The 72,089-nt window shown below is 45.2% G+C and overlaps 1 protein-coding gene across 7 annotated transcripts; it reads right to left on the bottom strand.

The window, feature by feature from the left end:
• Positions 1-45,421: 45,421 nt before the first annotated feature.
• On the bottom strand, positions 45,422-69,797 carry LOC123452363 (uncharacterized protein ycf45). 7 transcript variants are annotated; one of them, XM_045129010.1, is made up of 9 exons: positions 69,533-69,797; positions 55,842-55,904; positions 55,630-55,707; positions 55,096-55,316; positions 49,720-49,792; positions 49,332-49,616; positions 46,864-47,007; positions 46,227-46,277; positions 45,422-45,904 (listed from the first exon to the last, which is right to left on the bottom strand). In XM_045129010.1, the coding sequence occupies exons 1-9, from the start codon at positions 69,707-69,709 to the stop codon at positions 45,833-45,835; spliced, it is 1,164 nt and encodes a 387-aa protein (XP_044984945.1). In that variant the 5' UTR covers positions 69,710-69,797; the 3' UTR covers positions 45,422-45,832. The 7 variants fall into 7 exon arrangements, with proteins under 7 accessions (XP_044984945.1, XP_044984943.1, XP_044984949.1 ...); XM_045129008.1 differs by having other exon boundaries at positions 55,640-55,717; positions 69,533-69,795; XM_045129014.1 differs by lacking the exon at positions 69,533-69,797 and adding an exon at positions 68,777-69,354 and having other exon boundaries at positions 55,640-55,717.
• Positions 69,798-72,089: the final 2,292 nt, after the last annotated feature.

Below are 72,089 nucleotides of genomic sequence, written 5' to 3'. Positions count from 1 at the left end.
ATCATAAGCAAGTAGTATTCGAATAGATTCAAGTCTAGCAACAGGTGCAAAAGTTTCATCGAAGTCAATTCCTTCAACCTGTGTGTAGCCTTGGGCTACAAGTCGTGCCTTATTCCTCACCACTTGACCATCCTCATCTTGTTTGTTTCGGAAAATCCACTTGGTGCCGATGATATTGTGTTTGCGAGGATCTGGTCGTTTTACGAGCTCCCACGCGTCATTTAGCTTGAATTGCAGAAGTTCCTCTTGCATAGCTTGAATCCACTCAGGTTCCATGAAAGCCTCAGCAACTTTTGAAGGTTCTATGATAGACACAAAAGAAGAATGCCCACAAAAGTTAACTAAGTGTGAAGCTTTTGAGCGAGTGAGAGGACCTGGCGCATTGATGTCATCGAGGATTTTGTCAAGTTCTACTTCATTTGCAATCCTCCGATGAGCTGGTTGAGGATTTCGTCTGGGCTAAGGAATTTGTTCTGGAGCAATTTCCTCAGGAGAATCTTCTTGATTTTCATCAGTATTTGAAGTGATTTCTTCAGTAATTTCCTCAGTTGGAACAATGTCTTCAGTAGCTTTGAGCTCTACTGCTTCCTCAGGAGACAACTTATCTGGATCAGGGGCAATTGCTCTCTTTGCGAGCCATTAGTTTCATCGAATTGCACATATACAGTTTCAACAACCTTGTTGTGATAGGTGTTGAAGACTCTGTAGGTGTGCGAGTCTTTTCCGTAACCAAGCATAAAACCCTCATGTGCCTTAGGTGCAAACTTTGAGCTATGGTGAGGATCTCTAATCCAGCATTTTGCACCGAAGGCTTTGAAATAACTTACATTGGGTTTCTTGTCAGTGAGGAGTTCATATGAGGTTTTCTTGAGGAATTTGTGAAGATATACCCTGTTGATGATATAGCAAGCAGTGTTGATTGCTTCAGGCCAGAAACAATGAGGAGTCTGATATTCTTCAAGCATGGTCCGTGCCATTTCAACCAGAGTCATGTTCTTTCTTTTGATGACGCCATTCTGTTGAGGAGTGTAAGGAGCAGACAATTCATGAGTAATACCAAGTTCATCAAGATAAGCATCAAGACCAGTGTTTTTGAATTATGTCCCATTGTCACTCCTGATGTGTTTGATCTTGACGTCAAAGTTCGTCGAGGCCCTTGAGGAAAATCATTTGAAGACTTCCTGCACTTCAGTTTTATATAGAATGATGTGCACCCAAGTGTATCTGGAATAATCATCAACTATGACAAACCGTATAAAGATGTTGCATTTGTTAGAGTTGCATAATGAGTAGGTCCAAATAGATCCATGTGAATCAATTCAAATGGACGAGTAGTGGTCATGATAGTCTTCGAGGGGTGTTTGGATCTGGTCATTTTTTTAGACTCACCACACCGCAGAGGTGGTCCTTGAGGAATTTGACTGATTCGATGCCATTGACATGCTTCTTCTTCGCCAGCGTGTGCAGATTCCTCATGTGTGCATGACCAAGTCTTCGATGCCATATCCACCCTTCTGAGGTTTTTGCTAGTAAGCATGTGGCTGGTTGAGGACCTGTAGAGAAATCAACAATGTACAAATCCCCTATTCTAACACCTTCGAAGACTTTGGATCTGTCAGATTCCATGATGAAAACACATCTATACTTTCCAAAGATAACAACCATATCATGATCACAAAGCACTGATACTGACATGAGGTTAAACCCAAGGGATTCAACAAGCATCACTTTGTCCATGTGCTTGTCCTTGGAAATAGCCACTTTGCCAAGTCCCAATACCGTGCTTTTACCTTTGTCAGCATAAGTGATTTTCTTCAGTGGTGAAGGAGTCAGTGACATATTCATCATCAAGCTTTTGTCACTTGTCATGTGGTGTGTACAGCCACTATCAAGAACCCACTCAGTACTCTTGGGTTTGTCATCATGCGGAATAATTAGTACAGCTTACCATCTCATATGCTTCAGACTTGTAGAATATGATATCAATTTCATTAGATAAGAATTTCATCATAAACAGTAATTTTGAGGACGTGTGAAATGTTCTCATTTCATCAATGTTAGCTTGCGTCCTATGAAGCATTTTCCTCGGGTCTCCAGCAAATTTTTCAGATGATGATTATCATCTGGAGACCTATCTTGCAGAAGTGATTAGTTCGATTTCTTCACCACCCACATCTGAAGGGGTGGTAAAGAGGTCATCATCCTGCGAGCACCATATGAGAAAGGGGGCATTGAAGCTAATGCACTTCCTTTTACAGTAGGGGGGTAGAGTACTCAAATGAATAGGCAGAGAAGTTCTTTGAGGTTTTATGAACATAATGATTTGAAGAGTAATGCTCATATTCATATCCCTTGTAATTTCCCTGCATATTAGAAGCATTAGCACGGGTACGAGCATAGTTTTGATCAGTTGAGGATTTTGATCCTCTTGAAGACTTTGGTCCACCTGAGGAATTAGATATGGGGTTCAAATTCTTCACACGTGGTGTCATGAGGACAATCACCTGAAGATTTTCAAGGCAACTTTTAGGGGCCCATATTTTCCTCAGGGGTGGTCCATTCCTGGAGTTAGTTCCAACATATTGAGCAAATACTTCACCATATTGATTTTGAACAGTTTATAGTTGGAGTCAAATGACTCGTCTGAGGAATAGGATAATTCACATGCAAAGCCTGTTAGATTGGATGGATCAACAGGAGGCCCTTTAGCAGCAACCCATGAGGTTTTAGGGTACTGCTCAGGTTTCCAGTATGATCCATCAGCATTCAATTTCCTCTCAAAGGCAATTCCTTCTTTCCTTGGGTTGCTGTTCAAAATCTTCTTTTTGAGCACATTGCAAAGGGTTTGGTGCCCTTTGAGACTTTTATACATGCTTTTCACATACAATTCCTTCAGCCCTGCATTTTTGTCACGGACATTTGTGGTTTCCTCAAGTGAGGAATTTGATACCACATGAGTAGTTGAAGAATTTGTAGCAATAGAAGCATTTGATGATTCTGGTGAAGAATTGGCAGTTTCACGTTCGATGTATTTAAGACATGGAGGAATGAATTCAACCTGAGCAGCACTGATCTGTTGAGCAAGTAATGAATCATTTTCCATTCGAACATCATCATGAGACATCATCAGCTTCTCAAGATCAAGTTCCCTTTGAAAGAATTCATAGGAAAGTTTCTGATGATCAGCGAGGAGTGTGCCATGACGATCTTGAAGATTATCAAATCTGGACTGAAGACTTTTCATATCTTCAGTGAGGATTTGGGTAAGATTCATTTCATCATTCAACAGGTCATCGCTTTTGTCTAGCATTTTCTGAAGCTTTTCAAGGGAAGTTTGTTGCTTAGTTGCAATGATAGCAAGTTTACTGTAACTAGGTTTTTTATAATCATCAGGTTCACAGTCACTTGAATCAGAGGAGGAAGTATCATTCGGTACCTTTTAACCTTTTTCCATGAAGCAATAGGTTGGAGCGAAGTCATCAGCATAGTCATCAGTGTGGATGGCGTTGTCGTTTTCTTCAAGGTTGAAGATTGACTTGCTGGTGAATGTGGTAGCTAGTGCAAGACTAGCCTGTCTAGATTCTGATTCTTCTTCAGAACCCTCCTCTTCATCACATTTCTCAGATTCTGCCTCAGAATCCATTTCCTTACCAATAAGTGTCCGAGCCTTTCTGAAACTAGTCTTCTTGTGCGATGAGGACTTTGAGGATGAGGATTTTGAAGATTTCTTATTTTTCTTCGAGTCATCGGAACTTTCATCCTTGTATTTCTTTTTCTTTAATTCCTTCACCCAACAAGGACAATCAGGAATGTAGTGACCTGATTTCTTGCATTTGTGGCAGGTTCTTTTCTTGTAGTCCTCAGCTGAAGATTATGATTTCCTCGTATCTCTTCTTGAAGTTTTACCAAACTGCCCACGTCTTGTAAAATTCTGGAATTTCCCCACGAGCATTGCAAGCTCATGTCCAAGTTCTTCAGGATTACCAATGCTGCAATCCGAGTCTTCTTCTTCAGATGAGGAAATTAATTTGGCCTTCAGTGCACGAGGTCTAGAATAGCTTGGTCCATATATATCTCTCTTTTCTTCTCGTTGGAATTCATGAGTATTGAGTCTTTCGAGTATATCAGCAGGATCAAGCATCTTGTAGTTTGGTCTTTCTTGAATCATCAGAACTAAAGTATCAAATGAAGAATCCAAAGATCTTAGCAGTTTCTTCACAACTTCATGGTCAGTAATGTCTCGAGCTCCCAGTGCTTGCAGTTCATTTGATATGTTAGTGAGGCGATCAAAGGTATCCTGGCAGCTTTCATTGTCAAGCCTCTTGAAGCGATTGAAGAGATTGCGCAGAACATCAACACCAAAGTCACGCTAAGTTGATACTCCTTCATTGACTTTGGACAACCTTTCCCAGATTAGTTTTGCTAAGCCCAAGGCACTCACTCTGCCATACTGACCTTTGCTCAGATGGCCACAAATGATATTCTTCGCTTGAGAATCAAGTTGCTTGAATTTCTTCACATCAGCGGCAGAGGCAGTAGTAGTGATGAGGGGAACATCATGTTCCACAATATACCAGAGATCATTGTCAATAGCTTATAGATGCATCTGCATCTTGGTCTTCCAAAAGGGAAAGTCCTTTCCTTCGAAAGTAGGACATCCTGCAGTAACTTTGATCATGCCTGCAGTCGACATAACTATAACTCCAGGTGGTTAAACCAAAATCATACATAACAAGGGAGTACCTTGCTCTCATACCAATTGAAAGTGCATTATATCAACTAGAGGGGGGGTGAATAGGAGATTTTTAGAATTTCATCACTCAGGAAATTCCTTTTGAGAAAATTTCTCACTGATGAATAACTTGCAGCGGAGCAGCAACGGATCAGGGGTGCAAAGTATCACTACAACAGTTTTCAAGGTGAGGAATATGAAAAACAGTTTGCACAGTACGGAGGCATAGAGTAAGCAGGTGATGATTAACTCGTGTGAAGAATTTTAGGTTGAGAAAATTCAGAGAAAGTCTTCAGCAAATTCTTCAAACACACACAATGAAAATCTTCAACATACAATATTGAGGAATTGAAAGAGTTGAAGAAATAGAACCCGTGTCACAGTGAAGATAGTGGTTGATGACCCAGTTCCAACTGTTGTGACAGTTGTACATCTGGTTTGGAGCGGCTTGGTATTGAAACCAAAAGAAACACAGTCCCGAGACACATAGTCCCTACCGTATTCTCCTTGAGCAAAGGACACATAGTCCTCACCCAACACTCGTAGTAAGTCTTTAGGGCAGACTTCCAAACCCTCACAAACTTGGTCACCCGGCGATCCACAATTGAGTGCTGGATTGCTCTAGACCATGACGCCTAACCATCAGGAGGATGCACAATCCTCAAAGGTAAAAGGCTTCAGTTCCACACAGGAACAAATTCTTCAGTGATGCTCAATCACTTAGTTTTGGGTTTGGGGTTTGGTGTTTGGGGTATTTCCTCACTCATGATTTACTCTCGAAGACTTTGAAGAATTTGGGTTGCTCTAAATGACAAGTGTCAGTTTCTCTCGGAGCAGCCAACCAGCTAATGGTTGTGGGGGCGGCTATTTATAGCCTGGGAGCACCCCGCCATGATTTTACATTAATGCCCTTAAAAAATATGACCGTTGGTGCGGACAAGATCGGTGATGTGGCGTGAATTGCGGCAACGGTCGGGACCCTCAACCGTGAGAGTCCTCATGTCTCTCATATTCCTCACTTGAGGCTTTTAGTAGGATTAGGCTTGGGTTGAGCATCATGAGGAAATTCATTCCGAAGTGTTACCTCGACCCTCTTTAACAGTACGGTATTCCTTTGACTCAGGAGTGAAGAAAATGAAACACAAAGAATAAATCTTCACGCTTCAAAGTCTTCGGATCGTTTTTCTTCAGGGCACACTGAATTCCTCATCTTCAATATCTTCATGACGAATATCAATTTCATCGTAATTTCTTCGCGATCAAAATCTTCAGCAGAAGACCAATTTCTTTAGCCAAAGATATACATTTTAGGGGTTGATATTCATCGTATATTTCAAACTCCTCTGCGACTTATAGATCATGTGTACACTCATGAACACATTAGATACTTAACCTATAAGTCTTCAAACCACCAAAATTACTAAGGGCACTAGATGCACTAATACATAGGAAGAGATACATTGACATGCAGAAAACAGTAGCAATAAAGTAACACGATCATATACTACGTTTATAGTTTGGGTCTTGTCCATCACATCATTCTCCCAATGATGTGATCCCATTTATCAAGTGACAACACTTGCCTATGGCTAGGTAACCTTGACCATCTTTGATCAATGAACTAGTCAACTAGAGGCTCACTAGGGACAGTGTGTTGTCTATGTATCCACACATGTATTTGAGTTTCCAATCAATACAATTCTAGCATGGATAATAAACGATTATCATGAACAAGGAAATATAATAATAACTAATTTATTATTGCCTCTAGGGCATATTTCCAACAGTCTCCCACAAGCACTAGAGTCAATAATCTAGTTCACATCACTATGTGATTGTAATGAATCTAACACCCATACAGTTCTGGGGTTCGATCATGTCTTGCTTGTGAGAGAAGTTTTAGTCAACGGTTCTGAACCTTTCAGATCCGTGTGTGCTTTACAAATCTTTATGTCATCTTATAGATGCTGCTACTACGTGCTTATTCAGAAATATTCCAAATGTCTACTCTACTATACGAATCCGTTTTACTACTTAGAGTTATTAGGATTAGTATCAAAGCTTGCATCCACGTAACCCTTTACGACGAACTCTTTAACCACCTCCATAATCGAGAAAAAATCCTTAGTCCATTAGTTACTAAGGATAACTTTGACCGCTATTTAGTGATTCAATCCTGGATCACTCTTTGTACCCCTTGACAGACTCATGGCAAGGCACACATCAGGTGCGGTACACAGCATGGCATAGTTTAGAGCCTACGGCTAAAGCATAGGGGACGACCTTCGTCCTTTCTCTTTCTTCTGTTGTGGTCGGGTTTTGAGTCTTACTCAAATCCACACTTCACAACACAACCAAGAACTCTTTCTTTGCTGATATATTTTGAACTCCTTCAAAAACTTGTCAAGGCATGAATTTCATTGAAAGTTCTATTAAGCGTTTTGATCTATCTCTATAGATCTTGATGTTCAATGTTGAAGTAGCTCTATCCAGGTTTTCATTTGAAAAACTCCTTTCAAACAACCATTTATGCTTTACAAAAATTCTACATTACTTCTGATCAACAATATGTCAACCAGATATACTTATCAGAAATTATATAGTGCTCCCACTCACTTCTTTGGAAATACAAGTTTCTCATAAACCTTGTATAAACCCAAAATCTTTGATCATCTCATCAAAGTGTATATTCCAACTCCGAGATGCTTGCACGAGCCCATAGAAGGATCACTGGAGCTTGCATACTTGTTAGCCTCCTCAGGATTGACAAAACATTTTGGTTCTATCATATACAACCTTCCCTCAAGGAAACCGTCGAGGAAACAATATTTTGGCATCCTATGTGCAATATTTCATAAATAATGCAGCAACTGCTAACATAATTCCAACAGACTTTTAGCATCTCTACGAGTGAGAAAGTCTCATCATAGTCAACTCTTTGAACTTGTTGGAAACATCTTTGCGATAAGTCGAGCTTTTCTTAATGGTGACTCTTAATGGTGACTTTTCACCATCATCATTTGTCTTACTTTTAAAGATCCATCTTTACTTCATAGTCTTACAACCATCAAATAGTTCTTCCAAAGTCTACACTTTGTTTTCATACATGGATCCTCTCTCGGATTTCATGGCCTCCAGCCATTTGCCGGAATCCGGGCCCACCATCGCTTCTCCATAGCTCGTAGGTTCATTGTTGTTCAATAACATGACCTCCAAGACAGGGTTACCATACCACTGTGTGGTAGTACGCGACCTTGTCGACCTACGAGGTTTGTAGTAACTTGATCTGAAGCTTAATGATCACCATCATCAGTTTCCACTTCAATTGGTGTAGGCGCCAGAGGAACAACTTCATGTGCCCTGCTACACACTGGTTGAAGTGACGGTTCAATAACCTCATCAAGTTCCACCACCCTCCCACTCAATTCTGTCGAGAGAAACCTTTCCTCGTGAAAGAACCCGTTTCTAGAAACAAACACTTTGCTTCCGGATCTGAGATAGGAGATGTACCCAACTGTTCTGGATATCCTATGAAGATGCATTTATCCCCTTTGGGCTCGAGCTTATCACACTGAAACTTTTTCACATAAGTGTCGTAGCCCCAAACTTTCAAGAAACGACAGCTCAGGTTTCTCCAAACCATAGTTCATACTGTGTCATCTCAACGGAAATACGCGATGCCCTATTTAAAGTGAATGCGGTTGTCTCTAACCCATAAATGATAGTGGTAATTGGATAAGAGACATCATAGTATGCACCATATAAAATAGGGCGCGGCTACACGTTCGGACACACCATCACACTATGGTGTTCTAGGTGGCATGAATTGCGAAACAATTTCCACATTGTCTTAACTGTGTACCAAAACTCGCAACTCCAATATTTATCTATATGATCATATCATAGACAGTTTATGCTCTTGTCACGACGATCTTCACTCTGAAATAGATTTGAACTTTTCAATATTTCAGACTTGTGATTCATCAAGTAAATACTCGTGTATCTACTCAAATCGTCAGTGAAGTAAGAACATAACGATATCCACTGCATGCCTCAGCACTCATTGGACTGCACACATAAAAAATGTATTACTTCCAACAAGTTACTTTCTTGTTCCATCTCATTGGAAAACGAGGCCTTCAGTCATCTTGCCCATGTGGTATGATTTGCATGTCTCAAGTGATTTAAAATCAAGTGAGTCCAAATGATCCATCTGTATGGAGTTTCTTCATGCGTTAATACCAATAGGTATGGTTTGCATGTTTCAAACGTTTCAAAAATGAGTTACTACAAAGATCCATACTATGGAGCCTATTCATGCATTTTATACTGACATGACTCAAGCGGCAGTGCCACAAGTAAGTGGTACTATCATTACTCCTTTGTATCTTTTGGCATCAATATTATGAACATGTGTATCACTACGATCAAGATTCAATAAACCATTGAAGGTAATTATTCAAGCAAATAGAATAACCATTATTCTCTTTAAATGAATAATCGTATTGCAACAAACACGATCCAATCATGTTCATGCTCAACGCAAACACCAAATAACAATTATTTAGGTTTAACACCAATCCCGATGGTAGAGGGATCGTGCGATGCTTGATCACATCAACATTAGAATTACTTTCAACACACACCGTCACCTCACCCTTGCTAGTATCCTTTTAATCCGTAGCCATAACTTCGAGTTACTAACACTTAGCAACTAAACCGATATCTAATACATGGTGCTACTAGGAATACAAGTAAGGTACACATCAATATCAGGTATATCCAATATACTTTTAGTCGACTCTGCCAACCTTCTCATCTACCAAGTATCTAGGGTAGTTCCGCCTCAGTGACCGTTCCCCTCATAACAGAATCACTTAGTCTCGAGTTTGGGTTCAACCTTGGGTTTCTTCATTAGAGCAGCAACTTGTTTTCCGTTTCATGAAGTATCCCTTCTAGCCCTTGCCCTTCTTGAAACTAGTGGTTTTACTAACCATCAACAATTGATGCTCCTACTTGATTTCTACTTTCGAAGTGTCAAAAATTGTGAATAGCTCAAGGACCATCATATGTATCCTTGATATGTTATATTTCATCACGAAGCTCTAGTAGCTTGGCGGAAGTGACTTTGGAGAACTATCACTATCTCATCTAGAAGATCAACTCCCACTTGATTCAAGTGAGTGTTGCACTCACACAATCTGAGCACATGCTCAACGATTGAGCTTTTCTCCTTTACTTTGTATACAAAGAATCTTGTCGGAGGCCTCATACCTCTCAACAAGGGCACGAGCATGAAATCCCAATTTCATCTCTTAGAACATCTCTTATGTTCCGTGACGTTCAAAACATCTTCGGTGCCTTGCTTCTAAGCCGTTAAGTATTATGCACCGAACTATCATGTAGTCATAAAAAACGTGTATGTCAGATGTTCGCAACATCCAGAGACGACGATCGGGGTGCAGCACACCGAGCGGTGCATTAAGGACATAAGCCTTCTGCGCAGCAATGAGGACAATCCTCAGTTTACGGACTCAGTCCGCAAAATTGCTACTATCATCTTTCAACTAAATTTTCTCTAGGAACATATAAAAACAGTAGAGCTACAACGCAAGCTACAACATAATTCCCAAAGACCTTTTGACTATGTTCATGATAATTAGTTCAATTAATCATATTACTTAAGAACTCCCACTCAAATAGACATCCATCTAGTCATTAGAGTGGCGCATGATCCAAATCCACTAACTCAAGTACGATCATCACGTGATTTGAGCATAGTTTCAGTGGTGAACATCTCCATGTTGATCATATCATTTATATGATTCATGCTCGACCTTTCGGTCACTTATGTTCCGAGGCCATGTCTGAAAATGCTAGGCTCGTCAAGTTTAACCCGAGTGTTCCATGTGTGCAACTGTTTTGCACCCGTTGTATGTAAACGTTGAGTCTATCACACCCGATCATCACGTGGTGTGTCGAAACGACGAACTGTCACAACGGTGCACAGTCGGGAACAACACAATTTTATCTCGAAATTTTAGTGAGGGATCACCTTATAGTGCTACCGTCGTTCTAAGCAAGATAAGGTGCATAAAAGGATTAACATCACATGCAGTTCATAAGTGACATGATATGGCCATGATCTTGTGCTTCTTGATCTCCATCACCAAAGCACCGGCATGATCTTCATCGTCACAGGCGCCACACCATGATCTCCATCATCGTGCCCCCATCGAGGTTGTCGTGCTATATATGTTATCACTACTAAAGCTACAACCTAGCAATATAGTAAACACATCTGCAAGCACAAATGTTAGTTTAAAGACAACCCTATGGCTCCTGCCGGTTGTCGTAGCATCGACGTGCAAGTCGATATTAGCTATTACAACATGATCGTCTCATACATCCAATATATCACATCATGTCTTTGGCCATATCACATCACAAGCATACCCCGCAAAAACAAGTTAGACGTCCTCTAATTTGTTGTTGCATGTTTTACGTGCCTGCTATGGGCATCTAGTATGATCGCATCTTACTTACGCAAAACCACTACGGAGATGTGCAAATTGCTATTTAACCTCTCTCGAAGGACCGCCTCGGTCCAATCCAATTCAACTAAAGTTGAAGAAACAAGCACCCGTCGGTCATCTTTATGCAATGAGTTGCATGTTAGTCGATGAAACCGGTCTCTCGTAAGCGTACGAGTAATGTTGGTCCGGGCCACTTCAATTCAACAATACCGTCGAATCGAGAAAAGACTAAGGAGGGCAGCAAATCGAACATCAACGCCCACAAAAACTTGTGTGTTCTACTCAAGATTACATCTACGCATGAACCTAGCTCATGAAGCCACTGCTGGGGAACGTTGCATGGGAAACAAAAAATTTACTACGCACATGAAGACCTATCATGGTGATGTTCATCTACAAGAGGGAGATTGGATCCACATACCCTTGTAGATCGCTAAGCGGAAGCGTTAATAAACGTGGTTGATGTAGTGGTACGTCTTCACGATCCGTCCCATGAACCGTCTCGCGATCCGTCCCACGATCCATCCCGATCAAGCACCGAACGGACGGCACCTCCGCGTTCAGCACACGTACAGCTCGATGACGATCTCCGCCTTCTTGATCCAGCAAGAGAGACGGGGAAGTACATGAGTTCTCCGGCAGCGTGACGGTGCGCCGGTGATCGTGATGATCTACTCGTGCAGGGCTCCGCCCGAGCTCCGCAGAAAACCAATCTAGAGGAAGAACTACGAGGTATAGGTTTGAGTTGGACGTCGCGAAGTTGTGTCTCAAAACCCTAAAACCTCTAGTATATATAGGAGGAGGGGAGGGGCTAGCTTTGGGGCTCAAGAGAGCCCCAGGGGCGCCGTCCAAGAGAGGAGAGGAGGACTCCAACTCCAATTCGGTTTGGGGAAGGAGGAGTCCTCCTCTTCCTTCCGAGGACTCCTCCTTCCCACCTCCCTCCTTTTAATCTTTTCTTTTTGGTTTTCTTCTCCTAGCGCCTCACCATCCAATTAAGAGCTGATGCGCCACCCTTGGACTATTGGGCTCACTCCCGGGTGGGTGGGCCCTCCCGGTGAAAACCCGTAACCCATTCGTCACTCCCGGTACACTCCCGGTAATGCCCGAAATCTTTCCGAAGACCAAATGAAACCATCCTGTATATCAATCTTCGTTTCCGGACCATTTCGGAAACCATCATGATGTATGTGATCTCATCCGGGACTCCGAACAACCTTCGATCACCAACACCTATAACTCAATTATACCGAAATGTCAACAAACCTTAAGTGTGCACACCCTGCGGGTTCGAGAACGATGCACACATGACCTGAGACACTCCCTGGTCAATATCCAATAGCAGGACCTGGATGTCCATATTGGATCCTACATATTCTACGAATATCTCTATCGGTTGAACCTCTATGTCAAGGATTAAGTCAATCTCGTATACTGTTCCCTTTGTCCGTCGGTATGTTACTTGCCCGAGATTCGATCGTCGGTATCTCTATACCTAGTTCAATCTCGTTACCGACAAGCCTCTTTACTCATTCCGTAATACAAGATCCCGTAACTAACTCCTTAGTCACATTGCTTGCAAGGCTTGTTGTGATGTTGTATTACCGAGTGTGCCCCGGGACACCTCTCCGTCACACGGAGTGACAAATCCCAGCCTTGATCCATGCCAACCCAACAGACACCTTTGGAGATACCTGTAGAGCACCTTTATAGTCACCCAGTTACGTTGCGACGTTTGATAATCCACAAGGTATTCCTCCTGTGTCCGGGAGTTGCATGATCTCATGGTCATAGGAACAGATACATTGACATGCAGAAAACAGTAGCAATAAACTGACACGATCATATACTACGTTTATAGTTTGGATCTTGTCCATCACATCATTCTCCCAATGATGTGATCCCGTTTATCAAGTGACAACACTTCCCTATGGCCAGGAAACCTTGACCATCTTTGATCAACGAACTAGTCAGCTAGAGGCTCACTAGGGATAGTGTGTTGTCTATGTATCCACAAATGTATTTGAGTTTCCAATCAATACAATTCTAGCATGAAGGAAATATAATAATAACTAATTTATTATTGCCTCTAGGGCATATTTCCAACAGTCGAGCGGGCAGGCGGGTAGGTGGGAGCTTGTCACAGGCCCCTGAAAACAACCAGGGGTATGCAATAGCTTTAATGACACTCGTCATGTGGCATGGCAAGAGAATTAAAGGCAGTTGGGCGAACGACACAGAAGGAAAGGCGATCGTTGCTGGAAGACGTCGCCATCGTGACACCTCGTGATGCATTACACCTTGCAACGCATTTAATATGCAAGTCCCAATCTGTCAAGGTTAGGTACGCACAACTGTAGCCCGTGTTAGCAGTTTTGGCAACTATAATAGCATTGTTCACTCTAACAAAAGACCATTTTAGTCGTTGTGGTAGCCCCTTGCACTATAAAAGGATGTTCATGGCTACCTTTAAAAGGTAGACTCTTTGTCCATTTGCACGCGTAGTTGCGCTCCTCGCCCATCCTTGGCAGGCTGTCGCGCTCCTGAACTTGGACACACACACATAATCCCAGAACACAAGACATAGGGTTTTACGCTTCCGAGCGACCATAACTTGTCTAAAACCCTCTGAGTGTGCATGTGTTTGGCGATGCTCTTTGTGCATGCGTGACCCTGCCTGAACCACAAGGGGCCACATTGATCACATAGATCGTCATTCATACCCACAACAAGTTGACTCCTCCGTCCGGCTCCTCCAGCTGGCCTGCTACCCGACATCAACCACAACGTCCCGTCGGACATGAAAAAAAGGCATTGTCGCCATGCCACTTCAGGGTCGCTGCGCTCCAACAGTCCAGCAACATTAGCAAACAATGCCTCACTATGCATATGTCATGTGTTACCTCACTGTCACCTCCAATAATGCAAAGTAGACCATGTGGACACCCCTTTATAAGGTGACCCAGGGAGCCCTCCCATGGCATGCTCTCCACTTCATATCACACACACTCCAGGCGAAGAGGAGTGCCTAGTGCCCAGAGCCTCCTTCCTCCTCCAGACAGCTCTAGGAGGAACCATGTACCACCATACACACCTCATATATACATCAGATATGCAAGGATGGGGGTGTTACCTCCACGGGAGGGACCAGGACCTGGGTAAATCACAGTGTGTTGTTACCCAATCCCGTCCCGAATCTCCACCGCAGCCTTGCTCTCACCTATCTTAGTCATCCCATGGCATCTACCGTAAGAAAACCACGACACCGCAACCTTGCTCTCACCTCTCTTAGTCACCCCATGCCATCTCACCTCTCTTAGTCATCCCATGGCATTTGCCGTAAGAAAACCACGACAGAGAGCTAGACCATCTAAAATTTTAAGCGCCTTGTAGTAAGAATTTTTCTTTGCGTTTAAGCGCCTAGTAAGTAGGCATAGTGGCATGCAGCTATGGCCCACACAAGTTTATCGCGCCAAATAGATGAGTATGTCGCGAAATCGCTTACTGTCCAATATGTTTGTCGGATGCAGCTACATCACACACCAATACTTAGATATATCAAATGGTGCCTGGTGTGAAAACATGGCTCATCAGGCTCTATCATGCTAACCGGGTTGATGCATGCAGTGTGTGCCACGCTGGCGACCGACCATCACGGTCTGTGAAAGGCGCATTCGGGCCTGGCATGTTGTGACAGCCCGAGACCGACGCTCCAGAAGATTCCTCTCTTATTCCATTCTCGCCGTGTTAATTATCTGGTTGTTGCATTCATCATGGCATCATTCTCATCATCCGCATTGCATCAGCATTGCCACCAGTTTTCAAAACTTGCTCCGTTATTAGCTGCTGGTTCTCTCCGTTTTTGTCGTTGACCGTTTTGAGACCAAGCACATAAGCACACGCCCGCGGCATCGTAAAAATATTGTTTTTAAAGCTGTGTATAAAATGTTCTCGAATTGGGTTGAAACTTGGCGTGCGGTCTTATTTTATTGTAGGTAGGCCGCCTACCAAATTTCGTCGCAATCAGAGTTCATGTGGTACCCGAACCGTTAAACCTATAGCAGCACTATAGTTGGCCCATCGTGAGACGTTTCGGTATTTTAAAACCTGTTGTCGGGCTGCCCGATTTCCCTCTCATCCCCGCCTAGCCCCTCTGCAAAGTGCACCGACGCTACACGCAACCTAGCCCAAAACCTACCGGAACCTGAGATGTAGGTCGTGACCGTTGGGTCCGCAACAACCCCATAATACCCTAAACCGTCATCGGTTTGTTAACTGGACCCTCCTAACCTATTTTTCCCGACCGTCTGATTAACATCGGAGGATCGAGATGAGCCTAATCCTAGTCTATCTTGTTATATATATACCAATTTCTAGCCTAACCCTAAAATCTAGTAGCCTTGTCCCACCTCGCCGCCGCCGGCCTCTTCTCTCTCGGGATCCATCCCAAGCCAACCGCGTCCATCCTCCCGATCCACCTGCCCAGCCGGACATGTCCACCAGATCTCGCGTGGAGCTAGAAATATCCTCTCTCCCATCCAATCATCCATTCCCCCTCGATCCCCTGCGCATGTGCCCTCATCCCCGAGTTCCTGCTCGATCGGCGCTCGTCCCCTCGCCGAAGCCAGCCGGCGACCAGCGCCATGCCTGTCGCGGCCCTGCTCCTCGCCCCATCCAGCGTCGCGCCCGTCCACGCCAATGCTCGAGGCAGCCATCTCCTCTGCTTTGCCTTTGCCGCAAGCCAGCAGGGGAGGAGCTCCTCAACCGCGCCAGCAAGCGAGCCCGCACCCCACTCTTGCACGCACGTCGGATGCCGGACCAACAGATGAGCATCGTCCCTTTCCTTTTTTCCCTTTCCTTGTCCTTCCTTGTCTCTAATCCATCTCTCTCTCTCTCTCTCTCTTTGTGTGATGTACCAGGGGCAACAGCCGCACCCGATGCCATTGATGCCCAGCACCCGGCTCCGTCTCCGGTGGTGGAGCTCCGCCCCTCCGTCCCGTCGCCCGCCCGTCTTCTCGTCAGTGTAGCTGGACCCCTACTTCCGTGCACCCTCCGCCATGGAGCTCCGCCTCTGAGCGAGGAAGCTGCAGCCCCGTTTGTTCATACCTAAAGCTGCAGCCCCGTCTGTTCTTACCAGAGGTTGCAGCCCCTCTGTTTCCATGTGAGCATCGTATATGAATCGTATTTATTTTCCTAGATCCATTTCGGTCGCGTAGAGGTAATGTATAGTTAGCCCTAGTTTGGTGCATTAACGGTATAGTAGCCGAGTGGGCACTAGTTATGAGGCAGGAGCTCTCAATTTCGAGTCCATGGCTGCCCTTTTTTGCCTTGTGTAGATTTTAGGCATTTTTCACCACATGCATATTTCATAAAATTGCATTGTTTTGAAACGTTTGTAACTTTTAAACCGTGCGTCGGATCGGAATAAGTTATATATGTAAAACGTGTAGAATTTCGTGTAGATTAATATTTTTCCAACTCTCATTTATATTTAAAACTGTGTACCTTTTTGTTTGCTTCGTTTTGTGTGATGCCATGATAAAACGGTTTAATTCGTAGCTAGTAAATCATAGCTCCGTTGGAGATGAGCCGTATACGTAAATGGACTAGAACGACGAGTAGAATCATGTGAACCACTTTGGTTTGCCATTTAACAAACATAAAATGTGGTTAGAATAGATCTGAACAGATTTCAAAGTTAACACATGGGGCTAGTTCGGAAATGTTATATGATGTTTCTGGCCTCATTTAAAATGCCTATATAGGTAGATTATTCGTGTTTCACCCCCTTGCCATGTTTAACAACATTTAATATTGTCGTGTACCTAAACGAGAGTGAACTAAATATTTGAATGTGGAGTTTCGTCAATATGCAACTCGTCGCATATTGAGCTTCACTTAATGTGTATTGTTTGATTGTTGTGAATTGCCATGCCAAGCCTTGCATAATTGAAATGAACATGCATCATATTAGGTTGTGCATCATATCATGCTTTTGTGGTGGTGTTATCGTGTGTTGATTCTTGTTTCCGGTTTGCTTCGTCTCGATAAAGTTCCGCAAGCGTGTCAGAATGTGAGGATCCGTTCGATACGTCGGCTCGTCTAGTTCATGGATTCGTTCTTCTTCCAAGCAAGATCACAGGCTAGATGAACATTTCCCAAGATATCATTACTATCATTGGCATGCTAGTTGTCTCGTTTCTTTTGTTATGTCTCGCTGCCTACCACCTGTTAAATATCAGCCTCCCAACATTGACGTGAAAACCTCTAATCTTTCAACTACCCAGCAAACCTTGTTTGTTGCGTTACCGCCTGCTCTGCCTTTTGTTAGCGTTGCTAGTTTCATGTGTAGTTGCTTCCATGTGCCAACATGGGTTCCTTGTTATATCACCATATTATTCTAATTAATTTAATGCACCTATATACTTGGTAAAAGGTGGAAGGCTTGGCGTTCTAGCCTGGTGTTTTGTTCCACCTTTGCCGCCTTAGTTTAGGCTACCGGTGTTATGTTCCATAAATGAGCGCTCCTAACATGCTTGGCGTTGTTATGGGGACCCCCTAAATTCTGGCTTTGGGATAAAACTCGTCTGGCAAGGCCCAACATTGGTACTATATTTGCCCAACATAATAATTTTGTTAATATTAAAAAAACATAGGGCATCATGAACCCGAGGAGTAATTCAACATAATACAAGGGGCTCAGTGTTGATGGTGTTGGTCCCAAACACAGCCACTTGCGGCGCCACCCGGGGCAACTCCGGGGGTGTCTATTCGGCCACCGTACGTAGTGCTCATCTGTCGTGTCCTGAGAACGAGATATGTGGCTCCTATCGGTATCGTCAACACGCGAGGTGGACTTGCTAGACTTGTTTTACCTTTTCTTGAGCATCTTGTGTGAGGGATTCCGAGGATGCTTTGGGTAGAGGTTGAGGTTTTCCAATAGGAACCCGAGGAAATCACGGATTTTCCCTGATCGAGGTTATTCCATCGCAGCGTGTGGTAGTTTGTGATGGACTAGTTAGAGCACCCCTGGAGGGTTAAATCTTTCGGAAAGCCGTGGCAACGTGGAAACTTTGCTTAACATCCGGTTCTAGATAACTTGGATGTAAATTTAATTAAAACTTGTCAACTGAGTGTGTAATCGTGGTTGTCTCTTCCGTGAGCTCCTTCTCCGATCGAGGACACGGTGGGGTTATGTCTGTCGTAAGTAGGTGTTCAGGATCATTCATTTGATCATCAGTAGTCCAAGTCCTCTATGCGTAGACCATCCCCTTCTTATTCTTGTACTCGTAAGTTAGCCACCTCAAATAAATGCTTAGTCGCTTGCTGCAGCCTCACCACTTAACCATACCTCACCCATTAAGCTTTGCTAGTCTTGATACCTTTGGAAATGAGATTGTTGAGTCCCATGTGGCTCACAGATTACTACAACATCATCATGATGATCTCAACGTGGCTCACATATTAAGCCACGTCCAATATATCACATCACGTCGTTGGCCATATCACATCACAAGCATACCCTGCAAAAACAAGTTAGACGTCCTCTAATTGTTGTTGCATGTTTTACGTGGTTGCCATGGGTATCTAGTAGGATCGCATCTTACTTACGCAAACACCACAACGGAGATGTATGAATTGCTATTTAACCTCTCTCCAAGGACCTCCTCGGTCAAATCCAATCCAACTAAAGTTGGAGAAACCGACACTCGCCAGTCATCTTTGAGCAACGGGGTTGCTCGTAGCGATGAAACCAGTCTCTCGTAAGCGTACGAGTAATGTCGGTCCGAGCCGCTTCGATCCAACAATACCGCGGAATCAAGAAAAGACTAAGGAGGGCAGCAAATCGCACATCACCGCCCACAAAAACTTTTGTGTTCTAATCGAGATAACATCTACACATGAACCTAGCTCATGATGCCACTGTTGGGGAACGTTGAATGGGAAACAAAAAAATCTGCGCACACGCAATACCTATCATGGTGATGTTCATCTACGAGACGAGATTTCCGATCTACGTACCCTTGTAGATCGCACAGCGGAAGCGTTAAGAAACTCGGTTGATGTAGTGGAACGTCCTCACGTCCCTCAATCCGCCCCGCGAAATGTCCCACGAACCGTCCCGCGATCCGTCCCATGATGTGTCCCGCGATCCGTCCCACGAACCATCTCGCGATCCGTTGCACGAACCGTCTTGCGATCCATCTCACGATCCGTTCCGATCTAGTGCCGAACAGACGGCACCTCCGCGTTCAGCACACGTACAGCTCGATGATGATCTCGGCCTTCTTGATCCAGCAAGAGAGATAGAGAGGTAGATGAGTTCTCCGGCAGCGTGACGGCGCTCCGGAAGTTGGTGATGATCTATCTCAGCAGGGCTCCGCCCGAGCTCCGCAGAAATACGATCTAGAGGAAAAACCGTGGAGGTATGTGGTCGGGCTGTTGTGGCAAAAGTTGTCTTAAATCAGCCCTAATACCTCAGCATATATAGGAGGGAGGGGAGGGAAGAGGCAGCCTCAAACCCTCAAGGTTTGGCCGAAATTGGAGGTGGAGGAGTCCTACTCCAATCCTACTTGGAATAGGATTCCACCTTCCCACTTGGAAACTCTTTCCACCTTGTGTTTTTTCCTTCTCAAACCTTATGGGCCTTAGTGGGAACTTATTTCAGCCCACTAGGGGCTGGTTTATTTCTTCCCATAGCCCAAGAGACCCCTTGGGGCGTGACACCCCTCCCGATGGTCCCCGTCACCCCTCCCGGCACTCCCGGTACACTACCGATGAGCTCGAAACTTTTCCGATGACCAAAACAGGACTTCCTATATATCAATCTTTACCTCCGGACCATTCTGGAGCTCCTTGTGACTTCCTGGATCTCATCCGGGACTCTGAACAACTTTTGGTTACCAACCATATAACTCAAATACGCATAAAACATGTTGAACCCTAAGTGTGCAGACCCTGCGGGTTCGAGAACTATGTAGACATGACCCGAGAGACTCCTCGGTCAATATCCAATAGTGGGACCTGGATTCCCATATTGGATCCTACATATTCTCCGAAGATCTTATCGGTTGAACCTCAGTGTCTAGGATTCATATAATCCCGTATGTCATTCCCTTTGTCCTTCGGTATGTTACTTGCCCGAGATCCGATCGTCGGTATCCGCATACCTATTTCAATCTCGTTTACCGGCAAGTCTCTTTACTCGTTCCGTAATACAAGATCCCGTGATTTACACTAAGTCACATTGCTTGCAAGGCTTGTGTGTGATGTTGTATTACCGAGTGGGCCCCGAGATACCTCTCCGTCACACGAAGTGATAAATCCCAGTCTTGATCCATCCTAACTCAACGGGCACCTTCGGAGATACCTGTAGAGCATCTTTATAGTCACCCAGTTACGTTGTGACGTTTGATACACACAAGGCATTCCTCCGGTGCCAGTGAGTTATATGATCTCATGGTCATAGGAATAAATACTTGACACGCAGAAAACAGTAGCAACAAAATGACACGATCAACATGCTACGTTTATTAGTTTGGGTCTAGTCCATCACATGATTCTCCTAATGATATGATCCCGTTATCAAGTAACAACACTTGCCTATGGCCAGGAAACCTTGACCATCTTTGATCAACGAGCCAGTCAACTAGAGGCTTACTAGGGACAGTGTTTTGTCTATGTATCCACACAAGTATTGTGTTTCCAATCAATACAATTATAGCATGGATAATAAACAATTATCATGAACAAATAAATATAATAATAACTAATTTATTATTGCCTCTAGGGCATATTTCCAACAGGTACCGCCATACTTAGTATCGTTGTGATTACGAGGGTATGAGATAGATGAGGTTTCGAGATTCGGGTTATGTGTTGACGGATGTGATACACTGGACGGGTTAGATGTTAGGAGTTGAGTGATGAATTTCTCCTTGTATCCGTGGACCCGATTGCATGACCAGAAAACTTTGGAAGTTCTTAGGTGGGAACTCACGTAGTTACTTATAGGACAATCTCTCAACAGATGCATGATGTGAGGTTGGGGTTCGACATCTAGTGGATTTGTTTGTTCACGATTGTCTTAGAACGGTTCTCATTGTGTCTTAAAGAGTCCTTGTACCTTGCTACAACTCGGGGACGCTTCGTGTGTGCACTGCCTTGTATATGATGGCTACTGTAGGATAGAGCCCGTGCAGTCCTATCCACGAAAAAATCGAGCGGAATCTCTGTCATATGTTTGTTCTCGCTACTTTGCAAGCCTCATCCTTTGTTTTGTTGGAATATGGTAATTCGAGTTGCTTCGATGTCAAATGGTGATTTCATATCTTTTCCAAGAGGTGTTCTCATATTTATATGGGAATGCTAATTCTTTTGCTCAATCAAGTTGTCTTATCAATCCTTCTCAACTGCAGTCTTCACGTCAATTCTTGTTCATCTGGTGTGCTTCTCTTCAAGTCAATTCTATCCTTTTCAAGATTTGTAACATCAATCTCTCATTTCTTTCCGGAGTTCATCTCATAGGTCCCAAGTTGTCTTTGTTTTCCCCGAACTCCCACCCTTTTCTTCAGTGATTGGATTTCATCCAAGTGCATTTCTTTTCTTTATGCTTCCGCTATCTTCTCTTCCGTGGCGTAACTGGTGATTCATTGTGAAGATTCTCTGGAGTTCTGAGTTCATCATTTTTCATTCTTGTTCTCTTCTCCAGTGGATTCATTTCAAGTTGTAGGTGTTCATCATATCCTTTTCATTCGTTCAATGCTTCGTGTATTGGAAATTCTTATTCAAGCCTCTCTTGTTATTCATCCATCTTTGTTCTAGCCGGAGTGTTGAAGATGTCTCAGTACTTCTTGTTTTCAATCCTTTCAATTGTTTTGAGGTTCCCAACCTCAACAAGTTTTCAGTTATACTCGTGTAGTATCTCTCTTTCTGAGCAATCTTTTCAACACTCTCTCGTTTGAGTGGACCCATAACCCACGGGTTCTTTCCCAAGATCTTATCTGGCTCTACTAATCTTTTCCGTAGATCTCTAATTCTTCTCAATTATGACGTAAGTATGAATTTCATCAGCCATATACCTTCTCCAAGATTGCTTCAAATTATTTCTCATTATTGGCTCAACCTTTGCATATTCTTTATTCCGGAGTGTCTTAGTTATTCTTGGTGGTGTTCTCCTCACCGTTTTCAACTTGGCAGACTGAAGGAGTGTTTCTCTCAAATATTGCTTCATTCTTGTGAGATTGTCATTTCATCTTGGTGCTATTCTTTCCAACTGTTTCCAATCACGAGTAATCCCTTTCTTACTATCCGGTGCATTTCAGATTTGTTTTCATTCTTGATCCTCCGAAGGCCATCATTTCAGAAGATTTCTTCGTTCTCAGCTTCCAGCTTTCGTTCTCAAATTCTTCTCAATTGTAGTCAGTTCGTTCATCTCTGAATTATTCCGGTGCCTTGTTCAAGTTTCTTCTAGGTGGTTCATGATATATTCATTCTCAATGTGTTCTTCAAGGCTCTTGTTGGAGAACCTCAAGTATTCTTGGTCTTGCATTTCAAAGTGCAATTCTTCCTCCTTTATCCTATGAGGTGGTGTTATAGCGTTCTTGTTAGTGGAGGAGTCTCAGAGAAAAGTTGTTTCAAGAATTAAATATTTTAACCCACCGATTCTATGATCATGAGATATTTTCAAACCGGTGGTTTCTTCATTGAGCTATCTTGGTTTAGACTTCACCTATAGCTTTGTATAAGGGTTGTTGCTATCATGGTGCTTGTCATTAATCCAAGTTCTCAATATATCCTCTTGGTGTAAGCAGTTTTGCCTTTCTTGTTGCTCACAATCGTTGTTTCTGTTATTCGCTCGTTGTCACCTCATTATTTTGTGATGGTTTTCATAAGTCCACTACAAGCTTGTTCTTTCCGTTGTTGTTTTGCCAACAACTCCGTTCAATTTTTCTTGCAAGGCTGCTTGTCAAATTCAATTGTGGTGGAAGTTGTCTTTTCTTCTCCATTCTTTTCTTTCCAATGCTCAAGTTTCTATTCTCTTGTTCGGAGATGTTGTGATGTTTCTCTTTTTATATCAATCATCTCGGGTTGTCAAGATCATGTTCCTTCCTTGCTTATCAATTTAGTTGGCTTATTGTGAATCTTTTCAAGATCTTTCGATCTTATCGAATTTTTCCCTATTTCCCACTGAAGTGGTGCCGAAATTTCCTATGAATTCTTTGCTTGTTTCCCATGTCATTCTTCGTCTCCTTTCAACCTTTAAGTTTTGTTGGTTTCACTCGTTTGTCAAAGAAGCGACTAAGTTTTACCTATTGCTCTTTCTCTTCCTCTTCCCCTTTTCATTCTTAGATCTCGGGGCGAGATCTCTTGTTAGTGTAGGAGGGTTGTGACAGCCCGAGACCGACGCTCCAGAAGATTCCCCTCTTATTTTGTTGTCGGCGTGTTAATTAGCTGGTTGTTGCATTCATCATCGCATCATTCGCATTATCCGCATTGCATCGGAACTCCGTTACCACCAGTTTTCAAAACTTGCATCCATTATTAGCTGTCGGTTCTCTCCGTTTTTGCCGTTGACCGTTTTGAGACCAACTACACACGCCCGCGCCTCCGCCATCGTAAAAATATTGTTTTTAAATGTGTGTATAAAATATTTTCGGATTGGGTTGAAACTTGGCGAGCGGTCTTATTTTATTGTACGTAGGTCGTGTGCCAAATTTCATCGCAATCAGAGTTCATGTGATACCCGAACCATTAAACCTATAGCGTCATTATAGTCGGCCCATCGTGAGACATTTCGGTATTTTAAAACCTGTTGTCAGGCTTCCCGATTTCCCTCTCATCCCCGCCTAGCCCCTCTGCACAGTGCACCGACCCTACACGCAACCTAGCGCGACACCTACCAGAACCCGAGATGTAGGTCGTGAACGTTGGGTCCGGAACAACCCCGTAATACCCTAAACCGTCATCGGTTTGTTAACTCGACTCTCCTAACCTATATTTGTTGGAAATATGCCCTAGAGGCAATGATAAATAGTTATTATTATATTTCCTGTTACAAAGATAATCGTTTATTATCCATGCTATAATTGTATTAAATGAAAACATAGATACATGTGTGGATACATAGACAAAACAATGTCCCTAGCAAACCTCTAGTTGGCTAGCCAGTTGATCAAGGATAGTCAAGGTTTTCTGACTATGTGCAAGTGTTGTTGCTTGATAACTGGATCACATCATTAGGAGAATCATGTGATGGACTAGACCCAAACTATGAACGTAGCATATTGATCGTGTCATTTTATTGCTATTGTTTTCTGCGTGTCAAGTATTTATTCCTATGACCATGAGATCATATAACTCACTGGCACCGGAGGAATATCTTGTGTGCATCAAACGTCGCAACGTAACTGGGTGACTATAAAGGTGTTCTACAGGTATCTCCGAAGGTGTCCGTTGAGTTAGTATGGATCAAGACTGGGATTTGTCACTCCATATGACGGAGAGGTATCTTGGAGCCCACTCGGTAATACAACATCACACACAAGCCTTGCAAGCAATGTGACTAAGTGTAAGTCACGGGATCTTGTATTACGGAACGAGTAAAGAGACTTGCCGGTAACGAGATTGAAATAGGTATGCGGATACCGATGATCGAATCTCGGGCAAGTAACATACCGAAGGACAAAGGGAATGACATACGGGATTATATGAATCCTTGGCACTGAGGTTCAACCGATAAGATCTTCGGAGAATATGTAGGATCCAATATGGGCATCTAGGTCCCGCTACTGGATATTGACCGAGGAATGTCCCAGGTCATGTCTGCATAGTTCTCGAACCCGCGGGATCTGCACACTTAAGGTTCGATGATGTTTTAGTATAGTTGAGTTATATGTGTGGTTAACTAATGTTGTTCGGAGTCCCGGATGAGATCACGGACGTCATGAGGGTTTCCAGAATGGTCCGGAAACAAAGATTGATATAGAGGATGGCTTCATTTGGTCATCGGAAAGTTTCGGGCAATTCCGAAAGTGTACCGGGAGTGACGGATGGGTTCCGAGTGTTCACCGGGAGGGGCCCACCCACCCGGGAGTGAGCCCAAGGCCCTAGGGTGGCGCCACAAGTCCTTATTGGGCTGGTGGATTCATCCCAAGAGGGCTATGGCGCCACATAAGAAAATACCAAAAGAAAAGAAAAAGAAAAAGGAAAGAGGGAGGCGGGAAGGAAGAGGAGGACTCCTGCTTCCCAAACCGAATTGGAGGAGGAGTCCTCCACCTCGTGGTGGCCGGCGCACCTTGAGGCCTTGTGCCTCAAGGCTAGCCCCTCCCCCTCCGTCCTATATATAGTGGTGGTTTAGGGCTTTTTGAGACAGAACTTTGCCACGTGCAACTAAAGTCTATTCCACATAGTTTTACCTCTAGATCGGATTTTTGCGGAGCTCGGGCGGAGCCATGCAGGAATAGAGCATCACCACGACCGGAGCGTCGTCACGCTGTCGGAGAACTCATCTACTTATCCGTCTTGCTTGCTAGATCAAGAAGGCCGAGATCATCATCGAGCTGTACGTGTGCTGAACGCGGAGGTGTCGTCCGTTCGGTGCTAGATCAGAACGGATCGTGGAACGGATCGCGGGACGGTTCATGGGACGGTTCGAGGGATGTGAAGACGTTCCACTACATCAACCGTGCTTCTTAACGCTTCCCGCTGTGCGAGCTACAAGGGTACGTAGATCTAATCTCCACTCATAGATGGACATCACCATGATAGGTCTTCGTGTGCGTAGGAAATTTTTTGTTTCCCATGCAACGTTCCCCAAGGTGGTATCAGAGCTAGGTTAATGCGTATATGTTATCTCTAGTAGAACACAAAAGGTTTTGTGGACGGTGATGTTCGATTTGCTGCCCTCCTTAGTCTTTTCTCGATTCGGCGGTATTGTTGGATTGAAGCGGCCCAGACCGACATAACTCGTACGCTTACGAGAGACTGGTTTCATCGATTGACATGCAACCTCGTTGCATAAAGATGACTGGCGGGTGCTTGTTTCTTCAACTTTAGTTGAATTGGTTTTGACCGAGGCGGTCCTTGGAGAGGTTAAATAGCAATTTTCACATCTCCGTTGTGGTTTTTGCGTAAGTAAGATGCGATCATACTAGATACCCATAGCAGCCACGTAAAACATGCAACAACAAATTAGAGGACGTCTAACTTGTTTTTGCAGGGTATGCTTGTGATATGATATGGCCAATGACGTGCTGTGATATATTGGATGTATGAGATGATCATGTTGTAAAAGTTAATATCGACTTGCACGTCGATGCTACGGCAACCGGCAGGAGCCATATGGTTGTCTTTAAACTAACGTTTGTGTTTGTAGATGCGTTTACTATATTGCTAGGTCGTAGCTTTAGTAGTAATAGCATAGATAGCACGACAACCTCGATGGCGACACGTTGATGGAGATCATGATGATGGAGATCATGGTGTGGCACCGGTGACAAGAAGATCATGCCGGTGCTTTGGTGATGGAGACCAAGAAGCACAAGATGATGGCCATATCATGTCACTTATGAATTGCATGTGATGTTAATCCTTTTATGCACCTTATTTTGCTTAAAACGACGGTAGCGTTATAAGGTGATCTCTCACTAAAATTTCAAGACAAAATTGTGTTCTCCCCGACTTGCACCGTTGCGACAGTTCATCGTTTCGAGACACCACGTGATGATCGGGTGTGATAGACTCAACGTTCACATACAACGGGTGCAAAACAGTTGCACACGCGGAACACTCGGGTTAAACTTGACGAGCCTAGCATGTGCAGACATGGCCTCGGAACACATGAGACAAAAAGCTCGAGCATGAATAATATAGTTGATATGATTAGCACAGAGACGCTTACCACTAGAACTATTCTCAACTCACGTGATGATCAGACTTGAGTTAGTGAATTTGGATCATGTACCACTCAAATGACTAGAGAGATGTACTTTTTGAGTGGGAGTTTATTAGTAATTTGATTAATTAAACTCTAATTATCTTAAACATAGTTTAAGTCCACTTTGCAATATTTGTGTTGTAGATCAATGGCCCACGCAGTATCAACCCTGAATTTTAATACGTTCCTAGAGAAAGCTAAGTTGAAAGATGATGGAAGCAACTTTGTAGATTGGGCTCGTAATCTTAAGTTGCTCCTGCAAGTTGGGAAGAAGTATTATGTCCTTAATGTTGCGCTAGGAGATGAACCACCCGCTAAGACTGACCAAGATGTTAAGCATGCCTGGTTAACACGTAAGGAGGACTACTCAGTAGTTCAATGTGCAGTCTTGCATGGCTTAGAGCCGGGACTTCAACGTCGCTTTGAGCGTCATGGACATATGAGATGTTCTAGGAGTTGAAGTTTATCTTTCAGAAGAACGCCCGGATCAAGAGGTATGAGACCTCCGATAAATTCTATGCTTGCAAGATGGAGGAGAATTCGTCTGTCAGTGAACATGTGCTCAAAATGTCTAGGTACTCAAACCGTCTAGCTGAGCTGGGGATTGAACTCCCGCAAGAGGTTATCACTGACAGAATTCTTCAATCACTGCCACCAAGCTACAAGAGCTTTGTGTTGAACTATAACATGCAAGGGATGAACAAGTCACCCGGCGAGTTATTCACGATGGTGAAAGTCACGGAGTCTGAACTCCAGAAAGAGCATCAAGTGTTAATGGTCTATAAGAGCACTAGTTTCAAGAGAAACGGCAAAGGCAAGAAGCGTAACTCCAAGAAGAGCGGCAAACATGTTGCCAATCTGACGAAGAAACCCAAGGCTGGGCCTAAGCCTGAAACAGAGTGTTATTATTGCAAGGGACTGGGTCACTCGAAGCGCAACTGCCCCAAGTATTTGGCTGATAAGAAGGCGGCCAAGGAAAAATCAGGTATATTCGATATACATGTTATTGATGTGTACTTAACCAACTCTCGTAGTAGTGCGTGGGTATTCGATACCGGTTCTGTTGCTCATATTTGCAACTCAAACAGGAACTGCAGGATAAACGAAGGCTCGCGAAGGATGAAGTGACAATGCGCGTGGGAAATTGTTCCAAGGTTAATGCAATCGCCGTCGGCACAGTTTCACTTCAGTTACCATCAGGATTAGTTATGAACTTAAATAATTTTTATTTAGTGCCTGCGTTAAGCATGAAAATTATATCTGGATCTTGTTTATTGCGAGACGGTTACTCGTTTAAGTCAGAGAATAATGGTTGTTCTATTTCTATGAGTAATATCTTTTATGGTCATGCACCCAATGTGAGAGGATTGTTCATATTGAATCTTGATAGCGATGATACACATATACATAACATTGAGACCAAAAGAGTTATAGTTAACAATGATAGCGCAATATTTTTGTGGCACTGTCGCTTAGGTCATATTGGTGTAAAGCGCATGAAGAAACTCCATTCCGATGGACTTTTGCAGTCACTTGACTTTGATTCACTTGACACGTGCAAACCATGCCTCATGGGCAAGATGACTAAGACTCCGTTCTCCGGAACAATGGAGCATGCAAGTGACTTGTTGGAAATCATACATACCGATGTGTGTCGTCCGATGAGTGTGAAGGCGCGCGGCGGATATCGTTATTTCCTCACCTTCACTGACGATTTAAGTAGGTATGGATATATCTACTTGATGAAGCGTTTGAGAAGTTCGTGACCGTTGGGTCCGGAACAACCCCGTAATACCCTAAACCGTCATCGGTTTGTTAACTCGACTCTCCTAACCTATATTTGTTGGAAATATGCCCTAGAGGCAATGATAAATAGTTATTATTATATTTCCTGTTACAAAGATAATCGTTTATTATCCATGCTATAATTGTATTAAATGAAAACATAGATACATGTGTGGATACATAGACAAAACAATGTCCCTAGCAAACCTCTAGTTGGCTAGCCAGTTGATCAAGGATAGTCAAGGTTTTCTGACTATGTGCAAGTGTTGTTGCTTGATAACTGGATCACATCATTAGGAGAATCATGTGATGGACTAGACCCAAACTATGAACGTAGCATATTGATCGTGTCATTTTATTGCTATTGTTTTCTACGTGACAAGTATTTATTTCTATGACCATGAGATCATATAACTCACTGGCACCGGAGGAATACCTTGTGTGCATCAAACGTCGCAACGTAACCGGGTGACTATAAAGGTGTTCTACAGGTATCTCCGAAGGTGTCCATTGAGTTAGTATGGATCAAGACTGGGATTTGTCACTCCGTGTGACGGAGAGGTATCTCGGGGCCCACTCGGTAATACAACATCACACACAAGCCTTGCAAGCAATGTGACTAAGTGTAAGTCACGGGATCTTGTATTACGGAACGAGTAAAGAGACTTGCCGGTAACGAGATTGAAATAGATATGCGGATACCGATGATCGAATCTCGGGCAAGTAACATATCGAAGGACAAAGGGAATGACATACGGGATTATGTGAGTCCTTGGCACTGAGGTTCAACCGATAAGATCTTCGGAGAATATGTAGGATCCAATATGGGCATCCAGGTCCCGCTACTGGATATTGACCGAGGAGTGTCTCAGGTCATGTCACCATAGTTCTCGAACCCGCAGGGTCTGCACACTTAAGGTTCGATGATGTTTTAGTATAGTTGAGTTATATGTGTGGTTACCGAATGTTGTTCGGAGTCCCGGATGAGATCAGGATGTCACAAGGGTTTCCGGAATGGTCCACAAACAAAGATTGATATATAGGATGGTTTCATTTGGTCACCGGAAAGTTTCGGGCAATTCCGGCAGTGTACCGGGAGTGACGAATGGGTTCCGGGTGTTCACCGGAAGGGGCCCACCCACCCGGGAGTGAGCCCAAGGCCCTAGGGTGGCGCCACAAGTCCTTATTGGACTGGTGGAGTCAGCCCAAGAGGGCTATGGCGCCACATAAGAAAATACCAAAAGAAATGAAAAAGGAAAAGGAAAGAGGGAGGTGGGAAGGAAGAGGAGGACTCCTCCTTCCCAAACCGAATTGGAGGAGGAGTCCTCCGCCTCCTGGCGGCCGACGCACCTTGAGGCCTTGTGCCTCAAGGCTAGCCCCTCCCCCTCCCTCCTATATATAGTGGTGGTTTAGGGCTTTTTGATACACAACTTTTCCACGTGCAACTCAAGCCTATTCCACATAGTTTTACCTCTAGATCGGATTTCTACGGAGCTCGGGCAGAGCCCTACAGGAGTAGATCATCACCACCACTGGAGCGCCGTCACGCTGCCGGAGAACTCATCTACTTCTCTGTCTTGCTTGCTGGATCAAGAAGGCCGAGATCATCGTCGAGTTGTACGTGTGTTGAACGCGGAGGTGTCGTCCGTTCGGCGCTAGATCGGAACGGGTCATGGGACGGATCGCGGGACGGTTCGTGGGACGGTTCGAGGGACGTGAAGACGTTCCACTACATCAATCGCGTTTCTTAACGCTTCCCGCTGTGCGATCTACAAGGGTACGTAGATCTCATCTCCACTCGTAGATGCACATCACCATGATAGGTCTTCGTGTGCGTAGGAAATTTTTTGTTTCCATGCAACTTTCCCCAACAATTTTTTCTTGACCGTCCGATTAAAATCGAAGGATCGAGATGAGCCTAGTCCTATTCTATCTTGTTATATACTCCCTCCGTCCGGAAATACTTGCCCTAGAGATGAATGTATCTAGACTTATTTTAGTTATAGATACATCCATTATACCAATTTTTTGGACAAGTATTTCCGGACGGAGGGAGTAGAAACCAATTTCTAGCCTAACCCTAAAATCTAGGAGCATTGTCCCAACCTGCCGCCGCCGGACTCTTCTCTCTCGGGATCCATCCCCAGCCAACCGCGTCCATCCTCCCGATCCACCTGCCCAGCCGGACACGTCCACAAGATCTCGCGCAGAGCTAGCAATCTCATCTCTGTCATCCAATCATCCATGCCCCCTCGATCCCCTGCGCATGTTCCCTCATCCCCAAGTTCCTGCTCGACCGGCGCTCGTCCCCTCGGAGGAGCGAGCCGGCGACCAGCGACATGCCCGTCGCGGCCCTGCTCCTCGCCCCATCCAGCGTCGCGCCCGTCCGCTCCAATGCTCGAGGCAGCCATCTGCTCTGATTCACCTCTGCCGCAAGCCAGCACGGGAGGAGCTCCTCAACCGCGCCAGCCAGCGAGCATGTGCCCCGCTCGTGCACGCACGCCGGCTGCCGGACCAGCAGATGAGCATCGTCCCTTTCCTTGTCCTTCCTTCTCTCTAATCCATCTCTCTCTCTCTTTGTGTGTTGTACTAGGGGCAACAATCGCATATGATGCCATGGATGCCGAGCACCCGGCTCCGTCTCCGTTGGTGGAGCTCCGCCCCGCCGTCCCGTCGCCCGCCCGTCTTCTCGTCAGTGTAGCCGGAGCCCTCCTTCCGTGCGCCCTCTGTCATGGAGATCCGTCTCCGGTGGTGGAGCTCCGCCCCTCCATCTCGTTTCCCGCCCGTCTTCTCGTTAGTGTAGCCGGACCCCTCCTTCCGTGCGCCCTCTGCCATGGAGCTCCGCCTCTGAGCGAGGAAGCTGCAGCCCCGTCTGTTCATACGTGAAGCTGCAGCCCCGTCTCTTCTTACCTAAAGTTGCAGCCCCTATGTTTCCGTGTGAGCATCGTATCTGAATCGTATTTCTTTTCCTAGATCCGTTTCTGTCGCATAGAGGTAATGTATAGTTGGCCCTAGTTTGGTGCATTAGCAAGATGGTAGCCAAGTTGGCTAGGTCGACTAATTATGAGGCAGGAGGTCCCAAGTTTGAGTCCAAGGTTGCTCTAATTTTTTGCCCTGTTTAAAACTGTTTACCTTTCTGTTTGCTTCGTTTTGCGTGATGCCTTGCTAAAACGGTTTAATTCGTAGCTAGTTAATCGTAGCTCCGTTGGAGATGAGTCATATATGTAAATGGACTAGAACGACGAGTAGAATCACGTGAACCACTTTGTTTTGTCATTTAACAAATATAAAATGTGGTTAGGACATATCTGGACAGATTTCAAAGTTAACACATGGGGCTAATGTTAGAGCATATATCTCCATATGTGGTTTTGGTAATTGATGACAATTCCTATGGACTAATGGTTGCCTTAAGTTATATTTATAGGATTTGTCCATAGGCACTTCTTTAAGTCCATCTGTTGGGTTCAAGGAGTTTATATGATGACCAAGATGTTATTCAAGGTATTATCCAAAGAATGGTCATAGAAACACTAGGTTGATCAAGATCTCAGACAAAGAGTAAATCAAGATGATCAACACACAAAGCGTACAGGATGTACCGAGAGGGATCAAGTGATCCCATGGTATGGTAAGCATTGTCCATTACGTGTTTGTGTACTAACCCATGATCTTTGTGAGACTCCTATGTGGGGGTTAGGTGTGCTTCCATTGGGCTTGCGTCAAAAGGAAGATGCCATACAACCCATGAAGGATGACGTCAAGTGGTGATCGTCATCAAGATTGTGGTGTGCAAGTTCAAGCGGATCAGCACGAATATATCAGTGAAACTATTGTCAATGATCATGTGCTGACAAGGACAACCTCATGTGCTAACAAGGACAAGATCAAGATAAGCATTCCTGAGCACTACATGCTTGATTCTTGTGGATGATCACATGGTGGACATGACAAGATCAAGATAGGCATTCTTGAGAACTTCATGCTTGATTCTTGTGGATGTTCACATGGTGGACAAATGAAGATGAATACATAAGCTAGGCTTTCCGCATTGTGTATGGGAAAGCTACTTGAAGACTTCATCATGTCTTGCTTTCAACTTGAGCCAATAAGGAACAACAACAACAAGCTCAGGTGAAAGGGCTAACTCAAAGGTATTAGTTCCTTTGACATTAGTTGTGCGGAGTGATGATCAGCGAATAAAAGTATACACTCAAGTATGGATCATCAGTACTCTTTTATGATTCTTGAGTCCTTAGGTATCCCGCACTATTAAGAGGGGATCACAGGTTTTGCGATGAACTTGCTCAAACTACATCATCACTTTCTGCTCAGACCACATCTCCACTGCTTTGTTGTTATCTGAAAACAGAACCAGTGCCTCGGACATCCGGCTTTCTCCGGACGTCTGAGGACCGGACGACCGACTAGTTCGGAAATCCGGAAACCTATGCCAGAGAAATTAGAGCCATATAACTCGGACTTCCGGCTCCCGCCGGACGTCCGAGGCCCAGATGTCGGGCCAAGGCCCGGAAATCCGGAAGTGTGCACCAGTAGAAGTTGAGTTCTATATCTCGGAAATCCGACTCCCTCCGGACGTCCGACACCCGTCCGAAATCCGGAGCCTACCACCAGTAGATGTTGAGATGTATAACTCGGATATCCGGTCCTCTCCGAACGTCCGGTGGCTGATAAATTCAACATAGGTTCAGTCGTATCTACAGGCCTCGGACGACCGACCCCTGTCGGACGTCCGGTCGCTGTTTAATTCAAAATAGTTTCAGTCGTATCTACAGGCCTCGGACGACCGACCCCTGTCGGACGTCCGACCCCTCGCGGACGCCCGGACTTCCGACAACTGTCGGACGTCCGGACCCTGTGTGACTTAAAGTGTCCCCAACGGCTCTTTTTCTCTCCCCACTATAAATACCCCCTCCCACTTCGTGAGAGGGTTGCCCAACACAGCCTTATCATCATAAGAACACATTTCCACCTCACACACATTTGCTCACTCCAAATCTTAGATCCCAAGAGCATTTGTGAGCCCCTTTGAGAGTTGTTCCAATCAAAAGATAGATCGTCTCCCTCTCCTTCTCTCAACCCAAGCTATTTGTGATTTGAGCAAGTTTTGAGCATTCCCCGTGGTCTTGTTACTCTTGGAGGTTGGAGACTCCTAGGCGGTAGGAGTTCTTCGGAGAGGAATCAATCCGTGTGATTTCCCTCGGAAAAGTTTGTGAGGGTTTGGAAGCCACCTCAAAGGCTTACCACTAGTGGTTGAGAAACGCCTTCGTGGTGTTATCTCAAAGGGAGAATAGGGTGAGCCTTCGTGGCGTTGGTGTGCCTTCGTGGTAACATCCACCTCTCTAACGGTGACTAGCTTCCCTCCAAGGAAGTGAACATCGGGATACATCTTCGTCTCAGTGACCTTGGTTATCCTTAACCCTAACTCCTCACTTGTGGTTTACTTGTGTTATTTGAGCATACATACATTGCATATTGGTTGTGCTCATTATATTGTGTTGGCTATTTCTTGTACAAGATTAATCATTCAAGCATACCCTCTATATCCACACGTTCATACTTGCAGCCCTTGATATATCGTGTTGATATAGTGTGATCTAGTATCTTGTGTTGTTTCACCTACTTGTCGTGTGATATAGCTCAAGTAAGTTTGTGTAACTTACTTGTGATTGTTAGTTACTGTATTGTGTCCATCTTGGTAGATCGTATTGTTGATACACGTTGCAGTGTCTAGTGCATTTAGGATTTGCGCTTGACAAGTACCCTCTTAGTTTATTTCCGCATTAGGTTCAAGCCAAATTCGACGAAGTTTTTAAATAGCCTATTCACCCCCCCCCCCTCTAGGCGTCATCGAGGTCTTTTCAATTGGTATCAGAGCTAGGTCTCTCTTTAATTAGGTTTCACGACCTAGAGAGTATCGATGTCGACTATTGGATTAGTGCACAATGGCATCTTTGACTTTGATGGCACAAATTATACCCTATGGAGAATTCGTATGCTTCATCACTTTCAGGCCATGGGCCCAAATACTTTACGAATTGTTCTTGTAGGGATTGCTGACAAGAAGGATGATGCATCTTCATCTACTAATGAAATGTATCTTGATTGTGAGGCTTTTCTTGCCATTCATCGAACCATAAGTCCTGAAGTGTTTAAGTCTATCTCGACTTGCAAGTCAGCTCATGAAGTTTGGACTAAACTTGAAGATATATATGGTGGGTCCAATCTTGATGAAGACGGTATTATGATGAAGGAGTTGGTGCATGAGCTCTTCACTCTTTTCGATCTTAAAGAGTCCACCACTACTTCCATATCTGATTGCTTGCACACCTCAGCATCTTCAATCTCACAAGGTAATGACATGGTGAGTGAAGAAATATATGTTGATGAAAATGTCATAGCCTCTATGGACACGAGCATATCTAGCACCACACATAGTGTAAATTATTGTGCTGATAGGTCATGCATTTCACCTAAAGATTCCTCGACAAATGTCTGTGGTGATATGCCTGCTTCCTCGTGTCCTCTTATCAAAATATCTTGTTTCTCCCTAGTTTCTCTATGACTAATCATTTAGGGGATATCAAGAAATATGAAGTACTTTTGACTAATGAAGAATCTGATTCACCAAAAGAATCATCATCAACTCCTCCAGTTCACATGTGCCTCATGGCAAGAGGTAATAATGAGGTATCATCTTCCCTGTGCAATAACGATGATATTTGCGATGAGGATGATGAGGATGACTTGACTGAAAATATCTATGTGATAAGTAAAATTCTTCATAAAGCTAAAAATAACGCTCTTCAAAGATTCCAAGATGTTCTTGCTTACTTTGAAAATTGTAATGATTCACTTAATCATGAACAAGCTAAAAGTGAACAACTTGAACATGAACTTGAGAAGAGTCATCAAGCATGTAGAGACTTAAGATCTTCAAAAGGAGAGATTGAAGTTGCTCATGATAAACTTAAAAAGGATTTTGAGGTTCTTCTCCTTGAATGCAATAATGTCAAGGGAGAGCTCATCAAAACCTCTAAGATCTATGAGGAGCTTCAATCTACTCATGAGAAGTCTCTATTTGCTACTTACTCCTCTCATATTGTTGATGATACTTGTACATCTAACTCTACCTCATTTGAAGTATCAACATTGAAGGAGAATGTTGAGCTACGTGCTCAACTTGATTTACTAACTAGCAATTATGGGAAGTTGGAAGAAAACCATGTAATGCTCACAAGCTCTCATGCCGATCTTCTAACATCCCATAATGTGCAAAAGTTAGCTCATGAGGCTATCATCACCAAGGTAACATCAAGCGAGCCTCATGTGGACAATGGCACTACTTCTAGTCAAAGTACTGTATTTCCATGTGCTAGTCCTCGTAATTCGTCTACTCATAATGTTGCTACCTCGTGTGATGAATTACTTTCCTTGCCTTGTTGCTCTAACATTGAAGCTTACACTTCCTCTAGTACTTGCATTGATACTAACTGGGTAGAGGAAATCAAAGAGCTCAAGGCCCAAGTCACTTCCTTGAAGAAAGACTTGGAACGGTGTCATGAAGGGATGCCCACACTCAACAACGTCCTGTGTGAGCAAACATCTCCGAATGACAAAAAATGAGTTTGGAGTAAACTCAAACAAGAACAAGAGGGGCCTAGAACAAGTCAAGAATTCGGCCAAAATCATTTGCTTCAAGTGCAAAGTTAAAGGGCACCATGTTAGATCTTGCCCTCCGAAGACGAAGTCTCAAAGTCACAAGCAACAAGGGAAGCGGCCACAAACTCAATCACATATTCAACTACAAGTTGAAGGAAGGCTTATTCCCAATAAGACCCAAACCAACACTCCCCGAGGTGAGAAATCAACTGGGAAGAAAACAAAAGGTAGATGTTGCTACTTATGTCGTGAGAAGGGTCACGTCGCTTCGTCTTGCACGAGAGGTAACTTATCCAACCCAATCACTATTGATGATACCTATTCCCTTGGGAAGGATAAGGTTGGCAATGTGTTTGCCAAGTTTGTTGGTACTCAAAATGGTGTCAAGAAAAGAACCATTTGGGTTGCCAAGCCTATTGTGATTAACCTCTTAGGACCCAACGCAGTTGGGGACCAACAAGCTCAAACTTGATCAATAGGTGACTATGGAGGACATTAGAGACTTGGATACATAATGAAGAATTAAGGGGTCTTCATCATTCATATTATCTCAAGCCAAGTCATTTGGATTATCGAGTTTCTATCTTATATCCAATGTGCCTCCTTACGGTAACTTATACTTAAACTGTTTACATTGTTAGGTGCTTGCCCCTTTGCATGTTGTGGTTTTGTACCTTGCATGCGTTTGTATATGTTGTGCTTCCAACTTGCTTATCTTGAGTAATCGAGTATGGGTATGTTGGTTTGCATATCATGTACATGTAAGTCTTGTATTGAGCCTTTTGTGTCTTGTTTGCATTTTTGTTGGCTCTTGTGAGAGATTAATGGATTATCCCATTGTGGGGAGTGATGTGCTTTGCACACCTCTCAATCCCATAAATGTGTATACATGGGGAATACCACTTAGTTTTGATATTTCAAGATTATCTAGTTTCTATGTGGTATGTCTTACTCATGAGAAATTCAAATTTTATATGGTCCATTAATTATCTCTTGTTGGTTTCAATTTGCCACTTGTTAATATTGTTGGTTTATCACATTATGGGGGAGTAATATGCTACGTGCATATTACAAATCTAGAAAATGTGTACATTTGAGGTGTTGCCACTTAGTGTTGATATTGTAAATTATCCTGTTCCTAGGTGGCATGTTATCTCTACAAGTGTCATTTGCTTGCGTTTTATGGGTAAAGATGATCTTGGATATATTTGTGATCTACCAATGAGTATCTTTTTGAAAATACTTCTTGTCCTTGACAATTGGTATTCCCATCATGTGATTGGAATTGCTAATCATCTTTACATTGAATTTTGTGTTTCGTTTGTCTTCCTTGCCTCTTATGGATCTATTTTAACCTGTCTAGTGCTTTTATGGATATAGAGAAAGTGATGATCCCATCGTGTGCGTTTTGTATTTAAATGCAAATTCTATATAATGCACGTCCCTTGGGGGAGCTATCCTATTTTCTTTAGAACACTCTCTTTATTCACCCATCATAAAATCTTTTGATCCCCATCAAGTGTGTGTTGATGGGAGGCAAGTCTTGCTCTTTATGATGCTTTGTGCCATCATGAAAATTTGTCGAGGGCTTGGTTTGTTAGAACCTAGCTCTCTTTTGGAAACTAGAAACCTCGTGTGTGTTTTCCTTCAATTGGTTTCTTGTTGCCTTCTATTTGGCATGTGTCAATGGATATCTCATTCCTTGAGGTATTTTTTAATTGCTATCCTTCAAGTGATAGCTCTTTTGTTTTAGGATCTTATTATCACTTGATACCTTGTCTTTTGATGACTTATCAACTTTGTGTTGAGTTGATTCTTGAGAGTCTTGAGCATGTGTATCTAGCTACTATATACAACTTCTTTTGTTTGCTTTCCTCTTTTGACCCAATATATAAGGGAAACTCCACCCTGTCATAAATTGGCTAAGGTGTGCATGAACTTCAAATTCATATTTATATGCACATATGTGTGTGGAGTTTGTCCTATGTATTGCTGGTTTTCTAACTCTTTGGTCCCAATGAGTTTGGGCACCATTTTGTTTGTTTTTGTTGTTCCAGGAACAACTGGAGATGCATTGGATGCTCGGCTCACCTATAAGGAAGATGTTGAGACCATGTGATTATTGGAGCCAAGTTAGGATGATCAAAGAACAACTATCTACTACATCAATCCAATGTTGTCTCGGTAACAAGTATCCACTTCATGCATTCTTTTCTTGCAAAGGACCCAACCTGTCTTTTCTTTTCCAGGTTGCATCATGGCATGAATCTCTTGATTTGTTCTCGTAGTACTTGTTTGCTTTCTCAAAGCATCCAAACGATGATGTCTTACTACTAGTTGGGATGTCTTTGATGTTCGTATGTTGGAAGTTCATATTGTACAATAAGAAAATATTAGGCCATGTGCTATGCTTCCAAGCAAAAGATCTCATTGATATATTTATGACTTCCTTTTTGGATATCTAGTTCGTTCCTTCTTGTAACCATTTCGTGTGTACATCCTTCTTTGTGGATATATATCATCATGATTGTCTTCTACTTAGAATCTTTTACACATGAGAGAAGTTACATCTCTAATTGATATCCTCTTTTCTTTCACGTCCATCGTTGCATTTCCTCTTTCAAGTTTTTTTTGGTGGCTTCGTGAAAGGATTTGTTTTGAGTGCGCATCTTATTTCTACATCTTGATGCACTCTTTGGCCGTGAAGATTATTTTTCCTCATGCTTGTCTTGATGAGGGTTTTGCCATTTCAACTAGTATCCCTCCTATTGACAAGGTTCTTACTTCCTATCTTCACAATGGGTTGTCACAAGCGTTGGTTCTTATTTTTGTTTATTAGTAAGCTTGTGAACCCATTTTCTAGTATGTGTGTGTGGGAATGATATGTCTTGCACTTTGTATCTCATATTCATCAAGACTATGTTGATGAGTAATGCTCATCCTTATCTTAAGTCTTCTCAAGTGCTTTGCCATGACTCACACACATTACTTTGGTTGAGCTTATTCTTAAGTTGCTTCCTTTACATGTTGCTCAACCATTAGTTTTGTGCAATTGATATACTTATTGTCTCATCTATCTTCTTGCACTCGTTGTGTGTTTCTATTAATTCTCGGGGAGCAACGATCCTATTTTGTGCACCTGTATCGAATACAAAAATCTCGTATTAGTGCACAAATCATGGGGAGCTTCTCTAGTTTTCTTGATAAAACACTATGTTGCCTTTATCATAATATCTTTTATTCATGTGGTTCGAAGGACCATATGATTGTTTGTTCCATCAGGAATCTTTTGATTGCTTGCCTCTATTTTTGTATGTCTTTGTGGCATATGATCCTTTTTGCAATCTTTGGGTCCTCAATATAGTCTGTTTTCCTCCAACTACTTATCATTGTATTTGTGTATTTTTTTTGCACTCATTTGCTGAGAAGTACACACTTTTTGGAGGACCACCTACTATATTGGCTTTCTAAACTTTTCGTCCATTTTGGCAATCGATGCCAATGGGGGAGAAGTTTAGAGAGTTTACTTTGGATATGTTTAGAGGGCTTTGCTTTTATTGCGTAGGCATTTACATCTTGCACACATGCATTATTACCCTGTATGTGTGCGCTTGGTTATGCTTATCTCCTTATATAAACTCTCTTGAAGTGGTTGTCTTCAATTACCAAAATGGGGGAGATTGTTAGAGCATATATCTCCATATGTGGTTTTGGTAATTGATGACAATTTCTATGGACTAATGGTTGCCTTAAGTTATATTTATAGGATTTGTCCATAGGCACTTCTTTAAGTCCATCTGTTGGGTTCAAGGAGTTTATATGATGACCAAGATGTTATTGAAGGTATTATCCAAAGAATGGTCATAGAAACACTAGGTTGATCAAGATCTCAGACAAAGAGTAAATCAAGATGATCAACACACAAAGCGTACAAGATGTACCGAGAGGGATCAAGTGATCCCATGGTATGGTAAGCATTGTCCATTACGTGTTTGTGTACTAACCCATGGTCTTTGTGAGACTCCTATGTGGGGGTTAGGTGTGCTTCCATTGGGCTTGCGTCAAAAGTAAGATGCCATACAACCCATGAAGGATGACGTCAAGTGGTGATCGTCATCAAGATTGTGGTGTGCAAGTTCAAGCGGATCAGCACGAATATATCATTGAAACTATTGTCAATGATCATGTGCTGACAAGGACAACCTCATGTGCTAACAAGGACAAGATCAAGATAAGCATTCCTGAGCACTACATGCTTGATTCTTGTGGATGATCACATGGTGGACATGACAAGATCAAGATAAGCATTCTTGAGAATTTCATGCTTGATTCTTATGGATGTTCACATGGTGGACAAATGAAGATGAATACATAAGCTAGGCTTTCCGCATTGTGTATGGGAAAGCTACTTGAAGACTTCATCATGTCTTGCTTTCAACTTGAGCCAATAAGGAACAACAACATCAAGCTCAGGTGAAAGGGCTAACTCAAAGGTATTAGTTCCTTTGACGTTAGTTGTGCGGAGTGATGATCACCGAATAAAAGTATACACTCAAGTATGGATCATCAGTACTCTTTTATGATTCTTAAGTCCGTAGGGATCCCGCACTATTAAGAGGGGATCACAGGTTTTGCGATGAACTTGCTCAAACTACATCATCACTTTCTGCTCAGACCACATCTCCACTGCTTTGTTGTTATCAGAAAACAGAACCAGTGCCTCGGACATCCGGCTTTCTCCGGACGTCCGAGGACCGGACGACCGACTAGTTCGGAAATCCGGAATCCTATGCCAGAGAAATCAGAGCCATATAACTCGGACTTCCGGCTCCCTCCGGACGTCCGAGGCCCAGATGTCGGGCCAAGGCCCGGAAATCCGGAAGCCTGCACCAGTAGAAGTTGAGTTCTATATCTCGGAAATCCGGCTCCCTCCGGACGTCCGAGCGCCGGACGTCCGACACCCGTCGGAAATCCGAAGCCTACCACCCGTAGATGTTGAGCTGTATAACTCGGATTTCCGGTCCTCTCCGGACGTCCGGTGGCTGATAAATTCAACATAGGTTCAGTCGTATCTACAGGCCTCGGACGACCGACCCCTGTCGGACGTCCGGTCGCTGTTTAATTCAAAATAGTTTCAGTCGTATCTACAGGCCTCGGACGACCGACCCCTGTCGGACGTCCGACCCCTCGCGGACGCCCGGACTTCCGACAACTGTCGGACGTCCGGACCCTGTGTGACTTAAAGTGTCCCCAACGGCTCTTTTTCTCTCCCCACTATAAATACCCCCCTCCCACTTCGTGAGAGGGTTGCCCAACACAGCCTTATCATCATAAGAACACATTTCCACCTCACACACATTTGCTCACTCCAAATCTTAGATCCCAAGAGCATTTGTGAGCCCCTTTGAGAGTTGTTCCAATCAAAAGATAGATCGTCTCCCTCTCCTTCTCTCAACCCAAGCTATTTGTGATTTGCGCAAGTTTTGAGCATTCCCCGTGATCTTGTTACTCTTGGAGGTTGGAGACTCCTAGGCGGTAGGAGTTCTTCGGAAAGGAATCAATCCGTGTGATTTCCCCCGGAAAAGTTTGTGAGGGTTTGGAAGCCACCTCAAAGGCTTACCACTAGTGGTTGAGAAACGCCGTCGTGGTGTTATCTCAAAAGGAGAATAGGGTGAGCCTTCGTGGCGTTGGTGTGCCTTCGTGGTAACATCCACCTCTCTAACGGTGACTAGCTTCCCTCCAAGGAAGTGAACATCGGGATACATCTTCGTCTCAGTGACCTTGGTTATCCTTAACCCTAACTCCTCACTTGTGGTTTACTTGTGTTATTTGAGCATACATACATTGCATATTGGTTGTGCTCATTATATTGTGTTGGCTATTTCTTGTACAAGATTAATCATTCAAGCATACCCTCTATATCCACACGTTCATACTTGCAGCCCTTGATATATCGTGTTGATATAGTGTGATCTAGTATCTTGTGTTGTTTCACCTACTTGTCGTGTGATATAGCTCAAGTAAGTTTGTGTAACTTACTTGTGCTTGTTAGTTAATGTATTGTGTCCATCTTGGTAGATCGTGTTGTTGATACACGTTGCAGTGTCTAGTGCATTTAGGATTTGCGCTTGACAAGTACCCTCTTAGTTTATTTCCGCATTAGGTTCAAGCCAAATCCGAAGAAGTTTTTAAATAGCCTATTCACCCCCCCCCCCTAGGCGTCATCGAGTTCTTTTCAACCGCTCTAACGGAGATTAGCATCTGCAAGGGTGTGAACTTCGGGATACATCATCGTCTCCCCGTGCCTCGGTTATCTCTTACTCGAACCCTTTACTTATGCACTTTACTTTGTGATAGACATATTGTTTATTGTAATATATCTTGCTATCACTTAGTTGTTTATCTTGCTTAGCATAAGTTGTTGGTGCACATAGCTGAGCCTAGTTGTTTGTAGGTTTTGTGCTTGACATATTAAACGTTAGTTTTATTCCGCATTTGTTCAAGCCTAAACCTTAATTATTTTAAAGCGCCTATTCACCCCCCCCCCCTCTAGACGACATCCACGTCCTTTCAGCTAGTTCGGAAATGTTATATGACGTTCTAGCCTGGTGTTTTGTTCCACCTTTGCCGCCTTAGTTTAGGCTACCGGTGTTATCTTCCATAAATGAGCGGTCCTAACATGCGTGGGGTTGTTACGGGGACTCCCTAGATTCTTGCTTTGGCATAAAACACGTCTGGCAAGGCCCAACATTGATACTATATTTGCCCTACATAATAATTCTGTTACTACTAAAAAAACATAGGGCATCATGAACCTAAGGAGTAATTCAACATAATACAAGGTGGTCAGTGCTGATGGTGTTGGTCCCAAACAGAGCCATCACGGAGACATCTGGGGCAACTTGGAGGATGTCTATCCGGCCACCGTACGTAGTGCTCATCCGTCGTGTCATGAGAACGAGATACGCGGCTCCTATCGGGATCGTCAACACGCCAGGCGGCCTTGCTGGACTTGTTTTACCTTTTCTCGAGCGTCTTGTGCGAGGGGTTCCGAGGATGCTTTGGGCTATCTCGAGGTTGAGGTTTTCCAATAGGAACCCGAGGAGATCACGGATTTTCGCTGACCGAGGTTATTCCGTCGCAGCGTGTAATAGTATGTGATGGATTAGTTGAAGCACCCATGCAGGGTTAAATCTTTCGAAAAGTCGTGCCCGCGGTTATGTGGCAACGTGAAAACTTTGTTTAACATCCGATTCTAGATAACTTGGACGTAAATTTAATTAAAACTTGTCAACTGAGTGTGTAACCGTGGTTGTCTCTTCCGTGAGCTCCTCTCCAATCGAGGACACGGTGGGGTTATGTCTGCCGTAAGTAGGTGTTCAGGATCATTCATTTGATCACAGTAGTTCACATCTTCTAAGCATAGACCATCAACTTCTTATTTTTGTACTCGTAAGTTAGCCACCTCAAATAAATGTTTAGTCGCTTGCTGCAGCCTCAGAACTTAACCATACTTCACCCATTAAGCTTTGTTAGTCTTATACCTTTGAAAATGGGATTGCTGATTCCCCTATGGCTCACAGATTACTACAACACCAGTTGCATGTACATGTAAAGAGTTACTTTGACGTGAGCGCGATGATTGTTCTAGTTGGAGTTTCCTTCTTCTTCATCGATCTAGGATGGATTCCACGCTGACAACGTGGGATAGCAAGGATGGATGTCGGACTTTTATCGTTTATTTTCAATCATAGAAATACCCTACTCTTCTTCATGATAATTGTATGTATTATACTAATGTAACACTAAGATACTCATCTATTATGTCATGTACTTGTAACTATATTCATTCTTACAAAAACGACGAGATACGCTTCTATCCCTGTCGAGGCCCTCGTACCAAAATAAGAATAGGATCCATCTTGAACATTACACATGTCTACATGTACCATACGTATCAGTCGATAAGTTACGAATGGCAGGGTCACCCAAAAAAAGGTTTTTTTGTGGAGGGAAGGGGGGGGGGGGGGGTGGGGGGGGTGTCAGTGGACGAAATAAGATTCTCCAATTATCTTAACCTTTTATCATGGCAACTTTGGAATTTCATAGCAGCAAGACCGAAAAACTTCTGTTTTTTACTAGAAAACAGTGGTATGCCACTGACACAAGGGCCTCCTAAAAGTTGAACTAGCAGATTTATTGGGAAGAATTGGTTTTAATTGATAAATAAAGTATGCCTGCAATACTAATATTTTCAGGTTCTCGTATCAGAAAATTCAATTCGCGCTTTTCTTTCACAGCCCTTAAAAGTAGAAATGGCCTTGATATTATGTAAACTTAGCAAATCATGATATGTGATGCAGCACATTGTTGAAATATATTATTGGCCTCTCTCCATCGGTTCGGACTTTGGATATATTGGTTGGAGCATGAATCCGATACACGTCTCAAAAATACAGAACGTAAAATGAAAACCGGTAGTCTAAAAACTAGGAAAAGACTCAAGCAATGATATACTAATGTTATGTACAAGAATCATCTTACTTAAACAGGTCGGTAGTACATTTTCCTGGGAGATAAGATACAGCTGTATGTTATATTTACCTGAAGTAACTGTATATGCTTTTCTGCCCCTAAGTAAAAGGAATCACCTGATGAAAAAAAGAGCTGGACAAGCCTGGGACCATTGGTCACCCAAGTTGCCTATGAAAGAATCTTCACTTAATTTTCTGCTAACATTTCTGCCAGGCATTTTAAAATAATTCCCAGGGCATTTTCTGCCATTTGACATAATAACTAACCCACTGTCAATTTCAGCACCAAAGTGTACAGCTTCGAGTCTAAAATAAATAGGCCCTACTGTGACCGATGGAAGACCGAATTTGAGAAGGAAAGGGATTTACAATGACATCGATATAATGAAGAATATATAGAAAAGGTATGGAGCTTGTGTACTAAGCTTAATGGGCAGCATCAGTTCCTTTATAATAACAATATCACTATTTTATGCCAAATAAACTCAACAAACTTTAGGAACCAGGATCTCTCCATTCTACCTTAGAATAACATGCTCGATAGAATTTGTACCGGATATCCACAAAGACCGCAAGTAGGAAGAAAATGAAGCATGGCAGGAGAAATAACAACTTGAAATCTTGGAATTCAGAGTCCATCTCCATCATACGTTGCCCATCTTTCAATGATAACCTGAAACTCATTATCCCTTTTCCTGACCTGCGATGTGACAAGGCATCAACTAATGCTTTACAACATTTACCTTAAGTTCTTACATGGACCGATGTGCTAGAGGTACAAAAGTTGTGCTTCACTAAAGAGTCCTATGAACTAAATAATCATCTAGATAATTTCACTAATCTACCTATAAACTGAACATTAGAACACTCTAGCTCGAAATTGAAAATCACACAGCGGTATAAAAGTCATGCTTCAAAATAACATTCACAGGTAAAGCGAACTAGAAAAACTGTCAGTCTTCTGCCATGCCACGAAATTTATCACATCAGCAAAACTGCACAGACATGTTAATAGATATTACCTCAACGAGTGGCTTCTTGCCATGAAGTAGCATATCGACACTCCTCTCAGTCTGCATAAAATAAGAAAAAGGGATTCTACACATCAAATTGAGTACATTTATTCTTGAAAAATATGAGTGGATTTCATTCAGGTAGCTTCCTAAGTTTTAAGATTTTCCTTAGTTGCTAAAAAATAAGAACAGCAATGCAGTAACAATCAGTGATAGAAAATTCAGAAAGTATCATTTGTAATACCTTCAAGCCACATAAATGAAGATATAGTAATGCAACTTTATACCAAACTTGAAGGTTTTGTTGTTATTATTGAAGGTATTACAAATGATCAAATATGATACAGACTAAAGATAGAACTGTTCAAGCAAAACCATGAATTGGGATATGTATGACTGCCATGGAATTTGGTACTCTTGTACTTCCCATTAATTCTTATTCTTCGAAAAGAATCCCACAAACACATTCATCATTAACTGAAAGTTATGAGATATATTATAGTTTATCAACATGCAAGTCTGATACTTGTATATGGTTTCCTCTACAGTTCTAGACCTAGCAGCATTGCATTCTATGTTGCACAAAACTGAAAAGGCATATATTCATATTCTTTGACCATTTGAAATATACAGGAAATGTGCATACCCGATGAGTGACCCAATAGTGTCGCTCCCTCATCTCAATAAGAAAAGGAAATGTTGGAGGGGCCTTCCGCTCCAGTATACTTTTTTGAGTACGTCGCGCACGAGCTTCCTCATCACCAAGAGTGACAGTTTCTACTCCTCCAACCTGATTTACCCACAAATAACAATTAGTATATTCATTTGAAGGTGGATGGAAACCTCTTCTTTCTTCAAAATATTTGAACTTTGCATCTAAAAGAGCATGGCTGTAAGAAGTTTTCGTAGGACGATGGCATGACGTTATCTTTGTTAGGAAGTATTAGTATTAGTCTAGGAGTCCTTATTAGTCTATTAGTATTAGTCTAGGAGTCCTTATTAGTCTATGTTTACTTTCCTTGCACCTCAAGTCATGTGTAATATATATATGCCCCTTGGGCCTTCAATACAGATAAGTTGCTTTCCTAACATGGTATTAGAGCTTATGTTATTTTTTCGGGCGCCGCAACTCGCCCTCCCGATCCAATCTTCTATTGCGCCGCCTTCACTCGCTGGCCGCTGTCTCCTCCTCAAACCTTCGGCGGTACACCCTGCCCCGACTCCGGCAGGTCGCTAGGCCGCTTACCAGCCGTACCAGCGTCACCTGCGGCGGCCATACCAAGCAGTATCCCCGCCTGCTCGATTAACGTCGCGAGTCCCCTGAACTCCCGCTTCGAGGAACGGGTAGTCGTTCAGGTTGCGGCAGGCACTGCGGGCCGTCTCGTCGTCGAGGTACTCACAGAAGGCGAAGCCGCGGGGCCTGCCGGTGTCCTTGTCGGAGGCCATGCGGAGGGAAACCACGGGGCCGATCTCCTCGCACGCGTCCCGGAGCTCCTTCTCGCTGGCCTGGTACTGGATGTTCCCGCTGCCTCGATGCTCCTCGTCCCAGGCCGGATCCCGCCGCCGGTCTTCCGCCCTCGCCGGATTTCAGTCCACCGCCGCCTCCAGTCGTCGCCTCCAGTCGCCGCTGGATCATCCCGCTAGATCTCGCGCCCCCAGCCGCCGCCAGATCCCGCCGCCTCCATCTATGAGGTCGCCGCCCTTCATGCGGCCGTCAGGATGCTGCCTGCCTCGAGCAAGGACGTCTTTGTCTTCGTTGCCAACTGCCGACGCGGTCTCCGGATCAAGTCTCGCCCATCTGCTTCGGGGTGGACAGCCGTTTCTGCTGCTACTGGCATGCCGCCCCATCTGCCAGATCTCGCATCAGCGCTGACTCGATCCGCCCGATGGGTCATAGCTCTGGCTCGACCTGGTTGGCTATTGCGCCTCGTTCACTCGTCTGTGCACCAGATCGGGATGCCCCGCGTGCGGCTCTTCCTTCAACTGCTGCGTTCTGCTGCTACTGGCCACTGATCCCTTCTACTGCTTGCCCGATGCTCCGCGCGTGGCTCTCCCTACTTGCTGCTGATCATGTTGCTTGGGTCTGCGTGCTGCTGTTTTGCTGTTTGGGCTGCCGCTCATCCGTGCAACTCTCCTGCTGCTATCATGTGTTGCTTGTCTACATGCTTGCTGCTTCGTGTGTTACCTCTTTCTCGTAGCTACTTTCGCTGCCATCATCCCTAATCTAGTTTTCTTTGTTTTCCGCTGCGTCCACCAAATCCGTTCATATTTTGTGTTTTCTCATGCCATGCGAGTCCACCATACCTTAGTCCGTCAGCCTTTCTTTGGTCCACATCCTTTCTATGCAACTTTTGTGGGCTATTTGCCCTTGTTGTTTTCTATAGGATTTTCTGGACTTCTTTTGCATTGTCGATCTACGTCCATCGTGCCTTATCCGCCGAGCTTCTTTCGCCGACGGTTGTCGTGGACTATGATTTTCTACGCAATGCTTTACTCTTTTGATGTGCCATCTTCTTTTGACAACCCATCTTCTCTTGATACTTATCTTGTATCTTCAAGTGATGCGGTGTCTACCACTGATGTGCCATCTCTTTGTTATCTCCTTCGGCGACTCGACAAGTTTTGAAGACTCTTCATGCTACGATGACACTCTCAAGAGGCAGATTTGGATTATCATTTTTTTTAGTATTACACTTCTTCAAATGCAATGCTATTGCATACGCTTTGCATTTGAGGGGGGGTGTTAGGAAGTATTAGTATTAGTCTAGAAGTCCTTATTAGTCTATTAGTCTAGGAGTCCTTATTAGTCTATGTTTACTTTCCTTGCACCTCAAGTCATGTGTAATATATATATGCCCCTTGGGCCTTCAATACAGATAAGTTGCTTTCCTAACAATCTTCAGTATCCATCTTCGACCAATAATGTTGGACAAATATCTGGGTTAAGTATAAGCTATCACACCTAAAGATAGAAGAAGGTGAACTACTTATGAAAACAATCCCAAGTTTCGTATTTCTGATACCATGTGAAATTTGTGCAATAAAAGGGTGTGGTGTGTATCTAATGCAAAGTTCCGAGCATAATAATGCAACACTATGAGAATAATGGCATACCAAGTCAGATAAAACTGGATTCTTTATAATGTTTGCAAGCCTTTCTCCGTGGGCAGTACCAATAAGCATTACACCCCTTTCTGCAATTGACCGACAAGCTTGCGCCTCTGATTCAGTTCCAATCTCGTCTACAATGACCACCTCAGGCATATGGTTTTCAACTGCTTCAATCATCACCCTATGCTGCATTGATGGTTCAGGTACTTGCATTCTTCTTGCGCCACCAATTGCAGCATGAGGAATGTCCCCATCCCCACCAATCTCATTACTTGTATCTACAATTACCTGCCCTAAACATCAATGGACCCATATAACGTGTTAGGAATTATATGTAAGGAAACAGAACCCTAATAGAAAAGCTACAAGATTGTAACATTGTTTACTATACCACCCTTTTCTGGAACTCGTCTGCTAAAACACGTGCAATCTCACGCATAACAGTAGTCTTGCCAACCCCAGGTCTGTCCAAACAAAAGAACTGTTAGTACAAAATCAAACTGAATTGGAACACATGGCTGAATTAAATTGTTCCCGAGCTCCGAAAGATTATGAACACACAACACCAGACATCAATAGAATATGTGCTACTCCCTCCGTCTCGGTGTATTAGGCATCTTAGAAGGTGCGCTGCAACCTAGGCACGCAGATATTGGATAGGAGAAGAAATTGAATTGCAGAGGAAGCCCATCACATTATTCCTTTCTCAACTAAAAACGTGCTATTAATTAGGCGACCTCTTCAAATCCAAAAAGCGCGCCGCATAAATTGCATGCATTGGTCCTTCAATTAATAGATGTGGTCTAACTAATATGCATGCAACTAGTACTATTGTAATGTGCCTTAGTGTTTTGGGATTATTTGATTTTCGTAAGATGCCTAATGCACCGAGACGGAGGGAGTATGTAGAATATAGCAATAGCACTAGAACATATATGAAATTACTGAGTTGTATCAGAATAGCTAATCTCAAACAATATTAATTCCATAATTTTATTTAATATAATCAAAGATTCAAGGATCCATTAAGCTTTGAACACAATGTTTCTCAAAATTTATAGAAATCACATCCTACTTTACTAGAACATCTTGGCTCTACAACTTGAGAAATTACTCGAATGATGATAATGATATGAATTTAGTTCCCGAGCATTTTGGAACCTTTTCTACTAAAATACTATAGTTTCTTGAAATACTGAAAGCTCTGCCATTCCAGAACCATCATAGTATCTGCTCTGAGAACAGGTGAACTTTTGAAGTTTTAAGAAAATAAATAAAGTGGACACATAGAGCCCCAGGGGCCAATACTTGGCTAACCACAGTTATTGTGGTTGCAAAAATCACATGCCACACTAGAGGCCAACGTTGGCTAAAATATCAAACCTGGCGCACAAAAGTGTGGTAAACATGGCAACAAACTAAGCATACCCCTATGAAAGTTTTGTATCTGAGGCCACAATCGTAATCTTCCTTGTATCTCATATAGCAGATTAAATGAGATTTACACGAGGAAATAATCCCCAATTACAATCCTAACCATAATGGCCTGATTTTACTAATTACGGCAGACACTAGGTATTCTGTTTGCCTTACGCTCCAGGCTCCTAGTAATCTGACATTATTTGTAGATAAAAAACCATTTGCCTCTTCGCTAAGGAAACCAGTTACATGTTCCTGAATAAAATAAACATGATCATGTATTTTAATGCTGTACCCTTGGTACAATGGAACTGTTAGGGATGCAACTTGTATTACTAGTAGGCCAAAGCCGCCATATATACATGTACAAGGGGATACCAAAAGTCAAGAATACAAAAGACCAAAGGTCATCATCAATATAACTCTAACACCCACCCCTCCCCCCCGCCCACCCCCTTTAAACTCATGGAGGATCCACAACACCGAGTTTGGAGAGGTAAAATCCATGTTGCACTCTAGTTTGGGCCTTAGTGAAGAAATCCGTCAACTGTAACTCGAAAGGCACATACTGAAGAGCAATAACATGGTCATGCACACCAGCACGCACAAAGAAAGCATCAACACCAATATGCTTGGTAAACTCATGTTTCACGGGGTCCCGCGCAATGCTGATAGCACATGTACTGTCTGACAAGAGTGTTGTAGGTGTAGTAATAGAAACACCAAAATCCTCGAGTAACCAGCATAACCAAGTCACCTCTGCTGTGAGAAGAGCCATAGCTTGCAACTCAGCCTCTGCACTTAAACGGGAAACTGCAGTTGTTTCTTTGTCTTCCAGGCAATGAGAGAACTACCAAGAAAGACACTGTAAGCAGAAAGTGACCGGCGATCTGAAGGATCACTAGCCCAGGTAGCATCTAAATAGACCTGGAGTTGTAACGAGCTGGAACGAGGAAAGAAAAGACGATGAGAGATTGTGCCATGAAGATATCGTAGAACACGAAGAAGATGACTATAGTGAACTGAAGTGGGAGAAGAAACAAACTGACTCAAGATATGGACAAGATAAGAGATATCCGAACGAGCGACAGCGAGATAGACAAGACTCCCAACAAGATGGCAATAACAAGTCGGATCAGACAAGGGATCACCATCAGAAGCACTAAGGTGAACACTAAGCTCCATGGGAGTCTCAAGAGTGTGCTCATCACTAAGAGATGCACGAGCAAGAAGATCCTGGATATACTTCGCTTGGGAAATAAAAAAGGCATCAGAGTTGGACGAAATCTCAATCCCAAGAAAGTAACAAAGAGGACCAAGATCATACATAAGAAACTGCTCATTGAGACGGGCTTTGACAAAGAAAATGTACTCACCAATGATGATCATGTCATCAACATAGAGAAGAAGAGTGACCACGAGCAAAAAGATGGACAAACAACGCTGGATCATGAGCACTGGGCAAAAAACCAGTTGCAGCGACCACAGAGGCAAATCGCTCAAACCAAGCGCAGGGGGCTTGCTTAAGGCCATAGAGAGAGCAACGAAGACGACAAACCATGCCATCATGAACTTAATACCCAGGTGGTGGCTGCATATAAACTTCCTCACGCAACTCACCATTAAGAAAGGCATTCTTAACATCAAGCTGAGGCATGGACCATTGGCGAACAGAGGCCACCACGAGAAGTGTGCGGACAGTGGTCATATGGGCCACAGGAGCAAAAGCCCCGTTGTAATCACGACCATGCTCCTGCTAAAAGCCACGAGCCACAAGACGAGCTTTATAGCGCTCAAGAGAACCATCATAGCGAGTCTTAATCTTATAGACCCACTTACACGTGATGGGACGAACACAGGGAGGAAGAGAGATCAGATCCCACCTGCCGGTGCACTCAAGGGCAACAAGCTCCTCTGGCATCACAAACTGCCATTCAGGATGAACAACAGCATCTTGATAAGAAGTCGGCTCAAGAACGGTCGAAAGACCATAGCGAGAAGGAGAATATCTGTCAGGGGCCGGGCAAGGCCGAGAACGAAGACCATAAGTCCGTTGAGAAGGGGAAGGCGACACACTAGAGGTAAAGGGCACATCAGTAGACTCATCCACAACACGTGTACAATGAGTTAATGGAAAGAAAAGGGAAGAGGTCGAATCACTGGAGGTGGAGATGGGGAATGTATCGGCGATGAAGATGGAGAAGGGGAAGGCATCGGTGACGAAGATGGAGAGTCATGCGATGAGGAGAAGAAATTGTAGGAGCGGACGGTGTCAGATCTGCTATAGCAAGGCGAGGAGTAGGAATACTGGGGACATAGGGGGATGTATCCGAAAACACAAGAAAAGAGATGTCCTCCTGGTAAAAGGTCGAGGAGGATGGACGCGTGTAGAATGGACGAGACTCATCAAAAGTCACATCCCGAGAAATACGTATCCGATGACCGACGGGATCCCAACACCGATAGCCCTTATGCTTGTCACTGTATCCAAGAAAGACACACTCAACAGACTGGGCAATTAGTTTGGTGCGTTCACGAGGGGCAAGCAAAAAATAGCAAACGCAACCAAACAAACGAAGCGTCGAATAATCAGGAAAACGGCCAGAAAGGCGCTCGAGAGGAATACCGCCCTGTAGAGCAGCAGATGGCTGAATGTTATAAGATAGGCGGAAGTGGTAACAGCCTTAGCCCAGAAGTGAGGCAGAAGTGAGGCGGCGACCATCATCGCACGCGCCGTCTCCAGAAGGTGAGGATGCTTGCGCTCAGCCACACCATTCTGAGCATGAGCGGTGGTTTCTCAGTGCCGGAAGAATCAATCACAGAACCTGAAGAACCTGTCGGTGAAGAATCCCAAGCAGCAAGTAGGCAACGCAACTGCGCAATCTCACGCGTAGACAGGGATACGACAGAAGAGGTCGAGGTAGAAACACACGTGAAAGCCGACGATGAGCAGTCACCACCACTCGTGGAAGCAGCGTGTAGAGTCAACCGAGAGTAGCAAGTCGACGTAGAGCCGCATGTGGAAGCCACTGAGGGGTCGACATACAGCGATCAACATCGCATGCGAAAGCCACTGGAGGAGGAGGCGTAGAGCAGTGACCACCGCGCGTGAAAGCCACTAGAGGAATCGACATACAGCGGTCACCGTCACGCGTCGAAGCCGCAAAAGGAGCCGACGTAGAGCGTTCACCGTCGCGCACGGAAGCCGCAGGAGGAGTCGACGAATAGCGACCAACATAGCATGTGGAAGATGTCATACGGGACAACGTCACAGACGAACGAGCACCCAACACCGAGCAACGACGTATGTGCGAGAAAGGATCAATATAGGGAACACCATCGGAAGTTTGCGAGCAGGGACAAAGATGCAAGCCCGGCCGAAACATCGTATTTTTTCGTTTCTCTCTTTTTTTTTGCTAACAGAGAACCAGCAAAATCAGCCCAAAAGCAGAGCAGCCAGAAGGCCGGCCTGAGATTGAATCCAGAAGCAGCAGCATATAATGGACCAGCTTGGGCAGCGATGCAGTCGACTGCCTCTGCTCGATCTGGAGAGCAACAGCGACGACCGGCTCAATCCGGGAGGACCGATCCCACGAGGAAACGACGGCTGGGGCGGAATCCTGGCATGCCCGATCAGTGGTCCCGGTCGAAGCACACGAACGATCCGGGCAGATCGAGCGGAAGCTTCGATCGAGAAGTGCGTTCCTAGCGACGGGAGGAGCAACGAAGCAAGCGACTTGTACTTGGATCGGGAGCAAGAGGGAGAGCTGAGCGGATCCAGCAGTGGGCCGGTCAGGAGTAGTCGGTAGACCTAGCGACGGGATAGAGGAAGGAGCCAGCCTGGGCGCTGACCAGTGGGAGACGAGGCGGCAGCATCACCGGATCGGTGCGGAGCGGGGCGCTCACGTCAAAACAGCTGCACCCAGATCGATGCGAGGCGAGCGGGTAACTGAATCGGGTTCGCTCCACCACAACATGAGGTTGGTGAAGCATGGGAGACCGGCAGTGCCAGAGAGCGGGGTGGACCTGCGGTTGGGGAAGGCACCAAAGAGCAGTGCGAGAAGAAGAGGGCGGCTGCATGGACGGGAGATTGGATCAAAGGCATGAGTCGTGCGTACTAAAAAAAGCCCTAAGGCTCTAATCCCATGTTAAGAATGCAACTTGTATTACTAGTAGGCCAAAGTCGCCATATATACATGTACAAGGGGATACCAAAAGGCAAGAATAAAGAAGACCAAAGGTCATCATCAATATAACTCTAACACGAACATGGAACACTTACGAACTTGTTTTTACATCTTCAAATTGATAAAAAAATCCAAATTGTTGATGCAGCGAGGAGACATACCTTCCCAAAAACAGAATGCTCTCTTTGTAGTTTAAAAGATCGCGGACCATATCAACATGCCCATTGACGGCACGGCCAACTCGACAGGTCAAACCAACAACCAGTCCTTTTCTACTCCTTATGGCAGATATCCTATGCAATGTACCTTCGATTCCTGCACGGTTGTCACGTCCAAATTCTCCTACAGCTCTCTGAGCTTCCTCCAACTCTAGCTGTGAAATCTGTCAAGCAAATCGACAGGAAATGTTAGTTGCGAAGACATGTACTCTGCTAGCATGTAGATGATTTGGCCTAGTTGCCTTGCATCGAATTTAATAAAACTATGGGTAGAGTAATTACTAATACATAATTCCGACACAATAGATATGAGAATAAACCCAACCACATTGTGATGAAAGAATATATGTGGTTCTATTGTAGCTCCTTCATTTCATGGTATGATTACATTTAGTAATATTGTTAACACAAGTATAAAGAATCAAACATAATATTGTAAAATTAAAATTATCTTACTGTTTTTTAGAATCAACTTACAGTTGCATACCTCATTATCCCGTAGATACTGGCCACCAGAATTACCAAGGAAACGTGCCTCAGGTTGTCTCCCCAAATCTAGAATAACCTAATTCATTACTCATCAGTTGCGATAGTTTATGCTAATTAAATTATTTCAAAGGAATATTCAAATATGATGGTCTCAAGAGTGGTTGACACGGATAGTGGTTGAGACAAGTTCAGCTTCTTACCTCCAACAGTTGGTCCCTTCTAGGTTCATTCTGCAGATTATCTCGTAAATCCTTGGGTAGAATCTGAAAAGGACTGATTCATATCCCATATGTTACCCAGTTTACACACAACTAAACTAAATATGCACCAATTTACGTGTCATCTTTAAATCTAAAAGATTGTGGCGTCGTCCTAAGTAACTTCTAAAACCAAATTGTTCCTTTGGTTTCTATGTCGAAAAGTCATCCTTACTAAGGGCAATCTGATTAAACATGTGACAAGGGGAACAAGCAACGTAGCTTCTTTTATAAACAAGAGATCATCCAATATCTCTTTTCCGATTGTTGTTTGGCTCGTATTGCAAGGTGAGTTGTGTATTTAACCTTTAATATCACCCATTTCATAGTATTTCACACATTTTGGGGTCATGGCTGCAGGGGCATAGATAAATCGCCAAAACCTCTTATTTTGGTTGGGCCGATAATGATTTTTGGACTGACTGGCTAAGATGAAATGACGCTTTGAGGAAAGGAAATGTTGGAGTGTAATGTCCGGCCCTCTCCCATATTTCGGACTGATGGGTGAGCTAGTTGAGAAAAAGAAATGTTGGAGTGTATGTCCGGCCCTCTCCCATAGTTCGGACTAATGGGTGAGCTGATTAGGTGCATACAACTTACAACCAAGAGGTTGAGGGTTCAAAACCTAGAAAACACAATAAATAATTGTGGCCTGCCCCTGCTTCTGTTGCCCACGTCATAACTCCAATGGAGCATAGACGTGAGGGGTAGCATTGAAGTATAATGCCTGGCCCTCCCTCACAGCTCAGACTTTTGGAGCAGCTGGTAGGTGCATGATTCAATATGGTATCAGAGCCAAGGGGTCTCAAGTTCAAGACCCTGGTAACGCAATATTTAAAGTAAAAGATTTTGTAGCCTACATCGGGCCCACATCTAAGGACTAAAATAGCCAACATGTAAGGGGAAGTGTTGAAATATATTGCCTGCCTTTCTCCATTAGTTCGGACTTTTGGAGCAACTAGTCAGTGTTCAATAAGAAAGTTTAATCTTGTATGCAAGTGGTTCTCTTGTCTGCTAATCGGCTGAAGTCACGAGCGTTATTACAAAAGGTGCAACACAAGGAGACGATGGAGCTTGGCGCCAAGAAGCTCGAGCTGAAAACCATGGAGTTTATGTGTTGATTTGGATGGCGTACCAATGGTAGGCTTCTTAGTATTTAGAGTGGTCTTGTTTGGCATATTCATTTATTTATTTTTTGAGAACATAGAGGAGATTTGTGTGACTATATATTAAGATAGGGAGGAACAGAACATATACAAAGTTAAAGAGTTCGGTCTGCATGGTGCACGTAGGGTGCCCCTAGACCCGTCTACTAGTCAGTCCCTAGGGGATTACATGCTTAAGACAACTGTCACCCACGTCTGCCACTCACAGCAGTGCTCCCATATTTTGTCCACCACTATGACCGCGGAGAGAGACATGTACGTGTTCCTTATGTAACGGCACTGAGACTAATTAGCGAGGTTCATCAACATGCCTACATCCTCGGGGCATGACTACAGGCGCTCCATCCCATGTACCAAATCACATGACACGGTCGACGATAAGCCCGCCAACATTGTCAAACAGCGCTCCAACCACCCGCCACTCCAACCACCCGCCACGACCGGTCTGGCCACTCCTGCCACGGGCGCTAGGATTGACCCTCTCGTGATCTCTATCTAGCCTACCCGCTTATGTCTAGCCAATTTAGCTATATTTTGCGGGGTCGGGTTATGCGTGTCAGACAAACACCTAACCCTCCGCTAATTACAAATAGCACAACTCATACACATAATATTAGACACATACATTTTAACACTCCACCTTGGCGAACTTTCCGGCTACAACCATGCTTCACCTTGCGCCGTATCAGCCCAACACATCACAATGCAATGCTCGACACTATAGAATATGATCTTCTACATGAACCCTGCATGACGCACTCCATGCTCCTCCAAACCTTATGCATGCGTTACCAACCTACCAACGTTTTTGGTAGAATCTCATGTACAATTAGCAAGATATCCAAAATAATCTATGCTCCCTGGTAACTCCGTAGGTGCAGCAAGCATGTGCGCCTCGACTCCCAATGTGAATTTCTTCATCACGTTGTTGTCCCATGTCACATACATACGTTGCAGATTGCCCTCTTTTTTCACAAACAAAACCACTTTTTAGAATAATCTGAGGTGCATGTCAATCCCTCGAGGACCAACAATCACACAAGCGCGAACAACGACACCCAGACTTGTTCACGAGATTCGCCAACATGGCTACATCCCCGGGGCATGACTAAGGGCGCTCTTCTCCAAGTGGCATATCACATGATTCAGTGGACGACAAGCCCACCGAGGATGTCATACAACACTCTGACCACCCGCCACGTCCGGTCCGACCACCCTTGCCACGGGCACCCGAACTGAGTTGGAGCCTACCAGCTTATGTCTAGTCAATTTGGCTACTCCGCGGTGCCCCTATATAATAAGCCCAAGTTACACGTGTTCGACTCAAAAAACTAACCCTCCGCTAATTACAAGTCCAATTGTAGCACACTTCGTACACATCAATTCGACACATATTTTAACACCTTAATACCCTACGATTATGTTCGAGCCAAATACAACTCAACATGTTAAATTATAATCCAAATTCTCGTACGGGATGAGCCATTAGATGTTAAAACTGCATTCTTACATGGAGAACTAGACGAGGAAATTTATATGAGCCATTAGATGTTAAAACTGCATTCTTACATGGAGAATTAGACGAGGAAATTTATATGGAACAACCTGAAGGTTTTATTATTTCCTGGAAAAGAAAATCTTGTTTGTAAGTTAAAGAAATCTCTTTATGGATTGAAGCAATCTCTTAGACAGTGGTACAAGAGATTTGACACTTCTATGCTCTCTTGAGGTTTTAGAAAGCCTGATTATGATAGTTGTGTTTGCTCAAAAATTGTTAATAAAACTATTTATTTGCTTCTTAATGTTGATGATATGTCAATTGCTACAAAGAGTATGACGGAGATTAATGAACTAAGTACGCAATTGTGTAATGAATTTAAGATGAAGTATTTGGATGCAACAAAGAAAATACTTAGCATGGAAATATCGAGAGACAAATCGTGTGGAAAATTATATTTCAGCCAGAAGGGATATATTGATAAAGTTCTTTGTTGTTTTAATATGCATGATGTCTCACCAGCGAGTACTCTGTTAACTACACATTTTAAATTATCATCAACTTTATGTCCCCCAAGTCAGATGTTGATATTGAGCACATGTCTAGAGTTTCCTATTCTAGTGCAATTGGTTCACTTATGTATGTCATGGTTTGTACTCGTCCTGATTTATCATATGCATTGAGTTTTTTTTTTTGAACCAACATGCATTGAGTGTTGTTAATAGATACATGGCTAATCCTAGAAAAGAGCATTGGAAAGGTACTTCCAATACTTGTTTACAGTTTGCGAAATCTAGAGATGGACTTGTCAATTCTAATATTGCTGGTGATTTGGAGTTTTGGACAAGAGAAGACCACTCAAAGGTTATGTTTTCACCATTGGTGGTTGTGTTGTGAGTTGGAGATCAACTTTGCAGCCTATTGTAACTTGTTCCACAACTGATGCCGAGTATATGGTTGTTTATGAGGTATGCAAAGAAGTTATTTAGTTGGGAGGTTTGTATACTGAACTTTGTGGAGATATGTCTTTCCCTGCCATATTTTGAGACAATCAAAGTGTTATATGCCTTGCAAAGAATAAAATATATCATGAGAGAAAAAAAGCATATTGATGTCAGATTTCACTATGCTCAAAATGTTATTGCCAAAGGTGATTCGAAGTTACGCAAGATAAGTACACATGATAGCATTTCTCACTAGTCCTATGAACTTTGACGCACAAGGTGTTTATGATGATTTGAATGGATTTATTTGCTTTCTTCGACTATTGGAGGGAATTTGGCTCAAGGTGGAGATTGTATGATCCAATTCCAGTAGCATGTTGGACACGGCACCATCTCATGCAAGATGTAATACGAGCGGTGTGGGGCATTGCGTTGGTACCGACGTGTGCAAATACAACCCATTTGCTTGTCCTCCAAGGACTCTTACTTGTTACCCCCTATAGATATATCAATGTAGTCGCATCTAAACTTCTAAAGAGAGCATGTTGTCTCGTGCTTGTAAACACCACCATTGTAGTGAAGTTACTCCTTCGTGCGTCCGTGGTTTTTTCCATAAGAATTTTCTACGTAAAAGTATGTGTATATGTCTCTCGTTCTAACACAACACACAGATGATCACAAAATTGAAGCCTTTCCTCAGCTCCGTGTTCTCGGCATGCTGCAAGTCAGATGGCGGCATTGGTAGGGGGCGAGGTGCTAGAACCCAATCCAGGAGGATACAAACCCAGACCCCGCACGCAAAGAAGCATTGCAGCATGAGGTGTCAGATAGTCTCATCAGATTGACAGCCTGGTGTGGTAATAATGAGGACATCAATACCATTGTTACACCCACAACCCCTACTGCTATACATACTGCATCAATTACTAGAGCTCGCGCACGCCGATCGAATTACCAGGTACTTCCGTTTCTTGGAAATCCTTCTGATGTTCATGAACATATGATGCCGTCTAAATTAGATATTTTTGTTTTACTTACAAATAAAGGACCTGACATGGACAAAAATGATCACTATTGGAGCGGGATCAAGCATGGAGAAGGTGGACGCGCGGGAAAGAACAATGGAGTTTTCAGTGATGATTTTCGCACTTTGAAGTCACCATAAGGAGAGCATGAAGGCTTGGACGAAACATACAAGATGCCACTTCATAAATTTCGTCCATAGGCTATTATAGGTGTTGCGTCACCTTATTTTTGGGTCAGGCCCATGTAATTTCGAAATGCTACATTAAAGGTTGTTTTTAGAATCCGTATGTGTGGGGAAACGGAGTTAGGGTTGTTTTCGGACCCCTCCTCCAAGGGGTCACAAAAACCCCACTCTGTTCCCCATATATACAGCCCTTAGTTTAGACTTAGGTTTTGTTTAGATTACAAGTTTGCCATAGCTGCAACTCCGCGTCCTTCGTTTGTGTTCTACAAACAGACCAAGACGTCACTGAACTCCACTTTCATCAATAAAGCTTTCCTCTTATATTCGCAATATCCAGATTGCAATTTCAGTTTCTTGCTTGTTCTTTGTTTGCATGCAGGAACCAGACCCTCGTGATTAGGTTGATCGTGCTTCGGTGTGGTCAACGACCTCTCGGAGTTGGTTTAGCGATTGCTAAGACGCGACGTCCTCACACATTCGTAGTCGGATCGTCGGAGTCTACTCCACCATAAACGATCGTCACATCTCACCGGAAGACAAGGAAAACTTTGCCTCTATCAGGTAATCCTTGCTTAGCAAATTTGTCTAAGGTCCAGCAACGATAGCACACCAGCCAAACAAAGAACTTGAACTTTAGGGGTGCCCAAGGCTGCCATACCAGGTGTTTCCAACTACAGCAAGTACGGCCCGCGAATGTGGCCAGGTACATCGTTTTGTAGAGGCTGGGGCCATAAAAGCTTCCATATTCAAGGGGGGAGTATCAGTCTGTTGTGGATGTGGTAACTGGTACACGACTTTCCAGCGTAGAATTGTGATGGAAATAGGATCATATTTTGCTTTAAAACAGGTTCGTGCATAGCAGTTAGGTAGGTCTGTTAGGAATATGCAACTTGTATTCCCATGAGGCCATAGGCCGGTATATATACATGGACAGGTGGTGGACTATATGGAGGAAACCCCTTATATATTGGGATAAATACAAAAGGGTACATGACTTATATTATAACTCTAACACCCCCTCTCAAACTCATGGTGGATGAACAACACTGAGTTTGGAAAGATAAAAGCCATGTTGTGTTCTAGTCTGGGCCTTCGTCAAGAAATCCGCCAACTGTAATCCGCCAACTTCCAGGCAATGAGAGAACCACCAAGAAAAACAAAGTAAGCAGAAAGTGAACGGCAATATGAAAGATCACTAGCCCACGTAGCATCCGAATAGGCCTGAAGCTGTAAAGAACTGGAGCGAGGAAAGAATAGACGGTGAGAGATCGTGCCCCGAAGATATCAGAGAACACGGAGGAGATGACTATAGTCAACCGATGTGGGAGCAGAGACGAACCGACTCAGAATATGAACCGGATAAGAGATATCCGGACGAGTGACAGCTAGATAAACAAGACTGCCAACAAGATGACGATAACGCATCGGGTCAGGCAGGGGATCACCATCAGTAGCACAGAGGTGAACATTGAGCTCCATAGGAGTCTCAACAATGCGCTCATCAGTAAGAGCAGCACGAGCAAGAAGATCCTGGATATACTTTTCCTGGGATATAAAAAAGGCATCAGAGGTAGAAGAGACTTCAATCCCAAGAAAGTAGCGAAGAGGTCCAAGATCAGACATAAGGAACTGCTCACTAAGACGGGCCTTGACAAAGACAATATACTCGGGGTCATCTCCATGATGACCATGTCATCAACATAGAGAAGAAGAAGAGTCCGACCACGAGGAGAAAGGTGAATAAACAATGGTGGATCATGAGCACTGGCTGAAAACCAGCGGCAGTCACCACAGAGGCAAAACGCTCAATCCCAAGAAAGTAGCGAAGAGGTCCAAGATCAGACATGAGGAACTGCTCACTAAGACGGGCCTTGACAAAGACAATATACTCGGGGTCATCTCCAGTGATGACCATGTCATCAACATAGAGAAGAAGAAGAGTCCGACCACGAGGAGAAAGGTGAATAAACAATGGTGGATCATGAGCACTGGCTGAAAACCAGCGGCGGTCACCACAGAGGCAAAACGCTCAAACCAGGCGTGAGGGGCTTGCTTAAGGCCATAGAGAGAGCGACGAATACGACATACCATGCCATCAGGAACAGAATACCCAGGTGGTGGCTGCATGTACACCTCCTCACGCAGCTCATCATTAAGAAAAGCATTTTTAACATCAAGCTGAGAGATAGACCAGAGGCGTGTAGAGGCCACGCCAAGAAGTGTACGAACAGTGGTCATATGAGCCACAGGAGCAAAAGTCTCGTCATAATCACGACCATGCTCCTGCTAAAAACCACGAGCCATAAGACGAGCTTTGTGACGCTCAAGAAAACCATCGGAGCGAGTCTTAACCTTGTAGACCCACTTACAAGTGATGGGACGGACTCCAGGGGGAAGGGAAACAAGATCCCACGTACCAGTGCGTTCAAGAGCAGCAATCTCCTCTGCCATCGCAAAATGCCATTCAGGATTAACAACAGCCTGATGATAAGTAGTCGGCTCAAGAACAGCAGCACCTGCGGTGGAAAATCCAAAGCGATCAACAGGCGAACAAGGACGAGAACGCAAGCCATAAGTAGGGTGAGACGAGGATGACGACACATCCACAGAGGCATCCACAGAACGTGAACGACGAGTGTAACACTGAGGAAAAGATGGAACAATGGAAGGAGGAATTGCCATGGTAGAATCGGGGAGTGGCGACGAAGAAGTCACCAGAGATGAAGGTGTAGAATCTGGTGACATGCTAGACGAGGAGACCGTGGAAGATGGTGGTGACAAATCGACTGGAGGCGGAGAAGCAGAGGGAGCGGAACGAATAGGCAAAGGCTCGACGGGTGTGATAGGTGTGTCAGGAAAAGTGAGGAAAGAGATATCTCCACTGAAAAGGTCGAGGAAGATGGGCGTGGGTAGAAGGGACGAGACTCATCGAAAGTCACATCCCGAGAGATACGCATCCGACGACCGATAGGATCCCAACAACTATAGCCCTTATGCTCATCACTATAGCCTAAGAAGACACACTGAACAGACTGAGCGGTCAGTTTGGTGCGTTCACGGGTGGGCAAGAACATAGCAAACACAACCAAACAAGCGAAGCATCGAATAATCAGGAGAACGATCAAAAAAACGCTCGAAAGGAACACCACCCTGTAGAGCAGCGGAAGGCTGGAGATTGATGAGATAGGTGGAGGTGGAGACGGCCTCAGCCCGAAAATGAGGCGGGAGAGAGGCAGCAATCATCAATGCACGAGCCGTCTCAAGAAGATGACGATGCTTGCGCTCAGCCACGCCATTCTGAGCGTGAGCACCAGGACAAAAGAATTGAGAGAGAGTCCCTTGCTCAGCAAGAACACCACGCAACATCTTAGAGATATACTCGCCAGCGGAGTCAGCACAAAACACACGAATGGGAGAAAAGAACTGAGTATGAACCATGGCAGCAAAACGCTTATAAATAGACAACACCTCACTACGAGAAGTCATGAAATAAAGCCATGTGTAACGAGAGAAGTCATCTATGAAAATAATATGGTATTTATGACCCCCTTTCGAAGCGAAGGGAGCCGGACCCCATACATCGGAATGAACTAAATCAAAAGGACGCTTAGACACTGACTCACTATGTGGATATGGTAACTGAATCTGCTTGCCAAGACGACAACCCTGACACTCTAAACAGACATCTCCTGAGACAGACCCCAGAAGACCTCGACGAACTAACGACGACAAACGAGAACCACACAGATGACCAAGTCGATGATGCCACTGCTGGAAGGAACCAGTAGCCGAGGCGACCAAAGCGGAAGAACTGGCGATAGAGTGGGCAGCGGAAGGAACATGAAGCCAGTCCAACTCCCAAAGACCCTGAGAATCACGACGGCGAGGACCAGCCCCAACCAGAGTGTGTGTGCGACGGTCCTGGATAGAACAAGAGTCAAGGTCAAGGATGACGCGACAACCAGAATCAGCAAGTTGACCAGCGGAAAACAGATTCTTGGTAAGTCGAGGAACATGAGCAACATCAGGAACAGAATAAGGAGTGGTAAGATTGCCTCGACTAACGACAAAAAGAGGAGTACCATCAGCAGTGAGAACATGACAGGAGAATCAAGCGATCGAAGAGAGGACAGAGTGGAAGAATTAGAAGACATATGAAAGGAAGCTCCAGAGTCCAGAACCCATGGGGTTGTACCTGACTGTGTAGAAGGTGGTTGCTCAGTGCGGGAAGCCTCAGTCACAAAACCAGCGGTACCCGTCGAGGAAGAACCTGAAGCAGCGAGGAGACGCTTAAGTCTCAGAATATCCTGCTCAGTCAAAGCGATGGCTGAAGCTGTCGAGGTAGAAGACGATGATGAAGTCCCTAAAGAGGATGATCGCGCCTTGCGCTGATGTTTCTTCTTCGTGTAGCACTGGGACTCAATATGACCATCATTGTTGCAGTAGCCGCAATGTGGACAGGGGCGACCTGAGCCTCCAGAAGGAGTGGGCAAGAGCGGCGGAGCACTCGAGCGAGAAGGAGTCGGTGCAGCAGGTGGCGTAGAAGGAGCCCGAGCAGCGAGTACAGAGGGAACCTCCAGCAAACCAGCACCACGTAAGCGAGTCTCCTCAGCATGAATCTCAGAAAGCGCCTCCATGAGAGAAATACGGCCACGAGCAAACAACTGAGCACGCCGGGGCTCAACCTCCTTACGGAGCCGATACAGGAACTCATAGACGCGATGAAACTCCAAGTTGGCCTGGACAACCTGGCAACAGGGGCAAGTACGACAACCAGCACTGCGGGGAGAATCAAGCTGGCGCCAGTTGGCATAGAAGTCATCAACAATAGAGTCACCCTGCTGAAGAGCACGCTCCTGACGGACCACAGAGAGGTATAAGACATCACCAAAGGGCTCATAGCGCTGACGAAGGCGGGTCCACATCTCAAATACAGTAGGAAGCCCAGAAACTAACTGAGGCAGAACACTAGCAGTGAGAACAGCGGCAGCATGAGCATCATCATCAAGCCACGGTGTAAATGGACAGAGCACCATGATACACCTGAAGAGCCTCCTCATAAGCCAAAACCTTCTCATCATAAGCACGGATAGCAGCCTCATCAGCAACCTTAGCCGCATCCTTCGCAGTCTGAGGAGCATCCGCAGGAAGAGCCAGAGGGATCGGCGGAGTGGGAGCCACAAGATGAATAGGACGCGGCGGACAACAGACCTCGCCAGAGAGAACACCCCAGAGACGGATGCCACGCATGTGGATGCGCATGAAGCCAACGAACTCGGTGTAGTTACTACCATCAAACATCACCGAACAACGAGGGACAACAACATAGCCTGATGAAGATTCCAATCCAGTCGAGATAGGGACGGAGGATCCAATCCAGTCGAGATCGGGACGGGATGCTGGAGGATCCAATCCGGTCGAGATCAGGACGGGATGCAGATCCAATCCGCCTCGCCCTACCGATCGGGACGCAGGACTCCCTGTTCTGTCCCGGGGCCTCCTGGCTTCGTCACGACAAGGCGCAGGCGAGCCACGCGACGGAGTGCGGCGGCCGAATCGAGGGCGGCTGGCGGCGGCGGAGGCGGCGGGACTGGTGCAGCAGATCGAGGATGAGTGCGGCGGCCGGATCAAGGGCGGCTGGCGGCGGCTTTAATCGGGGCGGGAGGAGGAGATCGAGGACGAGTTCGATCAGGAACAGGAGATCGAGGACGAGCTCGATCGGGAGAGGAGAAACGGATCAATTGCACGAGTTGCAGCATGCAGAAAATTGACCTAGCTCTAATACCATGTTAGGAATATGCAACTTGTATTCCCATGAGGCCATAGGCCGGTATATATACATGTACAGGTGGTGGACTATATGCAGGAAACCCCTTATATATTGGGATAAATACAAAAGGTACATGACTTAGGCCCTGTTTGGAACCACCCAGATTATATAATCTGGTTTTTATAATCTATTATGTTTCCAAACAGGACAATTTATATTGTAGATTTTAAAAACTAGATGACCAGATTATTAAAAACTCATAATCTACTCTACCCCAGCTAAAATCAGATTATGGATTACTAATAACCTATTACCCTTGTAAACTTGAAGATAATTACCTACTGCCACCGCCACCGTCTTATTTTTATACAGGACATACATGTCATTGTACAATGTAAAACCTGAATTACAGTTTATATAATCTGATCTCCAAACATACCCTCCTGGATTATTTTTATAAACCAGATTATATAATCTATCTTCATAATCCAGATTATTATAATCTATTATGGTTCCAAACAGGGCCTTATATTATAACTCTAACACGGTCAACCTAGAAGGATCCACAGTGCACCGATTCCACCTTCTAATTTCCTCTTGGCATGGCCTATGTTTACATGCATGTGCCATCTAATGTTCAAGCTCAACGATGCACATCCCTATGGCAGTGCACCCCTGTCACCTTTGCTCTCGGCCTACCCCGATGTCACACGTCCCAATCTAGATCGCGAGCGACCAGAGTAGGCAGGAGAGATCGGAGGAGGGGCGTTGAATGGAGACTTGGAGAAGGGGGTGAGCGGGACAGGAGGGTAGGTGAGTATTTCAGAATTCAGTTCACACAGCCTGCCTATCACACACGCCACGGGTGGCTTAAGTACAGTAGCCTCATACACGGCACTTGGCCAAACACGCAACACACACGCTTACTGCTCGACCTGGGTCCCACTTGACAGTCACGTGGTGGTGTCTCACACTGTCGCCGTGACACCCGAGAGCAATAACATTACTCCTACAGAAATAATAGCGCTTATCCTAGCCCTGTTATGCATGGTGCGCAGGTATCATAATATCTACAACTGGAAGTCATCTTCCATTGTTCAAAAATTTCCTCAAACTAAAGCAGATTCTTTTAATTATACAGACAAATGAAACAAACCAGGCAACATAAAACATTTGAAACATCAATAACATAGCTCTTATAAATAACTGAAAGAAGCCCAATTTGTTACAATTTTTAGGCAGTGTCCCAATTTATTATTGTTGCTAGATCTCTACCAAAACTTCATAACATGTATTGGTTGTTGCCACGGTCCTTTAAGAATTTTGAGTTTGTTTGAGCTTGTGCTTCTACCGAAAAAGCTTTCGCCCCGCTTTATATATAAAACAACGACCAACGACAACTCGGTACAACGCACGCTACCGCAACACACGCACACACTCAGCACACACCCAAGGCAGGATACAAAGGCGCCGAGCACAGCAATACCACCCCAAGCACTACAAGAGCAGTCGGGTCCTCGATCGTGAACACGCTACCGCGAAGAGATGAAGCTGCATACGACGAACTGTGTGCTCCAAGACGGTGCCTTCAGGAAGGAAGGATACGACACCGGAGCGCCGCCACCGCCCGACCCGAGGGTCATAGTTTCACCTGGAGCAACACGACGGGCAATGATGGCCGCGACGACGCCTTCAAGAAGGGAACGAGCTTCGCCCCCACCGGACCGTAGATAGATCAGGTTTTCACCCCGGCCAATACTCACCGCCACCGAACGCCACAACCCGGAGACCATGTCGCCCACACAACCATGGTCACCAGGCAGCACCAAGCCACAGGCTCTGCCCAAGAGCACCGCGATACCACCACCAGGGTCGCCACCCCGGCATCCAAGACCTCGACGCCACCTCACCCACCACTCACCGCTACCCCAACCGATGAGACGAGTGGAAAGGCCCCGCCTTTAGCACTCGTGAGCTGCCCCCAACGCCGAAACCCAATAGGCCGTCCAGAACTGGCCTCCATATGCCTATCCTGCCACCGGGCGTGAGACGATCTCGGTCCTGCAGTCGGGCGCAAGACCAGTCCGGTCCTACCGACAGCGCGAGACGAGCTTGGACCTGTTACCGGGCACGAGACGAGTTCGGTTCTGCCACCGGGCACGGAACGAGCTCAGTCCTGCCACCGGGTGCGGGACGAGCGATGGACCGCGACTGGGAGAGGGCCAACCCTTTGATGAAGGTAGCGTTCGAACGACGAGGAGAGGAATCGAAGGTCGACAAGGGCGCTCACCGACCGGACGACGTCGAAGACAGCCGCCGCCGTGAGACGACCCGGACCACCGCCATGAGCCACCACCACGCCGTGGCAGCCCACGTACACCGGGACCCCAAGGAGCAGCCCCGAGCCGTCCTGCAGCAGAACATCACCACCCTCGCCGCCAAAGGCCCGAGCCGTCCTGCAGCAGAACATCACCACCCTCGCCGCCAAAGGTCGCCGCACGCAAAGCCGGCCGAAGCCCACCCCGCCACCGGCTCCACCACCAGCACGAACCACCGCCACCACCACAGCGCCGACACCCCCTGCACGGCAGCGCCAGCCGCCCGCGGCCGTGCTGAACCCAGCCCGTGCCGTCGGAAGAGGCGCTAGCGCCAGATCCGGACGGATCTGACCGGGGCCAACCCGCGCGCACCACCCGAAGAGCCGGCCGCCGCCAAATATGCAGCCAGCCACCACGCCGCCTGTCACGCCGGCCCGTCGACGCCGAGATGCCCGGCTCCCGCATCCCGCCCTGGATGGGTGGGTGTGTGTGTTGGGGGAGGCGCGCCCCCTGGCGGCGGCGAGGGAGGTGGGGGAAGGAGAGGGGGGGGCGGCGGCGGGAGTAGGTTTGCCTCCCGGTCGCCGCGGGAGGAGGGGAGGGGGATCTCCTCATAGAAGCACCAAAAGCTAAAGCTTCAGCCCAAACAAAAAGGGGCTTAATCACTTCAGTTCAATAGAGGAAATTAACGAGCAGGTTAAAGGGGGTAAAGAAACGAAAGAGAAATGGACCTGTAGAAGCTCAGAGAGGTCGTCCTCAATGACGACGAAGCCCCCGCCGCCAGCAGCCTCCGGGGCGCAGCGGGCAGTGCCTGCCCAGGCTCTGAGCGGCCGCCTGACGGGTGGCGGGGGTATGAGACTCGGGGTGGGTAGGATGAAGATGAGGATTCGAGCGGAAGACGGGGCCATGTTGTACAAACAACGGGTAACCGGAGAGCGCCGGCAGCGGCGGTGACTAAGGCGAGGAAGGTGCGGTTTTGGTTTCTTCCGCCGGATAATGGAGTACTAGTTTACCTGTTGCGTCAAATGACAATAGAGACCCGCTAAATTCATGCTCGCGATGAAATTAATTTGAGAGTACTTAGTTTTTTTTATTCTAGATAGCCGATGTGTTTACATGTTTTAATTTGTTGAAAGAAAGTCATATTTAAAGGTAAGATCTCTACTATTAAAGCAGGATGTGCCGTTGTGATGGTTCAACCTTCGAGATCGTTCGACCTCTCGATCCCACCTCCGTTCGACCTCCTCCTCCTACGTAAAGAAAAAACCCACGTAAAGAAAAACCGGTTCGACCTCCCACGTACCCCACGCCCGCGCACCCCTGCACCCGCCCCCGCCCCACCGGCCCCGATCCATCCCTTGCAGAATACCCCGTCGCCCTGGACCCGACGGCCTCCACCCCCAGGCCGCGCCCTCGAGCCCTCCGCCGCCGCCGTTCCCTTTCTCGTTCCCCTTCCGCCACACCCCACCAGTCCCCCCTCCAACGCCGCCTCCCTCATCTCCGGTGACGGGATTGGCCCCAGTGTTTCCCCCGCGCACTTGGCCCGGCTCGCCTAGATGCGATCTGGCGAAGCTCCTTCCCCACCCCGCCGCCGCACCTCACGCCCGTCTCCTCCGACCAGCCTCCGCCCGCAACCTCCCCCCTCCCGTTTTCATAAGGGAAGGGAAGGGAAGATAAGAGGGAGAGCGAGAAGGTGAGGCGACGACCATGGCGCTCGCAGATCCGTCGGCCATGTGGTCCGTCCTCGGCGCGTGATTCTGCTTAGCGGCGTGACGGGGTGCCTGCTCCGCGCCCACGCCATGGCCGGCTCGGGACGCCGCCCTCCCCCTCGTGCTTCTTCTCGGGACGCCGCCGTCGACCTCGGACCACACCGCCGCCGCCATGGATGCATAGGTCTCCTCCCTCGACCCATGTTCTTCTTCTTCTTAGTCCTATACGTCTCGGCTCTGGCCCTAACGTTGGATCCACTGTGCGATTCGTAAAACGCTCCCCCCGGGGAGTACTTGGTACTACGGTGCCCAGAACGGCGAGGAAGAAACAGGAGAAACAAGTTGAGGAGTAAAGGCCGACCACCGGAGGCAGGTAGGTGTCCCTCTCGGATACCTTTCTTTTTCTCTTTTCCCCTTCTTCCTTCTCGGTGGATTGACAAGTCAGGGGCGTGAACTGTGAATTCGAAGTGTTAAGGGCTGCTTTTTTTCGATATACTATTTGTTATTATCCTCGTTGGTGGTTCCCATCCTTACCTGTGAAACGATGGTTGCATCTCTACTATTAAAGCAGGATGTGTCGTCGTGATGGTTCAACCTTCGAGATCGTTCGACCTCTCGATCCCACCTCCGTTCGACCTCCTCCTCCTACGTAAGAAAAAAACCCACGTAAAGAAAAACCGGTTCGACCTCCCACGTACCCCATGCCCGCGCACCCCCTCACCCGCCCCCGCCCCCGCCCCACCGGCCCCGATCCATCCCTCGCAGAATACCCCGTCGCCCTGGACCCGACGGCCTCCACCCCCAGGCCGCGCCCTCGAGCCCTCCGCCGCCGTCGTTCCCTTTCTCGTTCCCCTTCCGCCACACCCCACCAGTCCCCCCTCCAACGCCGCCTCCCTCATCTCCGGTGACGGGATTGGCCCCAGTGTTTCCCCCGCGCACTTGGCCTGGCTCGCCTAGATGCGATCTGGCGAAGCTCCTTCCCCACCCCGCCGCCGCACCTCACGCCCATCTCCTCCGACCAGCCTCCGCCCGCAACCTCCCCCCTCTCGTTTTCAGAAGGGAAGGGAAGATAAGAGGGAGAGCGAGAAGGTGAGGCGACGACCATGGCGCTCGCAGATCCGTCGGCCCTGTGGTCCGTCCTCGGCGCGTGATTCTGCTTAGCGGCGTGACGGGGTGCCTGCTCCGCGCCCACGCCATGGCCGGCTCGGGACGCCGCCCTCCCCCCTCGTGCTTCTTCTCGGGACGCCGTCGTCGACCTCGGACCACACCGCCGCCGCCATGGATGCATAGGTCTCCTCCCCCGACCCATGTTCTTCTTCTTCTTAGTCCTATACGTCTCGGCTCTGGCCCTAACGTTGGATCCGCTGTGCGATTTGTAAACCGCTTCCCCCGGGGAGTACTTGGTACTACGGTGCCCATAACGGCGAGGAAGAAACAGGAGAAACAAGTTGAGGAGTAAAGGCCGACCACCGGAGGCAGGTAGGTGTCCCTCTCGGATACCTTTCTTTTTCTCTTTTCCCCTTCTTCCTTCCGGTGGATTGGCAAGTCGGGGGCGTGAACTGTGAATTCGAAGTGTTAA

This window comes from Hordeum vulgare, chromosome 5H (assembly GCF_904849725.1).
Source record: "Hordeum vulgare subsp. vulgare chromosome 5H, MorexV3_pseudomolecules_assembly, whole genome shotgun sequence".
Lineage (NCBI taxonomy): Eukaryota > Viridiplantae > Streptophyta > Magnoliopsida > Poales > Poaceae > Hordeum > Hordeum vulgare.
Note: the sequence above shows the minus strand (reverse complement) of the source record. Positions and strands in the feature narration are given on the sequence as shown.

What these genes read in the sequence shown, in the direction of transcription:
- LOC123452363 (XM_045129014.1), bottom strand. Translation starts at nt 68,956, where the DNA reads ATGTTCTGCTGCAGGACGGCTCGGGCCTTTGGCGGCGAGGGTGGTGAT. An exon ending in GAAGGGACCAACTGTTGGAG is followed by an intron (nt 55,718 to 55,841) that starts GTAAGAAGCTGA and finishes GTAATGAATTAG; the next exon opens with GTTATTCTAGATTTGGGGAG. An exon ending in AGCATTCTGTTTTTGGGAAG is followed by an intron (nt 49,793 to 55,095) that starts GTATGTCTCCTC and finishes TTGTTTGGACAG; the next exon opens with ACCTGGGGTTGGCAAGACTA.